General features: G+C 42.0%; 1 pseudogene; it reads left to right on the top strand.

The window, feature by feature from the left end:
* The first annotated feature begins 15,411 nt into the window (after positions 1–15,411).
* LOC139477702 (cell surface hyaluronidase CEMIP2-like) lies at positions 15,412–49,997 on the top strand (annotated as a pseudogene).
* The last annotated feature ends 18,832 nt before the right edge of the window (positions 49,998–68,829 follow it).

Here is a 68,829-nt window from a genome sequence, read left to right as displayed (position 1 = left end):
GGGAGTCCATGGACTCAGACGATTTATTGGTGAAATGGGGTCAAACAAATGTTTGAACGATTAGTCACCGAGTACCGGCTCGTCTAATATACACAAAGAAAAACGTCAAGCACACCCCTATTTCTGAACCATGACAAATGGCAAAAGTCATGGCATGGGATGACTGACCACAGGAGCTGGGCGATACCAGTGTCATCGGATAGAACAAACATTTGACAACAAATAAAGATGATATTGGTGCGTTGTGATTGAAATTTACTGACAAAAACATCATGGTAACCCAGGTACTGTTTTTGTTCTCAGAAAATACCTAAAAAAAGCATGGAGTTGCAGGATTAAGTAAACGAGTTACGTTTGATGTTTCATGTGAAAATGTTCCTTAAAGTCTCTACTTGAAATGACACGTGAAACAGATCAGTAGCGGGTATAACCGCCACGTGCCCGGATGACACATTCCACTCTACGTCTCATGCCTCCATTCAGACGTTGAATCTGTTGATGGGTCAACAACAACCACTCCTGATGCAATGCTGCTTCCATTTGGCGTACATCTTGTACAGGAAGATCTCGTGCCTGTATGCGCTACCCCAAACATGTACAAGGGGTTCAAATCTGGGTTGTTGCATTGGCCCTCGTGTAATCCACGACTGCTTGCGAACGAAGAGGCTTGGTATTGGCATCCATGTACTGAGGTCGAGTAGCAAGAGGGTGGTTGTCAAAATGAGGAACGACGTCTGGCCTATAAACGTCCCGGATGTACTGATCCCCTGTTAAGTTGCCCGTTATGGTGACCAAATCCAACCTGCAATCATAAGAGATACAACCCCAAACCATGTCGTATGCAACAGTCGGTTTAATGTTCCTGGGGGTGTAGGCCGTGTTCCGGTGCCTCCAAACTCTCGTTCTTCCATCAGTGACGTGGAGCAGAAAACTACTTTCGTCTGACCATTGGATCCGTCTCCAAGTTCTCAGATTCCAGTTCTGTCGCGCAATACACCATGCTAAACGAGCATCTTTGTGGTCCTGTATATCACCGGTCTGAGCATGTTTTTCGACTAAACGGCTTACGATAGTGTGACGATACCACAAATTCCAACCAATGGCATTAAAAGACATTCCTGTGGCCTTTGATAATCGCCTTCGTGCCATGGTCACACAATGTCATGGAATAACTGTTTAATACGAAGCCTAGCAAAGCAATTTGAACGTTTGGATATACTGCTTTTAGAGATACTCAAGGGGAGCATGCTGCACGGGCTTACCATGCATGGCAGGTGAGCTTTCGTCACGCATGACTAATTACATCATCTCGAGGAAAAATCATTTTTCACGTAATTATATCTTTCATGACTGTTACAAATATTGGGACCAAACAATAATGAAATATATTAGGGTGTGCTTAACTTCTTCCTTTGTGTATATTAGATGACCAATTCTTATCAAATGACAGAAGTACACAAGGCGAAAATGATGAATAACGTTGATGTTAAGCTCATTGATAAGTGCACACATTTATATCTATTTAACTGTAATGGTCGTTGGGAAAAGACAACAATATTGGTAAAGCAACTTGTTAAGATCAATCATTAGCTGATTATGTTATTACATCACCACTGTCCTTGAAACTCACATATTTTAAAATTATGAATTACCCTGATGATCACTGTCCAGTTAACGTATCTGTCAAAATGCATCACCAGAAACCCGATGTAGAAACTAAGCCTCTTAGTAATCCATCCGTTGGTACAATTAAGAGTAAGAAACACAAGCCGTATGACGCAATTGGATCCACCGTTTATTGCTCAAAATATCAACGGGGACACAGGTGGCCCAGTCGTGTAAGACACCGCGATTCGCTGTGCAGAGTTGCGTCCCTTGGGCACGCCAGAAACCTATGTTTGTGGGTTCGAATCCCCGTTCGCCCGATTATGTTTCTAGGTTTGTCAGCACCATACCCGTGCTCGTGGGTTTCACCGAAGTGGTAAACGTCTGAAACCTGCATCACTTCGGGCTTTCCTGCCACATTAAGCTGTCGCGCCGCGATGTAACTGGAATACTGTTAAAAGCGGCGTTAAACTCAACTCACTCAATCTATCAACAGGGATATCATAAGTGAACTGACTGAGCGAGAATGTGTAGCTCGTGCGACGCAGGTTGATGCGGGAGTGATCAACGGCATGGCCCGTGTTTGGTGTTAGGAACAAACATCTATATACCATAAAAAGAAACGAGACAAAGAATGTAGAATCAAGCGTAAAAAGTTTTTAAAAAGCTAAAACTAAAATTTGAAAAAAAAGAAATCATGTGAAGCTTTTAGTCTCGTGCGAGGAATTGTGACATTTTCCGAATTTTCTAAGTTTCGATATTTTTGGAAGATATCGAATTTTGTATAATATCATTGAAAGTACGATGGGGATAAGTTGTGATATATTTTATATAATAAACAGATTTGTCGGTCCCAAAAGGTTTAGAAGTATATTGTGATCGCGGTGTGTATTTTGCTTGCCCCGTAATGACCCTGGCCGCTTCCAATTGCAATCGTTCAAGTCTGTCACCCTGATCTATTATACATGCTTCTCAAAACTCGCATGCGTATTTAGAAATTGGCCAAATGAACATCTTATAAATTTTATCGAGAGTGACTCGGATTAACAATGTCATAAACTTAGTTTTCTTAATGAGTATATCTTTTTGAGGTTGTTTTAACGATATTGTTTACACGAAAAGACCACTTGCTTGTTGACTCGAACGTAAAGACTTATGTATGTGGCTTTTAACTGCAGTAATTTCCTTCCCATCAAACAGTAGTTTAATCATATCTATATCTTCCTTAAGTGAAAATTTAACAGCTTCCGTTTTATCAGGGCTGTATGAAATCAGACAGCTTTTGGTCCATTCATTTAATAAAGCTAAATTTCTGTTCAGGTTAATTTGAATCATTGAGCTACATATCGAAGAATCCCCAAGTGATGTGGCATCAGGAAATAGTCTTTTAATACAAACTTTAAGACAGACCCTTGAGGGCCCCAGCCGTCAAATATATTGGCTGTGATTTGTCTATTCACTAACACACACTGCCTACGATTAGTTATGTAACTTAAAAGCCATTCCGGCCATGGTCCTTACCACACCTTCCCAGCTTGCAATGAGCCCTTGAAGTTACACGCGGTCAAAGGCTTTAGGTACGTAGCAAAATACCATACAAAGGTTTTCTCTATTGTCTAATGATGTACATATATATTTGATGGTACAGTTCGATCAGTTGATGGACAGTCGAGTGTTCAACCGGACTGATACTTGTACAATACGTTGTCCGTATTCTTTCAAACAGTTTCCCAACACAACTAATAAGCTATATCGGCCTATAGTACGATACAATAGTATGGTCAACTTTATGAACAATGGAATTACATCTCCCTTTTCCCACTCTTTGCTCTAATAATGAGCTGAACAATTAACATAGTGACACATAAATGCAATTAACCGTCTTCTTAAGTAGCCTATGACTGATTCTATCTGTAGCCTCCAAATTTCAGACATCCCAATTTTCAGACAGCTTATACCAGAATTAGTCAAGGTTGGTTAGTCTAGGAATAGTTACCTGTTTACCTTTCATTTAAGTGGAACAGACCAGAAATCACACATGTTGAGGAAATTGCAGGATAGGTTTATAATAGACTTTTTATCATCAAATGACACCAGAATTCACACTTTTTGAAATATTTATTACATTATTGCAAAAGACACTTGCCACCTCAGGCATCCAGCTCTGCACCCTGGGATCTTCCTTGTACTGGACAGCTAAGCCAAGGCCTTGAATCTTCCTCCATGTTGCCTGGGTATAGTCGAATAAACATCCCTTGACGTCTGCTGTAAGGAATTCACATTCGATCGCTCGAATGGCCGCCATCTCAAAGTCTGTCTGTATGGTAGCTGGTGAGAAGGGTCTGTTGAGAGTCTGCTGTACCTCTGTTTTCAGCAAAGTGAAGAATCTGGAGTCTGGCGGCCTACTTCTGCACTGTAGATAGACTGGACCGGTGTTGCTTCTTCCCTGGCCCGTTTTGTCAAAGTACTGGGAAACCTGACAGGAGGATCTCTAGGTGGATGGCGGTGGCCCGAGACATCTTTAAGGAAGCCCCTAACAGTGGAACATTTCCTACGGCCGGTCTTGATGATACATCTCCAGTGTGTGGTCTGGCCTCTGGTTCGATTCTTAGAGTAAGAGATCCCATGAAGGAATACTTGTTGGGTTCCGCTCTGAGACCCATGTACTCAACTCTGTGTATACCATCCATGCGAGGAGCACATTAGTTAGTAGGTAAGACCAGGCAGTTACACTGGCCACACTTGACTGGTCTGTCTGACGATTGGGTCGTCTGATTAATGGGATATCTGACAATTGGGAGTGAACCGTCAAATTTACCAAAAAGCGACAACGCGATATTTTGACCCTTTGTCGCATTGTCGCAATGTTGCCCCTTGAAAAGTAATATTTTTTAGCTTTTGTCAACAATGGCACAACGCCACATTTTCCACGGTCACAGTGTGTCGCATTATCACCCTATCAAATGTGTGTAAAAAAGTTTTAATGTTCGCGACAAACCGGCAATGTGACATTTTAATAATATTGCAATTATGTTACCTTGCATTAAGATACTCGTTTCTCATTGGTTGCTGAACGGACACGTATTTTCCATAAACCCCGCTCACAGATAAGGTACATATTTACCGGCTCGGGGTACGTAGCCTCGCACACAGGGTACATCACAGCCTCTTCCCCTCGAGACCTGACGACAACTAACAATACACACAAGTGTACAATCACATCTGGTTCACATGTCCGTGTGATTACAGATGTACGTAGTGCATGGGTTTACTACAAGAAAGCATGTAGAGAATGTCACATGAACTAGCCAGGTGTTTAGTATTAAAAGCATTTTTCTGTGAGGATTGCCATTACACACGTACATTTTAATATACTTGATCTTGTTATTCACAGTTAAATATCCACGTGATATACGGATATACGACTAGCAGAATCAGTGGGGGTATATTATACGTTGCAGCAGAATCAGTGGGGGTACATTATACGTTGCAGCAGAATCAGTGGGGGTACATTATACGTTGCAGCAGAATCAGTCGGGGTACATTATACGTTGCAGCAGAATCAGTCGGGGTACATTATACGTTGCAGCAGAATCAATCGGGGTACATTATACGTTGCAGCAGAATCAGTGGGGGTACATTATACGTTGCAGCAGAATCAGTCGGGGTACATTATACGTTGTAGCAGAATCAGTCGGGGTACATTATACGTTGTAGCAGAATCAGTCGGGGTACATTATACGTTGTAGCAGAATCAGTCGGGGTACATTATACGTTGTAGCAGAATCAGTGGGGGTACATTATACGTTGTTGCAGAATCAGTCGGGGTACATTATACGTTGTAGCAGAATCAGTCGGGGTACATTATACGTTGTAGCAGAATCAGTCGGGGTACATTATACGTTGTAGCAGAATCAGTCGGGATACATTATACGTTGCAGCAGAATCAGTCGGGGTACATTATACGTTGTAGCAGAATCAGTCGGGGTACATTATACGTTGTAGCAGAATCAGTCGGGGTACATTATACGTTGTAGCAGAATCAGTCAGGGTACATTATACGTTGCAGCAGTCCCTCATTAGGTTGGCTCGTGGTATAAAATCACATGCTCCGCAATCGAAACTGGATCCGCACTAAAAGCATTAAAATGGCTCAAAACTTACTACAAAAATCTCTAAATAAAATACAAAAATGGGCTGACAAATGGGGCTTCTCCCTAAACTCAGAAAAAACCACAGGAATAGTATTTAAACACAAAAATATGCAACCCGCCACCCTAAACCTCCAACTAAACAACAAACCAATCAAATTCCAAAAACAAACCAAATTCTTAGGATTAATCTTCGATGAACATCTCACCTGGGATGCTCACATTAAAAACCTTGTAACCAGATGCAGCAAAGACCTAAACACGTTAAGATGCCAAACCGGCTCCAACTGGGGGGCCTCTAAAAACACCCTCCTCTCACTATATATATCACTAATTAGGTCCAAACTAGACTATGGCAGTGCCATTTACGACACCTTAAATAACTCTCTCATTAAAAAACTAGACTCAATCCAGTATCAGGCCCTAAAACTAATCACACGAACTCAACATGGCACCTCTTCCACCTCACTCCAGGCCTTAACAGGAGAAATGCCACTTAAACTACGTAGGGAACAACTTACCCTAAACTTCTGGGCCGCGTCCCAATCAAACCCACTAATCGAAAACTTAATAAAACAAAATATTAGCCCTAGAAACCAAGCCCTAGCCCGGAAACATCCACTACTTACTCCAATTTCCCAAAGAATAACCAATTACCTAAACGAACACAAAATAAATAATCTTAAACAAAACAATAAATCATCCAATATCTTCACTCCAAAACTTAAAATACCAAAAATAGACACAACACTAGCCGATACACTAAATAAACAGACCGATCCTAACATCGCTAAAACCACCACACTAGCATACATACATGAAAATTGGCCAAATTGGTGTCACATATACAAAGACGGATCATCAGATCCGATCTCAAAACACACAGGTTTCGGAGTCCACATCGCACAACCAACCAAAGACACACAAACTTACCGACTCCCAAACAACCAATCCATATTCACGGCCGAACTAATGGGCATGGCCTCAGCACTACACAATCAGCAATCTAAAAAACACCAAAAAATCCTCATCCTAACCGACTCCCTCAGTGGACTACAAGCCCTCAAAAATAAAAACACTAAAAACCGCCCCAAACTAATAAATCAAATACTCAATAGCTCAAACAACTTAACTAAGGTAGGTAAACAAATAGAGTTCATTTGGATCCCCGCCCATGTAGGAATCTTTGGAAATGAAAAGGCAGATAAAGCAGCAAAATTATCCCTTAAACTCCCAGAAATAAGCTTAAACTTACCCAGCTCAAAATCAGAAATCAAAAGTGTCACTAAACAAAAAATTAACAAAAAATGGCAAAATATATACCAAAACTCAAATAGCCAAATCAGGAAAGTACTCAAAAAACCCCTAAATAAACCCAAAATACTACACCCATCCAAAAAAATCGACAGAATAATTACCAAACTACAAACAGGCCACACCAAACTAAATAATCACCGTAAAATAGCTAAACTACACACAACAGGAAACTGCCCACATTGCAAACAACAAGAAACACCAGAACACGTACTCATTCACTGCACACACTACCAAACACACCGAACAACACTACAGACCACCCTAAATCTTAAAACCGGACTTACACTAGAATCAATCCTAAATCCACAAAATAAATTAGAAAAATTCAAAGCCTTAGGCATATACCTAATAAAAACAGGACTAATTAGTCGCATTTAAACCCCAAATAAAATATTAAAACCAAAACTACCTTATTTGATAACCACCCAACACACACAGCTCCCTTAGTACGTCCCCCACCCACTCTTGGCATTCTTTCCAAATCTCAAAATTTCAAAAGTACTATATAAGTAACCCCTAAAGCCCCCTCCTGGGTTGCACAAACTCACTTTTCCCCTTTTTGGAAACACATTAAATGGCCTGGCCGGGCCCGTGTGCGACATACGCTTGCAGTCGGAAAGCGCACGTTAAATCTCCAATATAAGTAAGTAAGTAAGTAATCGAAACTGGTACATCGAAATTATCTAACCTTATGTCTTTATCTGCCAAGAATTCAAACAAATTCAAAATGGATAGAAAACATCCTATTTTATGAAGATCACGTGAAACAATCAGATCTCATCATTCTGACATAGAGGTATGACAGGTATTTATTCGTCCCGCATTAGGTTTTATACCACGAGCCGGACCCATTAAATCACATATGCCCCGAGTGATACTGCTACAACGAATTTATTTTGCCGACATGTTAAAAGAATAAAAACGAATTGAAAACTGATAGAAAACATTTGTTCGCGATTAAGCTGAGGTTTAATCGCTGCGTGCTGCGTCACGTGACTTTTATTGACTCGAAAGTAACATGCAGCATTTTGCTTGGTAGCGGGATGTATTCTCCCGCTCAGAAACAAGAGCCTGTTTTCTTTGTGGCGGGGTACAAGAGTTATATACTCCCGCTCAGAAACGTATATCCTTCCCAGGTGGGATACATTGTATTTTATCAAGATCATGTGACCAATCAGATCTCAACATCCTGACATTAAGGAAAGATATACAGTTAGATACCCCGTGACATACGGCTATATGCCCTCGTGATACACGCTTTTTTTATGCCTCAAAAGTGAGATTGACCAATCAGAGAGCAGAACTATTGACCACACATGAACCCGTATACCGTCAGTAAAAATCCAGGATGGTTGCAACTGACCTAATATGAGACGTATACCGTCAGTAACTGCCACATATTTCACATGAAAATACTGGTACCGAAATAAAGATTATAGTTAAAATTGTCAACAAGGTTTGGCCTCTAAGGTTTGAAGAGTACGGTTGTAAGTCTCAAGTGTTCATTTTGACATAACACGCGCGATATGGATACCAGAGTGTAAACTTTTCGGCATAATATATTTGTTATGGTGTTTTTAGTTGCCGTATACGGTGTCAACCGTATTTTGTCAGAACGATATATTTACTTTTATTAGGTTAGCAGAAGAAATATGTTTTTCTGCTAACCAATATGACACCGTATACGGCAACTAAAGACACCATAACTAATAATATGCCCTCGAACTATACGGTTATATACGCTCATGATATATGATTGACCGCCTCCGTGGTCTAGTGGTAGAGCGTTCGCCCGCGTCATACCAAAAGACATTAAAAGATGGTACTTGTTGTTACCCTGTCTGGCGCTCGGCATTAAGGGGCTGAAACAAGGACTGGTCAGTAAACTGTGTCTGAGGGGGGTATTCATGTTAAACTGCGGCATGGTATCTCAGTGAGCTAGCACTATAAATCGGCATCAGTCCGGACTTGTACAAGCAGCCACACAAATACACACACGTACATGCACGTCGCTATATAAGTGCAATAATCTTGGACGCGACGTTAAACCCAATTTCACCTCACCTCACCATGGATTTTTGGGTTTCCAAAGGAATCTTACAGAAACACCAGACCATTAATATTATAGTATTACTAATCTGCTTTGGCACGTGCACTTAATCTCACTTAGGGTGTGTTTTCTCAGGACAACACACCTGTGTACATGTCTGTTGTCGCCATGACTGCAATTCATGACTGTGGCTTTGAACTTATTGGTAATCCTTCGTATTACATCAGATTTGGTTCCGTCTGAATCCCCCCACACCCACACCCACACCCACACCCACATTCCTTACTTTGGAGAAAGAACTGTCTGACAAGCATTATGCAAATGATGATGACGTTATTTCTGCTGTAGTGAACCGTTTATAGCGCCGTGATGAATCCTTTTGCACCAGTGGGTTCCAGGCACTTCACTTTCGTGGGCAGAAGTGTGTGGACTCGGGTTTTTTTAACACTGAAACCAATGACTAATGTCAAAGAAAACCAATAACATGAAACTTTAATGCTTATGGACAAAAGACAAGTCAATGTTAAATATATTGTTATGTGTCTATTCCCAAATTGAAACAATATGTTAACCCAGAAATCTATACGTTAAAGAATGACCAACAAACAACCAACACATGTTATACAAACAACATTTGCATTACACAATTAACTAGGTTTACAAATCAATACGTATTACTGCACAACAACCACTCAATATACTATAGAGTGGTAGTGCAATATTCAATCGCAGTATCAAATATAAATATGATGGCAATGGTGATATCAAAACGTTCAGTGATAATAATACTCACCTATTCGCAACAGTGGTCAAGCTTCTGCGACACACCTAGGCTGGGATTCCGGGGTGATAAGTGATCTTCACACAAAAGCTGGTCTTGATGTAATGTCAAATGAAATGTGAGATGAGATGCACCCGCTCCAGTTATATAGTCTACCCAGCTTCTAGCACTTTCCACACAGTGCTAGACCAGTTCAGTGTCACTAGAACATAACAGAATATTCCATATGATTCTGTAACGCTTGGCATCCATCCCTGCTATTCCGGAAGTTTACCGGTAATTCGAGGATCTAAGTATAATAACTTCCTCACTACTGTTTACATTGAATAGTACAATGTTCCTGACAACCAATCAATGTCCAAATACAATGCAAAGAACTTCTACTGAATTTCACAGACACAATGAAATACAGTCATTATTTACAATAAACTACACTGCCATATAACAATATTCATATTTTATAGCCGTTTTATAGTTTAGTTAATGCCCTAGCAAGTTACGAGTTATCTGTCACGCTGTTCTACATCAGTCAGTGTGGTGTCACGCGGTTCTACATCTGTGAGTGTGGTGACACGCTGACATTCATCTGTCCGTGTGATTTTCACGCTGTTCTCATTTGTCGATGTGGTGTGAGTTACTGTTCACATCTGTTGATATGGTAAGAAACATAGTGCTCAGTTACTCGGTGCTGTTCACATCTGGCTATATGGCGTAGCGCTGTTCTCTCTGCGGCACGGTACTGTTCAGATCTTAGCTCTGTGATGCGTTTCTGCACACATCCTGCTCTGGGATGCGGTTCTGTACACATCTTGCTCTGGGATGCGGTACTGTTCACATCTTTTTCTGCAGTGGGGTAATATTCACATCTTGTTCTGCGGTGTAGTAATGTTCACATCTTGTTCTGCGGTGTGGTAATGGTCACGCCTTGTTCTGTGGTGCGGTAATATTCACATCTTGTCCTGGAGTGTGGTAATGTTCTGCGGTGTGATAAGATTCACATCCTGTTCTGCGGCGTGGTAATGTTCACATCTTGTTCTGAGGTGTGATAATGTTTACATCTTCTTCTGTGGTGAGATAATGTTCACATCATATTCTACGGTTTGGTATTGTTCACATCTTGTTCTGCGGTGTGATAATGTTCTGCGGTGTGATAATATTAACATCCTTTTCTGTGGCGTGGTAATGTTCACATCTTGTTCTGCGGTGTGATAATATTCACATCCTTTTCTGCGGCTTTGTAATATTCTGCGGTGTGATAAGATTCACATCCTTTTCTGCGGCGTGGTAATGTTCTATGGTGTGATAAGATTCACATGCTGTTCTGCGGTGTGGTAATATTCACATCTTGTTCTACGGTGTGGTAATGTTCACGTCTTGTTCTACGGTGTGATAATGTTCACATCTTGTTCTGCGGTGTGATAATGTTCACATCTTGTTTTGCGGTGTGATAATATTCACATCTTGTTTTGTGGTGTGGTAATATTCAGATCTTATCCTGCAGTGTGGTAATGTTCACATCTTGTTCTGCGGTGTGATAATATTGACACATTGTTCTGTGGTTTGTTATGTCTCGTTCTGCAGTGTGGTACTGTTTACATCTCGTTCTGCAGTGTGGTACTGTTTACATCTCGTTCTGCAGTGTGGTACTGTTTACATCTCGTTCTGCAGTGTGGTACTGTTTACATCTCGTTCTGCAGTGTGGTTATGTTTACATCTCGTTCTGCAGTGTGGTACTGTTTACATCTCGTTCTGCAGTGTGGTACTGTTTACACCTCGTTCTGCAGTGTTGTACTGTTTACATCTCGCTCTGCAGTGTGGTACTGTTTACATCTCGTTCTGCAGTGTGGTACTGTTTACATCTCGTTCTGCAGTGTGGTACTGTTTACATCTCGTTCTGCAGTGTGGTACTGTTTACATCTCGTTCTGCAGTGTGGTACTGTTTACATCTCGCTCTGCAGTGTGGTACTGTTTACATCTCGTTCTGCAGTGTGGTACTGTTTACATCTCGTACTGCAGTGTGGTATTGTTTACATCTTGTTCTGCAGTGTGGTACTGTTAACATCTTCCTCTGCGGTGTGGTTTAGTCTTGTTATGCGTTGTGGTAATGTTCGCATCTTGCGGGCGAGTATGTCATCGGAAAAAAATACAAACTGTTAGAAATTACTTATCTTCTCTTTTTACAAAATATTGTAAACAAGTAAAACAGTTCAGTTTTGACAAAGAAAAATAGAGATCGTTCAACCTAGATAGTGCTGAAATGACTAGGTTACCTGACTAAGGATGGTACTGGAAACTATTCTTCAAGTTCTGCAGCAAATACATCTTCCCCATGCCTTATGGCTGGCGCTGAGAAAGCGCTGATCCTGGTTATCACGATGTCGGGTGTGTACTGATATCTTCTACATATATACACGTACATAAATGGAATGGGTAGGTTTCTCGGCAGGATAAAGCCAACGGATAAAAACGATATCCGTTGGGGTCATATGCGGATAGAGATGCAAATATCAAAGGTCAAGTAGGGACTACTTTCAGTGTTTATAAACAAACATGGCGTCGCACTTGTCATTCGGCGATCGAGTCAGAATTAACCATCGGGAATCTGGATAAACTACAGGGATAATCGCTACAATTATCAAAAGAACAGTCTAATATGCTGAAAATCAGTGTCGAACTTCGGTATTTTATAAGTTTTGGCAATTTTGGAGTTATAAATTTCGACACAATTTTGCGAGGGCACGAGGCCTAGCCAAGCGGGATCAGTAGCCATATCTGTGCTTGTAGACCTGTGATGCCGATTTATAGAGCTAGCTCACTTAGATACCATGCCGCAGTTTAACATGAATACCCCCCTCAGACACAGTTTACTGACCAGTCCTTGTTTTAGCCCCTTAATGCCGAGCGCCAGACAGGGTTACAACAAGTACCATGTTTTAACGTCTTTTGGTATGACGCGGCCGTGGATCGAACCCCGTACCTTCCGCTCTCCGGGCGAACGCTCTACCACTAGACCACGGAGGAGGTCCCCCAAACATCCGAAGCCTTTTACTCTCTGAGACGTTAGATGTTTCCACGGCTTTGATCGTTATTTCGTATCTGGATGATAGTGCTGAACACACGACTCATCCATGGTTACAAATTGCTCAACAAAATCAGCTGGGTCTGCTCAAGACAACGTTAATTATCACGAAAGATGATGAACCTGGAGCGTTTCTGTTTATGAGTCTTGGAAGACTTGGAAACCAGAGTGCTGAAACCTTTGTCATGTCCAGCTCATTCCTCAAACTTGTTTTGAATTCTCTCACGAGAGATACCTCCTATATCAGTTTAGTGACATGTAGTCGTCTTTCATACATAATCATATCATGTATCTTATCAACATTTTGCTTAGTGTTGGTTTAAGGTCTTCCTGAGCTTGGATAATCTTCGAGGCTACAGTACTAGTATCTCTTCCCGCCGTAACTCGGCTGTCCACCTCTTGACACTGACAACATAAGGAGCCTCATGCCCTACTGTTGACACCAGGTCCGCGTGAATGGCGGTTGCACTTTCAGTTGGAGATACCTGTTGATAGCCCGCCTAGTTTCTCAATTTTGAACTTTGATGCCTGCTGAGGTTGTATGCCTGGTTTTGTATTTGATTCAAATGCAACCCGTAAACATGGAACGAATTGTATTAAACACGTGCAAATTGTTGAGGGTGTACCTTACAGACTTCGTAGTAAGGCTCAGAACGTTCCAGCCATCATTCGTATGTCACAAGAAATGACACTTTTCAACGTTAACCATATGTGTGTGTGACGTTATCTCAGTTTGTTAACTCCAGCTGAACAGTTCGAAATATGATGTAAAAGGGACAATAGAACTTCCCCATTTAGATAACACAGAGTACGAGGAACACATCATGTGTTTACTTCGAGACGCGAGTAGCATATTTTGTTCTATTTAACAGTTAACAGTTGCATGTTTTGCAGGTTTTCACGAAGCGTGTGTTTTCTGATATAATCAGAGATTGCAGACATACAAATGAAAAGAGCCCAGCTGTCAGTGGTATAGACTTGTCAGAAAACAAGACACTTTAATTAAACAAAAAGGTTCAATGTTTATATTTGTATTTAGAGGAAGAAATCATAATCTAACACGTGATCTCTATCTCCGATCATTTCTTTACGGGGATCACACAGTCAATCTGCGACATCCTGAAAGCGCTACGTCATGAGGGTGTGAACTCCACGCTGTGATGGTGACTACAGTCGATAACCTTGGGGTCAGATCCCTGTCAAGGACAAACCTGCAAACATCTGTAACTGTGGCGAAGCCAACACAGTAGTCACGATGTTGTAACACGGTGTTCACATGGCCTGGGGCGGACCAAACTCAAACAAACAAATAATTATGCACTGCGTGGTGAAGCTCAAATGGTTTCTTTTAAAGCATTAAACTTAATATTTAATGAGGACTTAAAATCTTTGTCGATAGTAGTTGTACAAGTAATTGACTATTACACTAAGTTTGATGCATGTCTCAAGTAGACTAAGTGTTATTTTTTAGAAATGCTTCTACGCGAGAAGTAATAAATCTGTAACATATCTTTATTTAATAAAGATTTTGAATTCAAGGAGAATTCAAGGATATGCGTCGTATAGCTGGAATGTTGCTGAGTGCGGCGTTAAACAACAAACAGACAAAACGGTTATAGAGAAGATGAATGTTAGTATTGATGATAAAATATATACAATAATTAAGTTATTGTTACACAATGCTTCAAGGTGGGGTGTAATAAATCTGTAACATATCTTTATTTAATAACGATTTTGAATTCAAGTGAATTCAAAGATATGCGTCGTATAGCTGGAATGTTGCAGAGTGCGGTTATAGAAACAAACGGTTATAGAGAAGATGAAGGTAACTTTGTGGCACTTGCTGTTAGTATGGATGATAAAATATATACAATAATTAAGTTATTGTTACACAATGCTTCAAGACGAGGAGTAACATATCTGCTTTTTACATTTATTCTGCATGTTTTGGAAATAATTCTTAATCATTTTTGTATTTTTCTGATGTCATCGGCTGCATCTCCTTATTTCTGCTCACTTTGGCTTTCTATACTTATTTCCGTCTTGTATCTGCCATGTTTATATACCCATTGTTACCCGACAACACAGTTGTATTTATCATACTTAACAGCTGCTGGATGTATATTAAGCAGTTTGTGAAGGCAGGAACGCAGTTGGTCAATTTATCCGGTCACAAACAAAATTAGATTGTTTGCCAGCTGGATAGCCTGAAGTGTTTGGCTTATCTGTATCTTGTTTATATTGTTCACTTGTTTATTAAACGCTTCACGCTCGGCTGACGGTAATCCCGTTTCATTCCACTGCACAGGATCGGATCATGAAACTTTGATCAACTTGTTGATAGAGAAACCTGTTTGTGACGTCATGGTTCTGCGATCGATTGAGTATAAATATGACTGTATATTCATGTTATAACCATTCATCCAAGATGCGAGTGTTGCTGCAGCTAGCTATAGTATGTTTGTCCGTGGGGGTGGGGGAAAGTGCCTGTCCCCACCTAGAGGCTGGGCTGGAGAACTGGGGGGACACAACGTCCTGGACATCGGGGGTACTGCCTGTAGAAGATGACCAAGTTGTTATTCCATCAGGTAAACAGATTTTACATACATTACAGCAGTACATATGTCTATCTTTCTCAAACTCATGTCAAATATTTTGTCGCAGGTCGAATCCTTCACACCTTTCCATAACTAAAGTCAGTGTGATCCAGTGTACATATATCTCCTGATGGAAAGAGTGAGTGACTATGGTTTTACGCCGCTTTTAGCAATATTCCAGCAATATCACGGCGAGGGACGCCTGAAATGGGCTTCACACATTGTACCCTTGTCGGGAATCAAACCCGGGTCTTCGGCGTGACGAGCGAACGCTTTAACCACTAGGCTACCCGTCATCACGACACGGTGTGGCTTGGTGACTAGTTGATTCAAGGCCGGGATTGAGTGACACTGCATACACACCCTGTGTCTGATGTTGTCATGAAACATCTTCAAACATCTCAGCTTTGTACTTATTTATGACATAACATATAATCTACCACTTACTGTGAAAGATAATAATAGTACCTAGCCTAAAAGTTCTGTTTATTATTATGTATGTAAGATCTCTAGTCAAATTAATGACCGAGGCCTCACCACTTTCATGCGCAATGATCTAAACGCTCCCTATGGACGACTTTGTTCAATTTACGTCAAACGTGGACATCACTTTCCAAGAGGATGATTACTTTAAGGCAATATGTTACCATCAGACATAACATGCACTGCAAACATTCTCAGTGTGACGTGGCAATGGCAGTTGGAAACTCCCTTTTTAGTAATTCTATACCATTGCACTTGGGTAACGAGTATGACAAACCATTCACATAAATAGTGATATTAATTTGTAAATCATTTTCCATGGGACCTTATGACTTTGAACATTCCGCTGTAACTTCGTGGCACACACTATCTTAGTGATGCCTCAGTTACATCATCTAAAAAACAGTCAGCGAAAGTTTATCTGGTGCAACATTTTCCAATTAATAAATATCTTTTGTTTTACAGTTCACGTGTTAACAGAGAAAACTGATTGTTTAAACTATAACGATATCATTATTCAATCTGCTATCTCATTGCGGTGAATTAGATAACTTGCACGCAACTATAGTAATGTTTCAAGTCATTTTAGGGGCGGTGGGGGTAGTCTAGTAGTTAAAGCATTCGTTCGTCACGCCGAGGACTCCGGATCGATTTCCCACAAGGGTACAATGTGTGAAGCCCATTTCTGGTGCCCCCGGCCGTGATATTGCTGGAATGTTGCTAAATGCGCGTAAAACCATACTCACTCACTCACTCGCTCACTCACTCACTCACTCACTCACTCACTCAAAAAACTTATGAAAGTTTTGTCTTTTGTGTTGAATGTGTGTTTGTCTTATTTATTTTGACCATTGGGCATGTCAGGATACATACAGGGCGATATATCAAACCTCTTTTGTTTTACCGAAATGTATCGGGGGGAAAAGCGGCGTGCTTTGCACAAGTTAAATCACCCAGAGTTTTTTGTAAACAGTTATGCATTTGGTTCCAGGTAAGAAGCTCCTCCTGAACGTGTCCCCGCCCTGTCTGTCCTCCATCACCATCGAAGCAGGGGCAGCGTTAGTCTGGGGCGACGTGGACAACCTCAACGTCTGTGTCAGCTACATCCTCATCAGAGGCCGCCTCCAGATCGGCAGCGAGGACTGCAGGTTCACCAAGAAAACTCACATCAGACTTACAGGTCGGTTTTTTGCCGTAATAGTTGTTTATTATCTTTCAGGCATATGCTGTGAGGCACATTATACTTATAATCAACCCGTGAATCGATCGCGACCAGGGAACAAACCTTTTGCACAACGGTCGTTATCGTGTAGATTTTCGTCAGGTGTCTGCATGTTAAAACACACATCCAAGATTGTGAGAGCAATGTGTTTGCGACCTGTCTCTGATCGAGGAGACGTTTCTACTTTAGAGTTCTATGAACGTAGATAGGAAGAATTGTGTACATACCCTTCACACCAGTTTAACTCTATTTCTCGTGTAATGTTAGTAAACCCCTTGCTCTTATTTGTCAATGACAGTACAGACAAAGTACACAAGGTTCTAGTGAGCCACGGGAATACTAACAGGAGCTTTGTCCGCTAGTCATACAGCGTTTGCTGTTTGTGAAGCTTGGTACCTGTAAGCACATTTTGACAAGTTCTCGAACACCTGGACTCTCTTCTCATATGAGAGGATATGCCCAGGATTGTAACGTTGGAGAAGCGTCAGTGTGTTAGGGAAGTTAAGTCTTAGTCCGCCGGCTCTTATCTCGAGGATACAATCCCAAGCCCATCCAAAAGGATTTCCGCATGGTATAGATACCGACACATAAAGATCAAATATGTAAGGATATATAATATATAGCAAATGTCGAATATAAACATGACTGGTTTGCCCCCTAGCCTCCCCCCCCCCCCCCTCCACCCCATACAGAAGTAGAATCTCACGTTTTTTTAATTATCAAAGGTTGCTTCCTGTTACTAATTATCTCTATGTAACACAGCATGTCATTGCTCAAAGGCCATGTGGAATACAGCATGTCATTGTTATCCCTCCATATGGAATACAGCATGTCATTATTATCCCACCATATTGAATACAGCATGTCATTATTATCCCGCTTTCTAGAATACAGCATATGAATGTTATCCCGCCATATGGAATACAGCATGTCATTATTATCCCACCATAATGAATACATGCATGTCATTATTATCCCACCATAATGAATACAGCATGTCATTATTATCCCGCCTTCTGGAATACAGCATGTCATTGTTATCCCACCATATTGATTACAGCATGTCATTGTTATCCCTCCATATGAAATACAGCATATACTTGTTATCCCTCCATATTGAATACAGCATGTCATTGTTATCCCACCATACTGATTACAGCATGTCATTGTTATCCCACCATACTGATTACAGCATGTCATTGTTATCCCACCATATTGAATACAGCATGTCATTGTTATCCCACCATACTGATTACAGCATGTCATTGTTATCCCACCATATTGAATACAGCATGTCATTATTAACCCACCATATTGAATACAGCATGTCATTGTTATCCCACCATATTGAATACAACATGTCATTGTTATCCCTCCATATGGAATACATCATATAATTGTTATCCCACCATATTGAATACAGCATGTCATTGTTATCCCACCATACTGATTACAGCATGTCATTGTTATCCCACCATATTGAATACAGCATGTCATTGTTATCCCACCATACTGATTACAGCATGTCATTGTTATCCCACCATACTGATTACAGCATGTCATTGTTATCCCACCATATTGAATACAGCATGTCATTGTTATCCCACCATACTGATTACAGCATGTCATTGTTATCCCACCATATTGAATACAGCATGTCATTATTAACCCACCATATTGAATACAACATGTCATTGTTATCCCTCCATATGGAATACATCATATAATTGTTATCCCACCATATTGAATACAGCATGTCATTGTTATCCCACCATACTGGATACAGCATGTCATTGTTATCCACCATATTGAATACATCATGTCATTGTTATCCCTCGGTATTGAATACAGCATATAATTATTATCCCACCATACTGATTACAGCATGTCTTTGTTATCCCTCCATATTGAATACAGCATGTCATTATTATTCTGCTTTCTAGAATACAGCATATAATTGTTATCCCACCATATTGAATACAGCATGTCATTGTTATCCCACCATATTGAATACAGCATGTCATTATCATCCCACCATATTGAATACAACATGTCATTGTTATCCCTCCATATGGAATACAGCATGTCATTGCTATTCCACCATACTGAATACAGCATGTCATTGTTATCCCACCATACTGATTACAGCATGTCATTGTTATCCCACCATACTGATTACAGCATGTCATTGTTATCCCACCATATTGAATACAACATGTCATTGTTATCCCTCCATATGGAATACAGCATGTCATTGCTATTCCACCATACTGAATACAGCATGTCATTATTAACCCGCCTTCTGGAATACAGCATGTCATTGTTATCCCGCCATACATAGTGCCGATATCTACAACACAATAAGGCGGTCAATGCAAATGTATCGATGCATATCAATGGGAATGGATCGTGGGATGACTTCAAGAAAGAATTCTGAGATCTGCAACATTTCCCTTCCTCAGGCGAAAGTAACTCCACGCTGTCTGTTTCTGGCTTTGGGAGGAAGTTTATTGGCGTGGCTGCAGGAGGCACGATTGAGGTGCACGGAGAAGAGAAACCATCGTGGACGAAGTTGATCCAGACAGCTAAACCCGGCGCCTGTGACAGCCTCTTTGATTTCCAGGTGAGTTGGTGTTGTGTTCAGATACTTTCACACGGTGGTCACTGTTGAGATACCGATGACAGCCCCTTTAACTTACAGATGAGTCGATGTAGTGTTGAGATACCGGTGACAGCCCCTTTAACTTACAGGTGAGTCGATGTAGTGTTGAGATACCGGTGACAGCCCCTTTAACTTACAGGTGAGTCGATGTAGTGTTGAGATACCGGTGACAGCCCCTTTAACTTACAGGTGAGTCGATGTAGGGCTGAGATACCGATGGGAGCCCCTCCAACTTACAGGTGAGTCGATGTAGTGTTGAGATACCGGTGATGGCCCCTTTAACTTACAGTCGACTCAATGCAGTGTTGAGATACCGGTGACAGGCCCTTTAACTTACAGGTGAGTCGATGTAGTGCTGAGATACCGGTGACAGCCCCTTTAACTTACAGGTGAGTAGATTTAGTGCTAAGATACCCGTGACCGCCCTTTCAACTTACTTGTGAGTCGATGTTGTGCTGAGATACCCGTGACCGCCCTTTCAACTTACTTGTGAGTCGATGTTGTGCTGAGATAACCGTGACCACCCTTTCAACTTACTTGTGAGTCGATGTAGTGCTGAGATACCTGTGACCGCCCTTTCAACTTACTGGTGAGTCGATGTAGTGCTGAGATACCCGTGACCGCCCTTTCAACTTACTTGTGAGTCGATGTTGTGCTGAGATAACCGTGACCACCCTTTAAACTTACTTGTGAGTCGATGTAGTGCTGAGATACCCGTGACCGCCCTTTCAACTTACTTGTGAGTCGATGTAGTGCTGAGATACCCGTGACCGCCCTTTCAACTTACCTGTGAGTCGATGTAGTGCTGAGATACCCGTGACCGCCCTTTCAACTTACTTGTGAGGCGATGTAGAGCTGAGATACCCATGACAGCCCCCTTAGCTTACTGGTGAGTCGATGTAGTGCTTAGATACCCATGACAGCCCCCTTAGCTTACTGGTGAGTCGATGTAGTGCTGAGATACCTATGACAACCTCTTTAACTTACACGTGAGTTTTACGTTCCGTTCAGATACCTATGACAGCATATTTAACGTCAATCGATTTTGTGTTCCAATATCCAATACCGGTGACAGCCCCTTTAACTTACAGGTGAGTCGATGTAGTGCTGAGATACCCGTTTCACCGCCTTTACATTCCCCAAACAATACAGTTTTCAACAGTACCTAGTAATAAGGTTTTGAACAGACCCCATGGAAATACATTATCTGCAGTGGACCTTAATCTCGTTCACGATTGCAAAGTGTGTAGGATGTTGATTTGAGATTCCATTTATACCAATACCGTATCAGCAACAGATGGTTCACTCCGCTTTTGGCAGTCCCGGACATGCCTGCCAAATTGTTTCACGAAAAAGAATGCATAATATATCATTGACAGGAAGCACTTAACTCAATAATGATAACACTTGTTGCAACACAATGATCATAGATGTATGGGTCTATGGTTGGTATTATGGTATTGATATTACATGTACATTTCATTGAAAGTTTAATGCAGCCTCAGTTGAATTCCTTGAAGTATCTCTAGTGATTCGTCAAGACCTGTGTATGTCTCAGGTGGAATATAAAATTGGTAATATTTAAGAAAGAATAAAAAATATTTCCACTGTTACACATGGACATTGCTCTGTTGAGGTCATCGTGTATCGTGACGCTATCGCTGGCATTAATTCCAAAGATAACTACTATTCTTTATAATCATTCATCTTTTCATGTGATACTCATGTAACCTGATTGCACTTCAACACATTTGAAATAGTCATTGAAATATGAAGACCACTCTTACGGCGCAACGGCATATCTCCTTCTTAGTTCAGTAATGTTATCTTACAGAAAAGCGTGTTCCAGGCGGAGTCTGCCCGAGGCCTGTACGTGTCTGTGTTTAATGAGGACAGCTCTCTGTGGGACTTTGCCGTGTTCAGGACCGGGGAGGACATCGCTGACGAGGACCTCAAGTTCCAGGAATTTGTAGAAAGTCAGTTAATCAAGGATCATTATGATACGTTGTTGTTATAAGAGGTTGTTTAGAGCTGGGGGGGGGGGGGGGGGGGGGGGGGGGGTAGATGTAGATCTATACATAAAGATTCAGAGTGATAAAACACATTACTTAAAGCCTCTATGAGGAAGGGAATGACTTTAACTTTCCCTTCATGTCGAGCAATATTTCTGCGCTCTACCTTTGGTATCTACAATTTACAACATTTGAGGTGCAAATGAGGTTGCTCTTTCCACCAAGATTTGAAAGAGCGTCATACGACTTTTGCTCAGAAGTTGTTTGATCAAGGTTAAACCTAATGCCTCTGTAAAGCTTTTATAAAAAAATATTATGGTAGACATGTGGAGGACATTTCCAAATTTGACTCATCAGTGGCAAACATGATTCCCTATTTTATTCCTATTTCAACTTGTGCCCCATGTTCCCGTGTTTTATCAGGTGAACTTGTGACTTGTTTTTGCATGTGTTTGTGACGGGTGCCCCCGTGGTACAGGATACGCTTACCTTTTCGCAAACAACTGGTGTCGTCACTATTTGATGGTGATTCATGGACGCATGGCTATGATATAGTCGGAATTTCACCATCGACTCCGCTTTTGGCAGGGATTTTTTGTTATGTATATGGAAAGGATTTTGTCGATTTATACGACTTACATGTATTTACTGCTAGAACAAGTGATGTTTCCATATCAGACGTGATCCTAACTTGGTTTCGTTATCTATATTTATGACGAGTTGTCATGTTGTGATATGATTTCATAATACGAATTAGTTCTGCTTATTTTGCACTCACAGGTATTCCCCAAGACAAGATCCTGGCAGTCGCTCTTCAAGGTGAACTTGGTAGTGGGGACATGGCCGCTGTGTACGAAACACTGGAGACTGCTGGGGGTCTGACGTCATCAGCCATCAGGAACGTCACAGGCAGACAGGCTTACGCCTTTATCACAAGAACAGGTGATTCACAATTCATTGCTATTTCAGAAATGTTTGGAATACCGGATTACGAGTTACAAACACGCCATGTTTATCGCGTGGGCACATTAACATGTGCAGTGTGTGGTAAGTCTGACAGTGTTCCACAGTGATCCGAACGCGTGGATCAGTGCTCATGTTATCAACCACTGCTTTGTCTCGTTCAGATGATCTATATACTGCTGAGATATAGCTTGCATAATTCTGGGATAGTGCTGACATGTAGCTGGCATATTCCTATAATATAACTGAAATATAGCTGAGATATTGCTAGGATGTTGCTGAGATATAGCTGAGATATTCCTGGGATAAAGCTGGGATGTAGTTGATATATTGATTTGATATAGCTGACCAATAACTGGGATATAGCTGGGATATACCGGTAATATTGCTGGGATGCAGTCTTGGATATTGTTGGGATATTACTTGGATATTGCTAGATGTAAATGGGACGTTGCTTGGATATTGCTAGAAATTGCTGATATAGCTGGCATATTGCTGGGATATTGCTGGCTCTGGTGTAAAACACACTTACACTTACAAGGACTTGAAACACATACATGTTTATTCTTCGCCAGGCAATATTGGCACAACAGTCGAAAAATATGTTCCTAATCCCCGCGACAAGGACTTCGTAGAAACGGGCTACCTAGCCGTTGATTACAGTGGGTTCCAGTTCAGAGTCAACAGCAAGGTGTTCTCCAATCCGAAAATGAAGAGAGGTGTCAACTTTAAGGTCCTAACACACGAAGCTGCGTACCCTTGTCTCAAGCTCAACGCAGACGTTTCCAAGTGGAGTGCGGGGTAAATATTCTTCTCGTACATTTCCCGTGGCTCATTAAGCATCTTTTGTTTACCAAACATTTCAATTTCATTCAACACTTGTTCATATAATGACGGGGCAACGTGCATTCTATTTCTGTCTAAAAGCTGAGTAATAACATTGCTGGTGTATTGTCTAGGCGACAAGATCGTCATAGCATCCACCGACTTCGACTGGAGACAGGCTGAAGAAATGACCATCAAGAGTTGTCCTTCTTGTGCGGTCAACGAGATCTGTCTGACAGGTATGTAGAGCTGGGGGATTTGGGTTGCTGTCAATGTTTCCGTAGATCAACACGTTTCCTGTATTCAAAATCAACGAAAGACAATTACTTTCCTGAACATCTGTATAGAAATATGAACAGGATGTTATGTCCATACAATTATATGTTTTTTTATGTCCAAGTTTTATATCCACTAATTCTCCAACAGAGCCACTGAAATACATGCACTATGGGGAGGTAACTCTTGGTGTTGACGAGAGGGCGGAAGTGGGGCTGCTGAGTCGGAACATCCTCATAGAGGGCGTGATACCGGAAGACGGGTGCAGTGTCAACGAGCCGGAAGATCAGTACTTCTGTGACCTGTTTGGATTTGACACATTTGGAGGTCATATCAAGGTGAAAAAAACTTAAGTTAAATCATAAATCCTCCTTAGTAACGATATGAATAATGAAGTATGAGTATCGGACTGGATCCACAAATACTTAAGAATGTGCGTTGCCTTTACATGTGTGTCCACATTGAGTGAGACACCAGTTTGAGCAGTTGTCAGGGTAATGTGGAAGGGACGACCAAAAGAAACCCATGAGCAAGGATGTGGTGCTGAAAAACCAAGTGTTACAACAAGGACGAATCGGAGATTTAAATCCATGACCAGCATCACCAACTGCCACAAGTCATGTCATACCATACATGGTCACCCCAGGGTCCCTTGGTTCAGAGTCCATGTCCCCAATTTAACTATAGGTTAACGCTGTCTTACTGCTTCATGGTTAAATCTTCTGCTGCTTAACCAACACTTATGGAATATCACAACCTCAAAGAGTGACCTTCAGAAAATGTTGTGACCTTTATGCTATTATACTCATATGTAACCATGAACAGTATTTTGTGACGTCATATAACTCTTCGTTTTTTATTAAGGTTGTCAGAGGCTTCACAGCTGCTCACATCCAGGGCGTTGAACTCTACCACATGGGGCAGCAGCGATTTGTCGGTGAGTTGCAACAGGAGATTGGAAAATATGTTAGTTTTGAATTCGATGTTAACAGGATGTCTTAGCATAACTAAATTCTCTTCCTCAGGCACCTACCCACTCCACTTCCACATGTGCGACGACGTGGACGGCAACTGGTTCCGTCACAACTCCATCCACCACTCTCTGACGAGATGCGTCACTGTCCACGGCTCAGATGGAGCTGAGGTTAGTGAAGTGTTGAGCTATCTGTATTCACTGCGTCTGCTGATCTTGTCTTCTGGAAAACATTAGGTTTCTCCCCTAACACCGAAGTGTACTCATTTATGACGGTGTGGCAGAATGCTCTATGACACTGACTCAGGCTATTCTGGAACATGACAGTGAAAGGAAGATTGATAAGATTACTTTGATATTTACCAAATTTCACTTTCATTTGTGTCAAGTACCACAGTGATAATTATATAATAACTCTTACAGTTGCACTGACCTTGAGTTGATTCAAACGTAAGACACCTTGGTCTAATCATTATGCCGGTTAATCCCAACTATCCGTTATGAGGAGTTTGTATCTCATTTATAAGTTTAGCGTATTTTCTTCTGACAGATATACATTCATATAGAAACACGTTTACACCATGTGTCTAACTTTATTGTAACACCAGGTGTCTCAAAAAACGGGGGCAGGACAATTGCCACCCAACAACTGCCACCCAGACAAATGCCAACCGGGTAATTGCAACCTTGGACAATTGCCACTAGGACTATTACCATCCATCAAAACAATTTCAACATGTTTATGATTCCTTTATTCGGTTAATTATACCAAAAAACCTTAACAATGGAGGTCAAATATTCCAGTAAAACTTCAACTGTCACAAGTACAACAGATATACTAATATGGTCTTACACACCAACGTTACAGATGGCTAATTCATAATCGAGCATGAGAGTCTCGGGGACACAATCACGGAGTTGTTTCATTTGATAGAACAATTCTCTCTTGCTGGGCTTCTTGCTTGTTTGTCATCAGAACACAGGGGTTAAGGCAGGAGGTGGTGAATAGTCGGTAGTAGAGATAGTGGATAGTCTTGAATGTGCCATCCGCAAACCAGTGGGGTCACCTCGCCAAGAGATCATTAATATAAACAAAATAATTTTGATTGGAAAAGTCCTACTAGTTAGCAGTTTACTGGATGGAAGTTGGTTGCAGGTGGCAATTGTCTGGGTGGCAATTGTCCTCTGTGCCAACTGTCCGGGTGCGTGGCGGCAATTGTCTGGGTGGCAATTGTACTCTGTGCCAACTGTCCAGGTGGGTGGCGGCAATTGTCTGGGTGGCAATTGTCCTAGACCCATCAGAACGTATTCGCACTACATGTCGTACCATGTGGTGTCTCCAAGAGAGTCAGGTTTTAACTTTCTTAATACCAGGTGTCTCACAATGTGTGCTACCTCCACCGCGGGCACGGCTTCTTCCTGGAGGACAGCGCGGAGCAGAGGAACGTCTTCGACAGCAACCTGTGTATCGGCACCATGCATGGCACCCACATCATGTCCGACATGAAGAAGGAATGGTGCAATTCTACCATGAAGGAATTCTGCGAGTAAGAATAACCCCCCACGCCTTGATAGTTCAAGTGCAATCAATTGCAATATACTAGTACATTTATAACTGCCACATTGTCTTTGTTGTTTATATTTTGCGGAAAGGAGACAATGATATCATTTCCAGCATTTTGCCAATCATAGAATTATTGCGAGGTAAACTGATACACTGACTGTGTTCCCAGTGCTCTCTCCTCCTACTGGATCACACACCCCAACAACACCTTCATCAACAACGTGGCCGCCGGCTCAGATGTAAGTGGACAAGCGTTACTATAATTACAGAATCAATGAAACGTCATGTTTATGTCAACTTCTATGTTTCTGGGCTGTTCAAATCATCTCTATACGGTTTGATTGTTAGTTCTGTGTGAGGGAGTCGGCTCCATGAGGGTGGAGACCTCGATTTAACGCAGGTCGTTAACCTTCAGTACATTTCCGCTGTCAGAGCATGAATCAGCACGAGTCTGAGGATCGAAACCACGACCGGCAAATGTCTGCCCGGACACGGGATGTTATTCTTCAGTCAGTTGCAGTGCCTTCGAGTACTGGAACAACGATTTAGTAGTCATTACTTTGTCTCATGACTTATTAATTTCAACTTCTTTCTTTTGTTAATGCGACGTCTTAGTACAGTTTGGAGCAAGTAAAGGATAAAAAAAAAGTTGAAATCTATATAGTCAATAAGGTCTTGATTGATACTACAGATTCGAAAATGTCACTTGTCACCTTGTGGTTATGCTCACATCGGATTTTTGTCGACTTGCATCCATTTCTAGAAAGCCGCGCCCAAGATGTTTGAATCACACACTCAGTGATACAGATAATATAACTTTTTGATTTCCAGAATGTAGGATTCTGGATACTAGCATCTAAATTCCCCCTTGGTCCCTCCCGACAACGCCAGGCAGAGAGAGGGCTAGTGCCCATGTTGCATGCCATGCAGACAAAGGTCAAGGAATTCAGAAACAACACGGCTCACTCTAACGCCCAGGTTAGTGGCACCTCTACATAGTGTACCGTGGGAGAGTGCTATACTAGTATTTATTACTAACAAGTGTGTTAATCTGTTGAATATGACTTATGCTAGCGAATGCGTTTATATGGCCTAAGTGTCGTGCTGTGTATACTACATGTTACATGCACTTGAATGTGGCGCATATTACATGTAACAAGTACCCAATAATGTTACATGTAGTCAGACATGGATCCGATTAAGGGGCGGAACTTAGTCAACTGGGCCACCCGTGCCGCCTGTCATGACTAGATAGGGCTAAAACTATATGCACACCTTGTTAAAGGTGTCGTTGCCATTGGAAGAGAAACGAATATCAATGTGTTTATAGAACTGGGCGTTTCTTAAGGTTTTATAATGTGAAGAACGTGTATATTCAAAATGCACTAAATGTTTAAGACTGCTAAGGGGTTAACTATGATATGCTGTTTAGTTCAATTGATTGACAAGTTGCCACCCCACGGAAACTGTAAAATTATTTTATATGGCGTGGTAATAACCTGACATGCCATCTGTTCAACAGAGATCACTACGAATCGATCACCGTATTTCTCACGGAGAGAAAAAAGACGGTGTTTTTGTCCCCGAGAATGGAGTATTCGGTGCCACAATATCACACACGCCAAGGGATCCCCCAACAGCGACCAAAGGATCACTTGACAAATCCTATCTCTTTGGGTGAGAGTTATTGCCTTCTTAGTCAACCGTTATGCGCGTGGTTGTGAATGGCATGATATTTCCCTTAATGTTTTCAGTATAACATGCCAACACAGTCATTACACATCTTTGAAGACCTCCTGTTGAATAAAGGAAAGTAATATGCAAAATGCATCATGTTATCCAGATGGAATTCATCTCCATATTAACACTATATGTATATATAGTTCACATAAATAATAGTTATATGATATCGTGGATAAATGATTTGAGAAAAGAATGACCGATGCTTAATAATAATCGCAAATGTATTCAGCTAGTTTAAATAATGACATATTATTTTGTCTGTTTCTACAGGTTCACAGCATACAAAAACAACGGCCTGAATGTCTGGACGAAAGCTGGAATCGTCATCATGAGTAACTTCACGTAAGTATGAACACAACTGACTCCTTGATCAGAGTGAGTGAGTATGGTTTTACGCCGCTTTTAGCAATATTCCAGCAATATCACGGCGGGGGACACCAGAAATGGGCTTCACACATTGTACCCATGTCGGGAATCGAACCCGGGTCTTCGGCGTGACGAGCGGACGCTTTAACCACTAGGCTACCCGACCGCCCCCTCCTTGATTAGAATACCCATCACAATATATAGAGAATTTAGTAATCTGCATTGAATACGTATACATATCATACAAGTTTAAGCTTCCTTGTCGATTTGAAGGAACATTCTTTCCATTTTTATGACAGGCTAAACAACAGGCTATGTGTGTTTTGAGCAATCACATTTCAGTCAAAATTAACACTATTTTAATATTTGTCTCATTGTTTCGTCATACATCAGAGCCTGATAAACAGGCAACAGTCGTGTTCTTTATGTTGGAAATCGTGTCCAAAAGGATATCCACATGACGTCAACATGACGTCAACTGTGATGTCATGACACATAACGTCAACTAGGATATCTGTTTTACGTGAACAAAGATATCTGCTTTACGTCAAAAAGGATATGTGCTTTACATTTACAAGGATATCTGCTTTACAGTTCAAGGATACCTGCTTTACATTAACAAGGGTATCTGCTTTACAGTACAAGGATACCTGTTTTACACTAGCAAGGATATCTGCCTTGCATTAACAAGGATACCTGACTTGCATTAACAAGGATATCTGCTTTACATTAACAAGGATATCTGCTTTGCATTAACAAGGATATCTGCTTTGCATTAACAAGGATATCTGCTTTATGTTAAGAAGATAATCACCTCTACATTAACAAAGATATCTGCTTTATGTTGACAAGGATATCTGCTTTATGTTAAGAAGATAATCACCTCCTCATGAACAAGGATATCTGCTTTACATTAACAAGGATATCTGCTTAACATAAACAAGGATATCTGCTTTGCATTAACAAGGATATCTGCTTTGCATTAACAAGGATATATGCTTGACATTAACAATGATATCTGCTGTACATTAACAAGGATATCTGCTTTGCATTAACAAGGATATCTGCTTTACATTAACAAGGATATCTGTTTTATGTTAACAAGGATATCTGCTTTATGTTAACAAGGAAGAAGAGGATGTCTATACAATTAGAGTCTTCAGCATTTCAGTTGCATTATCTTTCACACCTTTAACGGTCTTTGTGTTTAGTGCATGTTCACATATATTTCCACAGCCTGGCAGATGCTACGAGAGGCATCACTATGGCTGCAGGGACGTTTGAGACATACGCTGAGATAACCAACTCCCTGTTTGTTGGGGAGACGGACAACCTGGGACTGCCACAGGAACCCTTTGGGCGGTCAAGATCAGGAGCCGCGTATGTCATCGTCATTTTTTGCAGTCCAGGATTTATGTATATTTATATTCTCTATACGCCGGTTATATTTTGCTTGCTCCAAGCTTGAAAAAAATAATAACAAGAATCCCTCGATATCAGTCATCGTGTGTTAAGAATTAAGATTTCATTTATGGGCAATTTTGGAATGACCCCCTGTTGACGAAAGTCAGAAAGATCAACAACACTCTTTTTATAAAAGCTTGTTCTTCTCCAGCGATGAACCTCTCCAAGGGGTGTTGTTCTACCAGGGCCCAGGACACGTGACTAATACCTTCTTTGACAAGTATGAGACGATTACATCAGATCAGATCACCAGATACGCGGGGGCCATCAGTGTGAAGCGCAGCAACCCCTACCCCCCTAAAGCCAGCAGCCATGTTGAGGGGATCAAGTTCGGTTTCTGCGATGTGGTATGTATTTGTCATGTGTTACCTGTCTATCAAGGCCCAGTCCAAAATTAAACCATTTTCACCAGATTGTACAACGAAACAGATGACGAGCATCATTGCTCATGTACGACGTCTATCTGCGTCGTTGTGTACTGACGTAAAGATCCAGTGTTGTCTTGTTTGCAATACTGTGATGTGAATCGTGCAGTAAAATAGTACTGTGTATTAAATTGTATTAATGAACTATCCATCATTCAGACTGAGGGCAACTGGGCCTTTAAGGGTGATCCATCTGTCCCCACCCTTAAGAACAGAGACGGCAACAGACAGATCACCTTCAGGGACATCGACGGCAGCGTGTCGGGGATGGCAGGGACCCAGTTCGTGCCGAACACACGTTTCCACACCACCAACCAGTGTGACTACAGACCTGTGTCTAACTTTGCTGTGTGCCCTCATGACTACGCTAAGGTAGGAATGAAGTACTTGGTGAAAGATATTGAAAGATTCACTCACTCACTCGTTATTGTTTACCTTCCAATTGTATACCTGAACAGCAACATAAAGCATTCTAATGTTAGGACCATAGTGAAGGTGGGGGGTGGGGTAGCCTAGTGGTTAAAGCGTTCGCTTTTCACGCAGCAGGCCCGGGTTCGATTGTGAAGCCCATGTCTGGTGTCCCCCGTTGTACTTTTGCTGGAATGTTGCTAAAAGCGGAGTAAAACCATACTCATTCACCCTTAGAGATGGTAACAGGTGTGCCGCTAACGATCAGTTACCGTGTATCCCTTAACGTGTCTACAGGTCTGGTGTGGGTGTGTCGGGTTGGCTGGGTTTAATTTATATTTCAAAGTGACCTTATATTTTCATTATTATATCTGTAATGATTTCTTTAAAACTGTCCCACATGTTTATTCTTTCCCAAACAATCGATAATGAGCACTTACACATGACCACAACATCGTCATTGGGTTGACTCATAAATTTTCATTTGAAATCACTCATCGAAATTATTGCGTACCTTGAAAGTATATTGGTTACATGTCGGGTACGGGTTGGGCATACCATTATTATACCAGGAGTTACTTTGGTGATGATACTGTATTATTGCTGACTTCAGAGATATATGTTATTCCATGTGACGGCGTGTCTATATCAGTGAAGGTTGATACTGTTGAGTGCAACCGACTTTCATCGCTTTTCTGATTGCAAAGTCTCCAAATACTTTACTCACATTCCAGGCTGTCTTTAAGGGAGACGGAGCTCTTAAAACATTGGAGGAGAACTACCCAATGTACATGCGCCGGGACGACAGACCTGATGATCCCTTTGCCTTGCAAGGTATCTTTTATATCTATCCAGGGATGTTTCGCATGTACATGTTTCCTTATGTCATGTCTCAGACGTCGATGACGTGCTTTACTTCAACGCATAATAAAAAAATTGGCATATTTAAATGTTTTAATGTTGTGAGCAGTAATATGCTTCACGTTGTCGATAGTTGGGATCAAATAAAATCATCAACTTTTCCATTCGGTTTTATCAAACTACATCCAGAACAGACACATAAGTATCCGAGATATATCCTTCGCCTGATGGATATAGGAGGTACATGTATGGAGCTTCGTAATCATGTCAAATAACGCACGGATCGGCTCTTCAATGGTGTTTGTGTGAAAAGCAAGTTTTGTCCTTTCTTACAGGCACCAAGGGAAATATATACCTGGTAATCAAGAAGAAATCCTACACGGTGTATTTCAACGGTACAGCTCCGACGAAGCTAACGGTATCTGCAGAAAATCTGGAAAGGTAAGTTCTTTATACAAGTGAACGATGTCGTTAATGCTAGTGTAGCGTGTGCAGCGGGCAAGTGTATGTCCTGTGTCATACCCAGTTCATTGTGTCGTTATGCAGCTATTCGTAATATGCATATTGGTTAATCTAGTCAGTGTTATCCCTCAGCAAAGCATCGGCTCAGATTGCACACACTTCCATTTGTTTGTCTATCTTTGTGTTAGCTTCAACATCTCCTTTCATATGTGGGATGATAGCAGACGTAATGATCAGCTACAAAAGACATAACATAACGGTCAGAAATTATGACAGCATAGTACACTTCATAAAACCGATTTTATATCCCTGCGTGTGAGTGTGTGCAAATATGTCTATGCCAGTAACTCCACGTTTCAGTAATAACAAAATGTATCTATTGCTGCTTCAGTGGGGACTATGTCAGACTCGGCCTGTGTTACCCGAAAGACGTGACAAGCTTCAGCTTCTCCAGTGGACTTCCCAGGATAGGGTCAGCTACTCCGGCAATCAGCGTCAGTAGCATCAGCGACCTGGACCGCGACACCACGGGGAGGGCCTACTTCTGGGACAAGTCCACAGGGTGGGTATAGGTACAGCAGAGTATGGAAGGGCCAAGACATAGTGGTGTTTACAGGGTGGGTATAGGTAGAGCAGAGTATGGAAGGGCCAAGTCATAGTGGTGTTTACAGGGTGGGTATAGGTACAGCAGAGTATGGAAGGGCCAAGTCATAGTGGTGTTTACAGGGTGGGTATAGGTACAGCAGAGTATGGAAGGGCCAAGACATAGTGGTGTTTACAGGGTGGGTATAGGTACAGCAGAGTATGGAAGGGCCAAGTCATAGTGGTGTTTACAGGGTGGGTATAGGTACAGCAGAGTATGGAAGGGCCAAGTCATAGTGGTGTTTACAGGGTGGGTATAGGTACAGCAGAGTATGGAAGGGCCAAGACATAGTGGTGTTTACAGGGTGGGTATAGGTACAGCAGAGTATGGAAGGGCCAAGTCATAGTGGTGTTTACAGGGTGGGTATAGGTAGAGCAGAGTATGGAAGGGCCAAGACATAGTGGTGTTTACAGGGTGGGTATAGGTACAGCAGAGTATGGAAGGGCCAAGACATAGTGGTGTTTACAGGGGGGGGGGGGGGTATAGGTACAGCAGAGTATGGAAGGGCCAAGACATAGTGGTGTTTACAGGGTGGCTATAGGTGCTGCAGAGGATGGAAGGGCCAAGACATAGTGGTGTTTACAGGGTGGGTATAGGTGCTGCAGAGTATGGAAGGGCCAAGACATAGTGGTGTTTACAGGGTGGGTATAGGTACAACAGAGTATGGAAGGGCCAAGACATAGTGGTGTTTACAGGGTGGGTATAGGTACAGCAGAGTATGGAAGGGCCAAGTCATAGTGGTGTTTACAGGGTGGGTATAGGTACAGCAGAGTATGGAAGGGCCAAGACATAGTGGTGTTTACAGGGTGGGTATAGGTACAGCAGAGTATGGAAGGGCCAAGTCATAGTGGTGTTTACAGGGTGGGTATAGGTACAGCAGAGTATGGAAGGGCCAAGTCATAGTGGTGTTTACAGGGTGGGTATAGGTACAGCAGAGTATGGAAAGGCCAAGACATAGTGGTGTTTACAGGGTGGGTATAGGTACAGCAGAGTATGGAAGGGCCAAGACATAGTGGTGTTTACAGGGTGGGTATAGGTACAGCAGAGTATGGAAGGGCCAAGTCATAGTGGTGTTTACAGGGTGGGTATAGGTACAGCAGTGTATGGAAGGGCCAAGTCATAGTGGTGTTTCCAGGGTGGGTATAGGTACAGCAGAGTATGGAAGGGCCAAGACATAGTGGTGTTTACAGGGTGGGTATAGGTACAGCAGAGTATGGAAGGGCCAAGACATAGTGGTGTTTACAGGGTGGGTATAGGTACAGCAGAGTATGGAAGGGCCAAGACATAGTGTTGTTTACAGGGTGGGTATAGGTACAGCAGAGTATGGAAGGGCCAAGACATAGTGGTGTTTACAGGGTGGGTATAGGTACAGCAGAGTATGGAAGGGCCAAGTCATAGTGGTGTTTACAGGGTGGGTATAGGTGCTGCAGAGGATGGAAGGGCCAAGACATAGTGGTGTTTACAGGGTGGGTATAGGTACAGCAGAGTATGGAAGGGCCAAGACATAGTGGTGTTTACAGGGTGGGTATAGGTAGAGCTGAGTATAGAAGGGCCAAGACATAGTGGTGTTTACAGGGTGGGTATAGGTACAGCAGAGTATGGAAGGGCCAAGACATAGTGGTGTTTACAGGGTGGGTATAGGTACAGCAGAGTATGGAAGGGCCAAGACATAGTGGTGTTTACAGGGTGGGTATAGGTACAGCAGAGTATGGAAGGGCCAAGTCATAGTGGTGTTTACAGGGTGGGTATAGGTGCTGCAGAGGATGGAAGGGCCAAGACATAGTGGTGTTTACAGGGTGGGTATAGGTACAGCAGAGTATGGAAGGGTCAAGACATAGTGGTGTTTACAGGGTGGGTATAGGTACAGCAGAGTAAGGAAGGGTCCAGTCTCAGCGAGGAGAAGGTGTTTACAGGGAGGGTAAAGGTGCTGCAGAGTAAGGAAGGGTCCAGTCTCAGCGAGGGGAAGGGGTTCACATGGAGGATATAGGTGCTGCAGAGTAAGGAAGGGTTCAGTCTCAGCGAGGAGAAGGTGTTTACAGGGAGGGTAAAGGTGCTGCAGAGTAAGGAAGGGTCCAGTCTCAGCGAGGAGAAGGTGTTTACAGGGAGGGTAAAGGTGCTGCAGAGTAAGGAATGGTCCAGTCTCAGCGAGGAGAAGGTGTTTACAGGGAGGGTAAAGGTGCTGCAGAGTAAGGAAGGGTCCAGTCTCACTGAGGAGAAGGGGTTCACATGGAGGGTATAGGTGCTGCAGAGTAAGGAAGGGTCCAGTCTCACTGAGGAGAAGGTGTTTACAGGGAGGGTAAAGGTGCTGCAGAGTAAGGAAGGGTCCAGTCTCAGCGAGGAGAAGGTGTTTACAGGGAGGGTAAAGGTGCTGCAGAGTAAGGAAGGGTCCAGTCTCAGCGAGGAGAAGGTGTTTACAGGGAGGGTAAAGGTGCTGCAGAGTAAGGAAGGGTCCAGTCTCACTGAGGAGAAGGGGTTCACATGGAGGGTATAGGTACAGCAGAGTATGGAAGGGCCAAGACATAGTGGTGTTTACAGGGTGGGTATAGGTACAGCAGAGTATGGAAGGGCCAAGACATAGTGGTGTTTACAGGGTGGGTATAGGTACAGCAGAGTATGGAAGGGCCAAGTCATAGTGGTGTTTACAGGGTGGGTATAGGTACAGCAGAGTATGGAAGGGCCAAGACATAGTGGTGTTTACAGGGTGGGTATAGGTACAGCAGAGTATGGAAGGGCCAAGTCATAGTGGTGTTTACAGGGTGGGTATAGGTACAGCAGAGTATGGAAGGGCCAAGTCATAGTGGTGTTTACAGGGTGGGTATAGGTACAGCAGAGTATGGAAGGGCCAAGACATAGTGGTGTTTACAGGGTGGGTATAGGTACAGCAGAGTATGGAAGGGCCAAGACATAGTGGTGTTTACAGGGTGGGTAAAGGTGCTGCAGAGTATGGAAGGGCCAAGTCATAGTGGTGTTTACAGGGTGGGTATAGGTACAGCAGTGTATGGAAGGGCCAAGTCATAGTGGTGTTTCCAGGGTGGGTATAGGTACAGCAGAGTATGGAAGGGCCAAGACATAGTGGTGTTTACAGGGTGGGTATAGGTACAGCAGAGTATGGAAGGGCCAAGACATAGTGGTGTTTACAGGGTGGGTATAGGTACAGCAGAGTATGGAAGGGCCAAGACATAGTGTTGTTTACAGGGTGGGTATAGGTACAGCAGAGTATGGAAGGGCCAAGACATAGTGGTGTTTACAGGGTGGGTATAGGTACAGCAGAGTATGGAAGGGCCAAGTCATAGTGGTGTTTACAGGGTGGGTATAGGTGCTGCAGAGGATGGAAGGGCCAAGACATAGTGGTGTTTACAGGGTGGGTATAGGTACAGCAGAGTATGGAAGGGCCAAGACATAGTGGTGTTTACAGGGTGGGTATAGGTAGAGCTGAGTATAGAAGGGCCAAGACATAGTGGTGTTTACAGGGTGGGTATAGGTACAGCAGAGTATGGAAGGGCCAAGACATAGTGGTGTTTACAGGGTGGGTATAGGTACAGCAGAGTATGGAAGGGCCAAGATATAGTGGTGTTTACAGGGTGGGTATAGGTACAGCAGAGTATGGAAGGGCCAAGTCATAGTGGTGTTTACAGGGTGGGTATAGGTGCTGCAGAGGATGGAAGGGCCAAGACATAGTGGTGTTTACAGGGTGGGTATAGGTACAGCAGAGTATGGAAGGGTCAAGACATAGTGGTGTTTACAGGGTGGGTATAGGTACAGCAGAGTAAGGAAGGGTCCAGTCTCAGCGAGGAGAAGGTGTTTACAGGGAGGGTAAAGGTGCTGCAGAGTAAGGAAGGGTCCAGTCTCAGCGAGGGGAAGGGGTTCACATGGAGGATATAGGTGCTGCAGAGTAAGGAAGGGTTCAGTCTCAGCGAGGAGAAGGTGTTTACAGGGAGGGTAAAGGTGCTGCAGAGTAAGGAAGGGTCCAGTCTCAGCGAGGAGAAGGTGTTTACAGGGAGGGTAAAGGTGCTGCAGAGTAAGGAATGGTCCAGTCTCAGCGAGGAGAAGGTGTTTACAGGGAGGGTAAAGGTGCTGCAGAGTAAGGAAGGGTTCCAGTCTCACTGAGGAGAAGGGGTTCACATGGAGGGTATAGGTGCTGCAGAGTAAGGAAGGGTCCAGTCTCACTGAGGAGAAGGTGTTTACAGGGAGGGTAAAGGTGCTGCAGAGTAAGGAAGGGTCCAGTCTCAGCGAGGAGAAGGTGTTTACAGGGAGGGTAAAGGTGCTGCAGAGTAAGGAAGGGTCCAGTCTCAGCGAGGAGAAGGTGTTTACAGGGAGGGTAAAGGTGCTGCAGAGTAAGGAAGGGTCCAGTCTCACTGAGGAGAAGGGGTTCACATGGAGGGTATAGGTGCTGCAGAGTAAGGAAGGGTCCAGTCTCACTGAGGAGAAGGTGTTTACAGGGAGGGTAATGGTGCTGCACAGTATATCCAGTTTCCCCGAGGAGAAGGTTCGGTGTCTTGCATTCACTCTGGAATCCCAATATATTTCAGTTACCTTCTCATGCTTTACAGGTTGTTATTCATCAAGATATACTCCAGTGTTGATCGCGTTGATGGCGAGAAATGTCCAGGGTACCGATGCCCGTCACTTACCATCACCAGAACAGGTGGCAGCGATGACCTCGTCGACTGTTACAACGACGCATACGATGGAACCTACAACTTAGCTGAAGATGTAAGTTTTACTGCCTTAGAAAACGCAAAAAAATACTTTACCTTCAAAGAAGAGGTTTTCGTGTATAAGTTCAAACATAACTATCCACATCAAATATTTCAGGATGCAGTGAACATACCCACGGCTAAGCCTTGTACCAAGACAACATCAGAGGTGAGTTGACATACCCCGCCCCACCCCCTCACTCACATCACATGCTGCTAGGTCTTCTGCACACCCAGTTGCTCATGAAACTAAATGCGTTAACTGAGTGATTTGGTGTACTGGGAATTGTTTGTTCATATAATAACGTGTCATCATTTGTGTGAAAATTACTCAATGTCATACAAGTCGTTGGTTAAACTCAAGAGCACGAGGTATTAACACAGTATGAAACATGGTCCACACCGATACATATCTGAGTTGTGTGTAACAAGGCCGCGAATTATATATCACTCGAGCTTCTACTTCTTGTCAAGTTGACTGTCAACAATTCAAGCAAACAGTGCCAAACATAACAGATTTTTCTTCTAGCAGTATCCTTCAAGTATCAGCCCTACCTTTTTCCATCAATGTACATAGGTGCATAAACTTCATACCTACCTGATATGAGCCATGTCAATTTACATGTCTTGACTACCAGTTGTCGGACTTGTGAAAGCCACGGTACCTGAATGGGTTAGATGACTGACTTTGTGAGTTGACGATTAGGTGCCTCACTCTGACTGTGGGTTCGAATCCCGGATCGGACTCAACCCTAAAACGTACTAGAAACTGTACTTTACTTAGACAGTGTTATCCCAAATATATCAGTTATTATACCTGATTCAGACACTTCACTGAGGAGGAGGAACTTAAGCTCGACATGATGCTAGTATTATTGCACTCAGTGCCATGAACTGCAGCCCTACCTGATTTTATTAATATTCTCATCCAGGGATTTGGTGCCGAGGTGGAGGCGAATTTCTTCAGTGCTACAGCTTCTACTCCTGTGTGTCCCTCTGACCCTGTACATCAAGGTTAGTACTCTACTCCATGTGTCCCTCTGACCCTGTACATCAAGGTTAGTACTCTACTCCATGTGTCCTTCTAGCCCTGTACATCAAGGTTAGTACTCTACTCCATGTGTCCTTCTGGCCCTCTACATCAAGGTTAGTACTCTACTCCATGTGTCCTTCTAGCCCTCTACATCAAGGTTAGTACTCTACTCCATGTGTCCTTCTGACCCTGTACATCAAGGTTAGTACTCTACTCCATGTGTCCTTCTGGCCCTGTACATCAAGGTTAGTACTCTACTCCATGTGTCCTTCTAGCCCTGTACATCAAGGTTAGTACTCTACTCCATGTGTCCTTCTGACCCTGTACATCAAGGTTAGTACTCTAATCCATGTGTCCTTCTGACCCTGTACATCAAGGTTAGTACTCTACTCCATGTGTCCTTCTGGCCCTCTACATCAAGGTAAGTACACTATTCCAGTGTGTCCATCTGATGTATAGCAGTGCTGATTAAGATCTCCCCTTTTTTGGTAGCCAGCCATATTCACGACCAGGAAGCCCTTTTCCCATGCGTTGCGACTGAACCTTTCTCATTGTGACCATAGGTCGATCAACACCCGAAATGAAAGGTTGCTACAAAGACAGCTTCAACTTCAGAGATGTCCCCCATTACTTCATTAAGCTGACGATGTCCATGACTGTCAGCTCCTGTGTAGAAAGGTAGGTGGACAACATGTGGTGTTAATTCACGGATACTTATAACATGAAATTGACAGGCCAAGTTTCAAGTGATTGTAAATTTGTTTTCAAGAAAGAAACAAGTAAAGAAATATTGTTCTATCTTGATGTGTTATTCAGATGCTACTACCGGGGCTATGTGTACGCTGCTCTACAGAACGGTAACGAATGCCGATGTGGGAATATGTACGGAGGCTTTGGAAACAGCACCATGTGCTCCAAGTCCTGTTCTGGCGACAACACCGTCAACTGTGGAGGTTCCCTGGCTAACGCTGTCTACACCACCGGCAACGGTATGCGTCTATGACTGATAACACAATAGGTAACATCATCAAGCAGCGTTAAATAAATGCGTCTGGGTTGTACCGAATGAACGAAACCCTACCTTGCGTATTACTTTGGTAATGCCAACTGTGACCTCCATAAAGTAAAACTGATGAAGACAAGATAAATAGTAATGATCTGATTATTGTTTCAGCTGCACTTTCGGCAATGGCCAAGTGTAGGACAACAGGCGCAGTGATTGACGGGAAGTGTTATTACCTCACTTCCGGTACCTATTCGTATGTTGAAGCTCAGGCACAGTGCGTCAAACTTGGCGGGAACTTGGCCACCATCAACTCACAAAGTGTACAGGTAATTCAGATATAGAGGGAGTAAAGACGACGTGACTACATGAAATTGTTTAATATATTGATAACAACTTCTATATTCTTTGTAGTGACGTTTCAGGGTTACTTCTGCCCCCTTCATCAGACATCATAAAAAAGTGTCATGTATTCATTTTCCTCCAACCGCCATGCTGGTGATGTAGATAATGATCACTTTCAGTCTGAAGTGGAACGCTACATGAGACCCTTCAAGACTGACGCCTGGTTTGGTCTGAACGACGTTGCCAGGGATGGCACCTACGTCTTCATCGATGGTACACCACTTGGCAGTTACAACAATGTTATGCCTGGTCAGGGCATGTCATCAAAAGAAGATTACGGAGGTTGGTACATTATGAATTCTTCTAGATGGTAAGTTCTAAATATTTCGAATTATAATGAATTGAAGAACTGTCCATTGCTGTGTGTTGAGCATGTGTGTGTTTCAACCAATACCCTGCAACTCATCGAAAGTAGTTACGGAGGATAAAATTGTATCATGTACTTAGAATATGTTGTGCGCCGTCAAGGAGATTACATTGTTTTGGGTATTATATTTACAGTTATACGAGCAAAAAGCCTTTACGGCTGGGATGACAGTGGAACAGGAGGGAGTCACCGAGCATTGTGTCAGCTACCCCTCAGTGGAAGCCCTCCTTCACCAGGTACGTGTTGTGTCAGTGCAAGCCCTCCTTCGCCAGGTACGTGTTGTGACAGCTACCACTCAGTGGAAGCCCTCCTTCACCAGGTACATGTTGTGTCAGCTACCCCTCAGTGGAAGCCCTCCTTCACCAGGTACGTGTTGTGTCAGTGCAAGCCCTCCTTCGCCAGGTACATGTTGTGTCAGCTACCCCTCAGTGGAAGCCCTCCTTCACCAGGTACGTGTTGTGTCAGTGCAAGCCCTCCTTCACCAGGTACGTGTTGTGTCAGTGCAAGCCCTCCTTCACCAGGTACGTGTTGTGTCAGTGCAAGCCCTCCTTCACCAGGTACGTGTTGTCTCAGCTACCACTCAGTGCAAGCCCCCCTTCACCAGGTACATGTTGTCTCAGCTACCCCTCAGTGCAAGCCCTCCTTCACCAGGTACGTGTTGTGTCAGCTACCACTCAGTGGAAGCCCCCCTTCACCAGGTACGTGCTGGGTCAGCTACCACTCAGTGGAAGCCCCCCTTCACCAGGTACGTGCTGGGTCAGCTACCGCTCAGTGGAAGCCCTCCTTCACCAGGTACGTGTTGTGACAGCTACCGCTCAGTGGAAGCCCTCCTTCACCAGGTACGTGTTGTGTCAGCTACCACTCAGTGGAAGCCCTCCTTCACCAGGTACATGTTGTGTCAGCTACCACTCAGTGGAAGCCCCCCTTCACCAGGTACGTGCTGGGTCAGCTACCACTCAGTGGAAGCCCTCCTTCACCAGGTACGTGTTGTGTCAGCTACCACTCAGTGGAAGCCCTCCTTCACCAGGTACGTGCTGGGTCAGCTACCACTCAGTGGAAGCCCTCCTTCACCAGGTACGTGTTGTGACAGCTACCACTCAGTGGAAGCCCTCCTTCACCAGGTACGTGTTGTGACAGCTACCGCTCAGTGGAAGCCCTCCTTCACCAGGTACGTGTTGTGTCAGCTACCACTCAGTGGAAGCCCTCCTTCACCAGGTACGTGTTGTGACAGCTACCGCTCAGTGGAAGCCCTCCTTCACCAGGTACGTGTTGTGACAGCTACCACTCAGTGGAAGCCCTCCTTCACCAGGTACGTGTTGTGTCAGCTACCACTCAGTGGAAGCCCTCCTTCACCAGGTACGTGCTGGGTCAGCTACCACTCAGTGGAAGCCCTCCTTCACCAGGTACGTGTTGTGACAGCTACCACTCAGTGGAAGCCCTCCTTCACCAGGTACGTGTTGTGACAGCTACCACTCAGTGGAAGCCCTCCTTCACCAGGTACGTGTTGTGTCAGCTACCACTCAGTGGAAGCCCCCCTTCACCAGGTACGTGTTGTGACAGCTACCACTCAGTGCAAGCCCTCCTTCACCAGGTACGTGCTGGGTCAGCTACCACTCAGTGGAAGCCCTCCTTCACCAGGTACGTGTTGTGACAGCTACCACTCAGTGGAAGCCCTCCTTCACCAGGTACGTGTTGTGACAGCTACCACTCAGTGGAAGCCCTCCTTCACCAGGTACGTGTTGTGTCAGCTACCACTCAGTGGAAGCCCTCCTTCACCAGGTACATGTTGTGTCAGCTACCACTCAGTGGAAGCCCTCCTTCACCAGGTACATGTTGTGTCAGCTACCACTCAGTGGAAGCCCCCCTTCACCAGGTACGTGCTGGGTCAGCTACCGCTCAGTGCAAGCCCTCTTTCACCAGGTACGTGTTGTGACAGCTACCACTCAGTGGAAGCCCTCCTTCACCAGGTACGTGTTGTGACAGCTACCACTCAGTGGAAGCCCTCCTTCACCAGGTACGTGTTGTGACAGCTACCGCTCAGTGGAAGCCCTCCTTCACCAGGTACGTGTTGTGACAGCTACCACTCAGTGGAAGCCCTCCTTCACCAGGTACGTGTTGTGTCAGCTACCACTCAGTGGAAGCCCTCCTTCACCAGGTACATGTTGTGTCAGCTACCACTCAGTGGAAGCCCCCCTTCACCAGGTACGTGCTGGGTCAGCTACCGCTCAGTGCAAGCCCTCTTTCACCAGGTACGTTTTGGGTCGGCTACCCTTCATTTGAAACCAACCACTCTACCCCAACCCAATCTAAACCAAACCTACCCTCCGCCGCTAGTCAACAAGACATACTGCGATTAATGTAAATACAGAGGCAAAGAGAGGTGTGATCTCGATGGTCTAACTCAGCTGTATGACATGCTACATGTGAATAACTTGTTTCATTTTTCACCTTCGCTCTGTGAACATGTATAGGAAGATTTCATGTTCGGGCTGTACTTCAACTTTACATTCAAAACAGTACATGTGTACATGAGGACATACGAAATGTACAAGCTTTGTCCATACGACCTTCTCCTTCATTCCAGTAAGTTGTGGTCACAACAATTACGGACAACAATTGAATGTCGGCGACTGTTACCTCGTCATCAACACAGCCCAGAACTACAACAGCGCTAAGCACGCCTGCTACACTAGACGCGGCACTCTGGCTGATGTATCCAACGCTCAGACATGGGTAGGTACTCTCAACCATTACCAAAGATGTTATCCCATCACAAGAACTGCAGAAGTTACCCAGTAACCGGAACTGCAGAAGTTACCCTGTTACCTGAACTGCAGAAGCTATCCCATCACAAGAACTACAGAAGTTACCCCGTAACCAAAACAGCAGAGGTTACCCCACAAGCAGAACTGCATAAGTTACCCCATAACCAGAACTGCAGAAGTTATTCCGTAGTCATTACCACAGACGTTACCCCGTAACCAGAACTGCAGAAGTTACCCCGTAGTCATTACCACAGACGTTATCCCGTAACCAGACCTGCAGAGGTTATCCCGTTACCAGAACTGCAGAAGTTATCCCATCACAAGAACTGCAGAAGTTACCCCGTAACAAAAACAGAAGAAGTTACCCCGTAGTCATTACCACAGACGTTACCCCGTAACCAGAACTGCAGAAGTTACCCCGTAAACATTACTTCAGAAGACACTCAGTAACGATTACTACATAAGCTATCCCGTAACCATTACTACAGACGTTACCCTGTAACCATTGCTACAGAAGTTACCCCATAACTATTTCCACAGAAGTTATCCCACAACCATTGCTACAGAAGTTACCCCATAACCATTTCTAGAGAAACCAGAACTGCAGGTATCCCGTTACTACTACTACTACAGATGGTACCAAGTCACTACATGTATTTACTAGAAATATATATATGGAAGGTAGCCCGTCACCAGAACAATGGGAGGTACCTTGTCTGAACGAGTACAGAATATACCCATAGCCATAGGTACAGCAGGGATATATTAACTAGAACGGAATGTTCCCATTTGTCACCAGAGCAAAAGCAGGTACCTAGTAACCATAGCTACTGAAGGGACCTACTTACCGTACATACAGTACATCATATTATACCTAGACAATGTACCTGGTAACCATCAATACAGTGAGTGTCTGGTAACTATAACTACAGAAAATGTCTGGTAACTATAGCTACAGAACATATCTGTTAACTATAACTACAGAACATATCTGGTAAACATCAATACAGTGGGTGTCTGTTAACTATAACTACAGAACATATCTGGTAACTATAACTACAGAACATATCTGGTAACTATAACTACAGAACATATCTGGTAACTATAACTACAGAACATATCTGGTAACTATAATAATAGAACATATCTGATAACTATAACAACAGAACATATCTGGTAACTATAACTATTAAACATATCTGGTAACTATAACTACAGAACATATCTGGTAACCATCAATACAGTGGGTGTCTGTTAACTATAACTACAGAACATATCTGGTAACTATAACAACAGAACATATCTGGTAACTATAACCATTAAACATATCTGGTAACTATAACCACAGAACATATCTGGTAACTATAACTACAGAACATATCTGGTAACTATAACTACAGAACATATCTGGTAACTATAACTAGAGATAATATCTGGTAACTATAACTACAGAACATATCTGGTAACTATAACTAGAGAACATATCTGGTAACTATAACTACAGAACATATTTGGTAACTATAACTAGAGAACATATCTGGTAACTATAACTACAGAACATATCTGGTAAACATCAATACAGTGGGTGTCTGTTAACTATAACTACAGAACATATCTGGTAACTATAACTACAGAACATATCTGGTAACTATAACTACAGAACATATCTGGTAACTATAACTACAGAACATATCTGGTAACTATAATAATAGAACATATCTGATAACTATAACAACAGAACATATCTGGTAACTATAACTATTAAACATATCTGGTAACTATAACTACAGAACATATCTGGTAACCATCAATACAGTGGGTGTCTGTTAACTATAACTACAGAACATATCTGGTAACTATAACAACAGAACATATCTGGTAACTATAACCATTAAACATATCTGGTAACTATAACCACAGAACATATCTGGTAACTATAACTACAGAACATATCTGGTAACTATAACTACATAACATATCTGGTAACTATAACTAGAGATAATATCTGGTAACTATAACTACAGAACATATCTGGTAACTATAACTAGAGAACATATCTGGTAACTATAACTACAGAACATATTTGGTAACTATAACTAGAGAACATATCTGGTAACTATAACTACAGAACATATCTGGTAACTATAACTACAGAACATATTTGGTAACTATAACTACAGAACATATCTGGCAGGGTGCATTAGTTCAGGGACGCAAACAGAGTACATTTTCTAAATATGTATTTTCACTAGAAATACAAATGCACACAAATCATGAATTTTTTTCATCAGCATGAATCGTCTTATACTACAACATCTGCAGTTGAATTATGATTGAAACCTGGATACCATTCCTTCAGGTGATTTCTAATACAGTCTCACTCTCTCTACAGGCAACCGTCAAGGAACACATCTACCGCTTTGGACAGTCCATGGACTACTGGGTTGAACAGGAAGAAGGGGTGTTTATCGGTGAGTAGGTGGCAGTATTCAGGTATTATTTAACTAAATGTTTACATGGAGATGACAGCAGCATTGGGAATTGATCTGTATTTGGATTGTGGCAAAATGTTGTTGGCAAGTATCCTTGTAATGTTCAAATTCAAATGTAAAATGATATTCAACTTTGCGTATTCAGGATTGGAGGACACAAGGCTGTTCAGTAAGAAAGTGGTTAGGACGGGAAACCTGCTCGGTGTCGTCTGCAAGATCGGTGAGTTAATATATCTTCCTGAAACAAAGGTAAAATAATTATTCACTTAATATCCAGAAAACCTTTGTGTTCAAGTTAATATTTGCTGCAGTCGTCTGTACATCAGCATCTGCCTAACCAGTCGTATCAGCTATTCAGCCTGTTTTCCGTCATTTTCAGAAACTCTGTCAGCTGCAAAGCCGTGCTCAACAGGTATGTTCTGATTTTCTACGTGCTTGTCATACTTAGAGGTCGCTTGGTAATCCACACAACGTAATTCCAATATAAATCTTAATCTAGATCTAGATAGAACAGATTACCAACACTGCTTCGCACTACGCTCTCTGTACTTATTAGTTAGGTCCGCTATGACCTCATTGTGGCTAAAGCACAACACGTGAGTGGCGAGCGCATTGTAAATATGTCCCGGAAACAATCTTGCAATGCAACATACTCTACCTTTTGCCAAAATACATCTTCCTTCCTGAATTGTGCTACTGTGTCTAATGTATCTTGATGATTGGTCGGTAATCAGTAACACAAAGTCTTGCTTACGTGTGTATCCCAAGAATGGGTGTAGCAAACTTAATACCATGTAAAGTTTAAAACTGTGTACAACAATAATCACATCATGATTCCACACTGCTTAAGGCTGGGTTCACAACGGCGACAGCTGTTACCTCTACACAGGAGTGCGCGCCACGTACGCCGCCACCAGGGGATTCTGTAACCAGTGAGTAGTATTATCTTGTAAACATCTTGTCTAGTGATCAGTATGTCCCATTGAGTGGCGGGCATTCTGCTGGCCAGACTATCCTGGTGATCAGTAGCCAGTCTAGTGACCAGGCTGTCCTTGTGAGTGGCGGGCATTCTGCTGGCCAGACTCTCCTGGTGATCAGTAGCCAGTCTAGTGACCAGGCTGTCCTTGTGAGTGGCGGGCATTCTGCTGGCCAGACTATCCTGGTGATCAGTAGCCAGTCTAGTGACCAGGCTGTCCTTGTGAGTGGCGGGCATTCTGCTGGCCAGACTCTCCTGGTGATCAGTAGCCAGTCTAGTGACCAGGCTGTCCTTGTGAGTGGCGGGCATTCTGCTGGCCAGACTATCCCGGTGATCAGTAGCCAGTCTAGTGACCAGACTGTCCTTATTCCAGCTATATGACGGCGGTCTGAACAAAAAATCGGGTCTGGACCAGACAATCCAGTGATTGATATCATAAGCGAAGCTGACCACTCGAACCCGTTAGTCGCCTCTTGACCTATTCTACCCCGGATCTTCAAGGGTCGAATGTTCTTTTGAATGCTGAAAGTATATTGACTATAATGCCATTGTGTGTTGAAACTCGTTCAGACGTGACCCGTAATGAGATGACCTCAGATCTTTGTTTAGCGGCAGCGAGAACCTAGATCTGATTTTAATGAGATTGCTGGAGATATTTAATTTCTTTCAATGAGACAGAGTATAGTCTTGTACTTACTTTTGTGCAGTCCCAATTGTTCGTGAAGAAGACGCAACAAATCGTCCAAATGAATGGTATAAATTTGGCCTTCGTCTTTTCTTGTGACCTTGGCTGCGTCGACGTCAATGGGATGTCAAAACTCACTACATTGATGTTGGCTAACGTTTTTTATCTTGCTATTACATCAATGTGTTTTTAAGTACATTATGTGTGGTACAAGAGGGCTGTTTAAGATACATACTAATTAATAATAGCCATTAAACATTTCATAGAATGAACTGTCTGGTGAGGTACTGCGAGTCGTAACCTTTTCATTCTTTCAGTTTGTGTTCTCTAGCATCTATCTCAGAGATGACTTACGATTCCTGGAAGTATGAACGTTTCTTAAAAGATGTTTTCAATATGTGTTTTCTTTTATCTTCTTGAATGATGTTTTTGGTGGGGAGCTAACTTCGTACTGTTTGTATTACAGGGGTGACAGCCAGGTTCTCACGGTTCTCAGTGACGCAGAAAATACCTTCGTGGGAGACACTGTGAAGACAGAGACGCTCAATCCTCTAGTCTACATTGGTAAGTAGACTTCTTATGTTGCTCGGGTACAGGCGCCAGTAGTCTGCAGCACCGACATTGAATGTGGAGATTGTGTTCCTTTTGGTCTATCAGTATCATTACCAGCTTCATATCAAACATCATACCCATTAACATACCCTGCATCGTACCCACCAACGTACCCAACACAGAGCCCTGCATCATACCCAGCCATGTACCCAACACAGTGGCCTGCATCGTACCCAGCAACGTACCCAGCATCGTACCCTGCATCGTACCCAGCAACGTACCCAGCATCATATCCAGCATCGTACCCTGCATCATACACAGCATCATACCTAGCAATGTACCCAGCAATGTACGAAGCATCATACACAGCAACATCACCTGCATCGTACCCTGCATCATACACTGCATCATACCCAGCAACGTACCAAGCAACGTGCCCAGCATCGTACCCAGCACAGTACCCAGCATCGTACCCAGCATCGTACCCTGCATCGTACCCAGCAACGTACACAGCATCATATCCAGCATCGTACCCTGCATCATACACTGCATCATACCCAGCAACGTACCAAGCAACGTGCCCAGCATCGTACCCAGCACAGTACCCAGCATCGTACCCAGCATCGTACCCTGCATCGTACCCAGCAACGTACCCAGCATCGTACCCTGCATCGTACCCAGCAACGTACCCAGCATGATATCCAGCATCGTACCCTGCATCGTACACAGCATCATACCCAGCAACGTACCAAGCAACGTGCCCAGCATCATACCCAGCACAGTACCCAGCATCGTACCCAGCATCGTACCCTGCATCATACCCAGCAACATACCCAGCATCGTACACAGCAACGTACCCAGCAACATACCCAGCATCATGCCCTGCAACATATCAAGCACAGTACCCAGCATCGTACCCAGCAACATACCAAGCATCGTACACAGCGTCATACCCAGCATCATACCAAGCATCATACCCAGCAACGTACCCAGCAACAGGAGTTTCACAGCAGTGCTCCGAACAAACTGAACTACTGCTGAAATACTCACTCACTCATTCTCTCTCTCTCTTCAAACGTATCTTCTTCGTCAGTGTTTCCGTCTGTTATTGCGTGTAACAGGTATACATCATACCCAGCAACATGTACACTGTTGTGTAGGCACGTTGTTGTACAATATTTAGGGTCAAACATAAGTCTTGGTTTCACGAACAATCCGATCTGCTATATAACTTTCAGAGATTTCATCCATTGGGTCATTCAATTACTGAAAGTGTTTGGATCAAATAAATCTGTATTTGTCTACAATTAGAAATAAATAATAATGTGAATGCAACAGTCCTGTAAATGAGGACATTGTCGAATGTGATGGTTTGGTTTGGTTGGTTGGTTGTTAAACGCCACAATATTCCAGCATAGTAGCCTTAAACGGCAAGCATGGGTTGCTGAAGACCTTTTCTACCCCGGATCTTCACGGGTCTCGAATGTGAAAGTCTGCAGAAACAGAAGGGATTAATTGCCCTGTGAGACTTAGTATTTACGGTCATTAAAGTGCATTCATCTGTGAAAAATCGTTCAAGACTTTGGTATAAAGTATGATGCATTATGTGTGCAGGGTACGTCTACAATAATGCTGCCGACGCCTATGAGTGGGAAGACGGGTCTTCATCAGCCTACACCAACTGGAACAGGAATCATGGGGAGGACAACGTGGTCAATGGAGAATGCGCTAGACTGCTGTCACAAAACTACAAATGGAAGAATACTAAATGCAAATCGAGAAATAGTGTAATGTGCAAAGCGCCCACTGGGCCGTGATTTTGAATAGTTAGCACTATTTCAATTATGATATCTCGCAGGTAATAATTTATTTCATGGAAATTCACAAAGTGTAGATATAAAATCATGACATATCTATGTATGCTTTGGATCTAGAAATTTTGTATTAAGGAAATGTAAACAAAAATACTACACTTTGTAACACATTGTCACAAATCTAAGTTTACTTTTGGAATCTAAACACCTTATTATTTCGGAAACTGAGCTGAAAGATGTCACTGATTGTCTTCTGTTCTTTCCGTTAATGATTAAAAAAGCAATCTGTGCATGAATTCTGTTTGTGTTGATTTATTTATTTGTAAGAATTCATTTTTATATGTTTTTGCTTTTACGTGTGCGCCAAAAATGTTTGGAGTGATTGCTTAAGACACTGGTCTGCACTACTACCAGAAAGGCTCTACAATGTAAAATGGTACAATTATTTTATACAACGGGACGGCAGTGAGAAGTTGATCGATCTCTTTTTTATTTCCCGTGCAATAAATGTATACGGAAAGTCTTGAAAACAGTATATGAAAATAAACAAACAAAATGAAAATATTCCATTTCCAACACATTCCAAAATAATTCGCAAGAAATTCTAATAATTTGTTGCGATGGAATCCTAGAGGGATCATTGTCGAGTTGTCGCCCTTGCAAAAACAAGCAAAAAGAGTCATAATTAACCAACAATTTGTGGCACTGTCACGCTTGGAATATTAAAATTGCTTTACTGTCAATTCAAGTTGTTTCAAGATCAAAATATGTCGCGTTGACACATTGTCGCCCCATCTGAAGTATGTAAAGAAAGGCTTTAAAAGGCTTGACAAGGCAACAATGCTATATATGTTTATAACATCGCAATTATGTTACCTTGCATTACGCTACTCGTTTCTCATTGGTTAGTGAACGGACACGTATTTCCCATAAACCCCGCTCACAGATAAGGTACATATTTACCGGCTCGGGGTACGTAGCCTCGCACACAGGGTACATCACAGCCTCTTCCCCTCGAGACTTGTCGACAACTGACAATAGACACATCTGGTTCAGATTGGCTATGTGACTACAGATGTACCGAGTGCATGGGTTTACTACAAGAAAGGTTCAGGTCATTAGGAGATATCAGTTTGGAGAGTTATGAAATTAAAGCTGGTGATATGAGATCAATGTATTCGCTGTGTGTGCCATAATAGTCACTTTAAATTGTCAATATATACAGGTCATCATTGGCCCTTAAATTACACACGATTTAGGGGTAGGACATGTTTTAGTTTTTGACATTTAGATCTAACCAGTCAATAGCTTTACCTTAAAACAGATCTTTTGAATTTAAACTTCAGTTACTCTGACAGCCTCTAAATATAGTGTTCGTTTTTCGTACTCACTTTCGCAGTGATTCTATGTGAGCAATAGAAATGAAAGGCTGGTTCAAGCAAGGGGTCTATCTACGCACATGGTCAATGTGGTGTGATATAACATGGGAGTTGTGTTACCTTTAGAATACAGCAGTGTTCAATTAAATCAAGATAGAGCGGTATCCTTTCATATTAAAGCATTCAAACCGAAGACTAAACACGCATCTGAACTTAACATGATATACGGTTATATACCCAGGAGTAGTATATGCTATGGGGGCTCTGGACCAGGCCCCAGGCCCCATCAAAGCGACAAAAAGCTTCAAATTATTATTTTTTTAAATGAGATACTCTGGCCAGGTCCAGAGCCCCCATAGCTTATACTACTCCTGGGTATATAACCGTATATCATGTTAATGAGGATATAGGGTCCCCATTGTTTAGACTACTTTTATATATACACATTAAATGTTTAGATTAGATATGAAAAAATATGTATACATAGCTTCAATGAATCAAAATGTCATGATGCCAGACTTTGATTCTGCACAGGCACAGACAGACAAAGCCACTAAATCACAGGATAAAGAATTGAAATTGAGAGAGCTTCCACTAGGACTATGTTATACCAACGAACGAGTGACATTATATACTATGATAGGTTTGTCTTGTATCTTATCTTTAATTGACAAAGACTGAACTTCATGTAAGGTATGGGCACCAACTAGTACCTCTCCAACATTTGTTTATTCTGTTTATAAACCAAAATTTTGTTCTTAATGAAGAACCATTTTTTTTTTAAATTGTGTACATCAAGTTGGATCAAGTTTACTATAGTCCTAGATTATGTTTGAAAGTTATTATAACCATCCTTTTAGTTGTAAAACAAGTTTACATATTTTTTTACCAATCACGGCGTTTTGTTAAATATATATGTGCATAATATTCAAGTTAGTGATGCCAGTTTTTGGTACCTAGGATAATATAATTAAATTTCAAATATAGTAATATTTACGTTGGTGATCCACTCATTATCAGTAGTGGGGAATCCATGCGTCTAGTACTAAATTGAATTGTTTTCACATATAATTATTATGTTTCATCAAGGTTCGATCCTATAAGATAAAAAGATAAGATCCTTTAAGATAAAAATGCTTTGGTATGGAATTCTTAGGGGCCTGTCCAACCGGGTTTAGTAGACTTTGTTCGGATCTCTTGTTTAATTGTTTTGTATTTTTTTTAGTTCAGATAGTACTAAACATAACTCTCCCTCAGACATCTTACCATCGGCATGCTTCAGCACTTTTTTTGTAAACTACAAGAAAATATTGACATACCTGTGGCTTTGAAAGGAATACATTAAACTTGTATAGTTGAGAGATTACTGGTATGATGTAAACGATCGTTGAAATGAATATACTCTGAATGGCAGAGAATGATAACAGAAGGTACATTTGTGGGGCGAAAAGGTCAAGTTGTGGATGGACGAGGCGGTAACCACTCGTAAAGGGAGATAACTCCCGTGTTGTTAGTATAGTGCAGCTGACAAATAAATCAGCTCTCTGATTTACCCTAAGCAGGCGAGCTAACCATGATCTGCAGGCTAGATAAATGGGCCCCACTGTGAAGCAGGGAACCAGCATAATAGCGATACCATTGTGGGATTTGCCCGACGATATGGATCATGCCGCCCGCACCACACCACCAGTGCTAGTATAGCGCCCCAATCCAAAGCATAGGTTGGTCTCCCGTTTGGCATTAACTTTGAGCCCGCCCTGTGCTCAAATTATACACTTCCTGCATTAATATGTATAAACTTGGCTGATGTCCCTTATGAAGATGATGTGTGTGCTTGCACTAAGGTGCACGTGGTCTCTGAGGTACATACTATCAGCATGTGCATCAACGTGGTCGTGCCTGTCCAATAGGGCTTTGAGCTCTTTAACGCAATTGTCAATCCGACAATAAAGGTTCTTTCTTACTGTTTCTACCTTGCACACGTTGTTTGCCCCTTGCATTACCCAGCGTGGAAGCAGTCAGGACCATATCAGTATGCAGTGAGGGAGGTGAAGGCAAGTCTATAATAAGTCCCTCAGAATATCGTCATACAGATGGTGTCCAGCTTTGACACACAAGTCGTTGGAGCCTAGGTGTATTGTTAGCCTTCTTGGGTGTTGCTTGGTGCTGTTTAGGAGACTGTCGAGGGTTGATCAGTATTTGCAATGACTACCCCCTTTCCAACTAGTAGGACCATGATCTGTAAGGGCTGTGGACATCTCCTTTTCGGCTCGAGCTGTCACGACGATTGCCATCAGTCATATTGCTGGATTCTTTGTTGATCAGCCCCATTCATTGCTGCCAATGTAGCGCCTATTCAAAAGGAATGAGATGTATACTTGTGGGAGTCAAACCCTAGAAAAGAAACGACTTTTCTGCGAAGGGACTGATATTGATATCTGGTTAGAACACTACAATCGAAATGGATGAACAGCTGCTGATATCCAGTAGGTCGATCCAACACGTAGCGAAACATTGCATTTACTGGACACATTGGTGAGTGTGGAATGGATGATCCTGTGTTTGCTGTGACATACCTGAGAGACTTATTTAAGAGAAAATGGTTGGTACAATCGAACAGATTATTTCACTTGTGCCATGTTGATACTGCTGAAATGTAAGATCTGGCAGTGCGTTGAGGCCTACCTCCAAGTGACAAAGCTGCCGTATACCACATGAGATGGTCCAATTAAGGGGCGGGCCAGATTGGGGACAAATGTCTACTCACCCTGAACTGGTAAAAAGACTGCATAGCATTATTGTATGGACGACATTTGTTGTTCGACAAGGAAAGATTGGTTAACTTATCGCACTGTTGGCTTATACCATCCAAATATCTGTAGGTAGGGGCGTCGCCAGGGTGTCCGCATTTGGTGTCATCTGCCGAACTCTTTGCTCTGAAATCTCGAAATGGCATCAGCTATCACATTGTGGTGGGTGCTAATGTACCGGGCATGAACGATAACGTTATTGCGTAAGAAAATGCTTACAAGAGGCCTGACAAATGACATTACCTGCTTGTTCTTGATTGATAACGCATACGGCCCCCAGAGTCGCAAAGCCACGAGAACAGGCAATAGTTCAAGTAATGTCATGTCTTTTGTAAAACCCTTTTGTACCCAAGATGGTGGCCACTTACCATATGTCCATCTGCCCTAAAAGTGAGCCCCAAAGCCATTGCTCCTTGAAGCATCCGTGTATAACTCTAGCTGTTGACCAGACACCCATTCTGCATCATGGAACACTGAAACACCATTAAAGTGATTCAAATATGTAAGCCATACCTTCAAGTCTTCCTTGATCCCTTGTGTAAGTCTTATCCTATGGGTAGGGTTTCAGTCTCTTCCAAGGGCATCGTCCAACCGTCTGTTTCAGCCCTAGATCCACGGAGAGCCATACTGAAAAAACTGCAGCTTGCCAAGTTGTGATTGTACTGTACGAAATGTAACCTTGTGTCTGTGGGATTGCAGTATGTTTGTTATTTCAATAACCATATGCATAGCCTCGATCTTTTCCTTTGGAATCTGTATGTCCATAGCCACTGTATCAATTGATAGCCCAAGAGAGGTTATCTTTGTGGTTGGTCCAACCGTCTTTTCAGGGGTAATGGGTACACCGAATGTATGACACAGGTTTTGTACTTGTGACGTAGCGGTCTTTTTGGGGTGACGTAGCTTGTCTTTTGGGTGTACTACTTAATTGGGGGAATTAGTCGGTAGCAGCGGTCACGACTGGCTATCACCTTGAATGACAGAGAAGGCTGTTGAGTTGGTGACGTTTATTGGTGGAAGCAGAGTGAATTTACATAGAAGTACATTTAATTGTAATGGCATGATAATATATATAAGAGGTTGAGTCATATTCATCTAATTGCATACATATGATTAAAACAATTCAATACGTGTACAACACGTACGATCATAATAATACAATCGGCATACAACCGATAATAACATGACTGTAAAGATGTACAATATATTTGTTTAACGGATGGTTATTAAAAGGCATTAATTACGTGAAAATATGTCTGGTAGAAAACAGTAGAAAAACAGTAACGCATGGATAGACAATATAAATACATGTTGGCCGACTCAGTTTTCAATGTTACTAAGTTGCAGGCAAATCATTGCTATGAGTATGTGTCACTGAATGTAGGAACGTACAAGTTATTGACATTGGTACACATACTCATATTGGGATGTTGCCGTGCAACTAGTATACTAAAATACTAATATATGTTCGCGAGAGGAAGTATTGTCTGGATATTAAGTCCATGATAATTTTCACAACGCTACGATATAGTCGAAATAGATCTAACCTACCTCTAACGTATTAAGATCGTAGCTGACAAAATAAGTTAACAGTTAAGTAAATAGTGACTTACCTTGAATGACAGAGAAGGCTGTTGAGTTGGTGACGTTTATTGGTGGAAGCAGAGTGAAGTTTGCTACCACCGACCGCCGTATATATACAACTCAGGCCTTCATTATGTTACATAACTAAAGATCACAACATCCCAGGTGTCCGCGGTTGATCGGCTGTACAATGGGTGGGTGTGTCATTATTTACGGATTTATTCAAGTAGGTTGTTGTATTGCCTAACTGACCCTTACATCACTGTCGGACTGACCATGTGTGCCGGCCCTGTGACGTGAAGTTAACTCATTAATCACTGGTTCTGATAGAGAGTGACCCTTTGTGTCGGCCTGGCTGGGCAGATTTGCATAATGAGCCACTGTCTCACAGCTGGAGTGACCGTGAGTTTAGCCGCATATGTGAAACATAAAATATCTTATATGCGGCGGTCAGTTAGTGCATTCGCTATACTGAATTTACTTTAAGAATAGTCAGATTAGTTTACCGATATAGGTTGATTGATATATATTTTCTAATAGGAATTTGGTGTTAGAAGAAAGCTATGACAATACCCCTCTGCGACAGGAAGCTTTTGTCCTCAAAAGCAAAAATAGAATTGACATAATTAGGTAAGGATAAACGTTGATACAGACATGGTAATACAATGCAAAAAAACAATAGATGTGTTACAGACATGGTAATACAATGCAAAAAACAATAGATAACATTACATTTGATTAATGTTCATCAACGATAATGGTCATAATCATTTCTGGTACAAAATGGATTATCATCATTATTATTTGTTATTATTAATAGTTTTTGTTGTTGCGATGTTCAAGACATATATGAGAAAACATAAAGACCGAATAGTTGGGCAAGAGCACTTGGTGATGAGGAAGTTTGGAAACAAGGGCTTGTGTGGCCCTACGAAATTCGAAGCATACCTACGATAGAGATGGCAAATGCTGTAAAGAAAATTAGGGTAAGAAAGTGAAGCAATGATGGGATCAGTATCATTGAGTTACTTTGGTTAACCCTTCATTTCACCACAATGTTGACATGATTCTCACGTAGATATATTGGCTGGACATGGGAGTTTATGATTTACGAAAATTTTATGGTTACGTTTTCTACCTGTCTGGGTGATGAGGTTACGATTGGCTTGATCGTGGCAGTTCGGTTGGCTGAGGTCCTTGCGGGAAGGTTGACCTAGTGACATTAGAGCATTTTGGGATCTGTGCAACATCATCCGATATGGATGTTAGAAGATCACGGCCCTGCTCAGGAGTCGATTGTTGGAACTACTGAGATGCCTGGTGCTTGACTTGTTTTGAGGCGTTTGGTTTGACTGGTGCCTGACTTGTTTTGAGGCGTTTGGTTTGACTGGTGCCTGACTTGTTTTGAGGCGTTTGGTTTGACTGGTGCCTGACTTGTTTTGAGGCGTTTGGTTTGACTGGTGCCTGACTTGTTTTGAGGCGTTTGGTTTGACTGGTGCCTGACTCGTTTTGAGGCGATTGGTTTGTTTGTCACCTGACTTTTGCAGCTCTTCTCTGTGATTCTTCGGTGTTCTGCCAGTCGTTGACCTGGTCCAAGAAAGGATCCTCTCACCAGTTGACGTAGCGGTCTTTTTGGGGTGACGTAGCTTGTCTTTTGGGTGTACTACTTAATTGGGGGAATTAGTCGGTAGCAGCGGTCACGACTGGCTATCACCTTGAATGACAGAGAAGGCTGTTGAGTTGGTGACGTTTATTGGTGGAAGCAGAGTGAATTTACATAGAAGTACATTTAATTGTAATGGCATGATAATATATATAAGAGGTTGAGTCATATTCATCTAATTGCATACATATGATTAAAACAATTCAATACGTGTACAACACGTACGATCATAATAATACAATCGGCATACAACCGATAATAACATGACTGTAAAGATGTACAATATATTTGTTTAACGGATGGTTATTAAAAGGCATTAATTACGTGAAAATATGTCTGGTAGAAAACAGTAGAAAAACAGTAACGCATGGATAGACAATATAAATACATGTTGGCCGACTCAGTTTTCAATGTTACTAAGTTGCAGGCAAATCATTGCTATGAGTATGTGTCACTGAATGTAGGAACGTACAAGTTATTGACATTGGTACACATACTCATATTGGGATGTTGCCGTGCAACTAGTATACTAAAATACTAATATATGTTCGCGAGAGGAAGTATTGTCTGGATATTAAGTCCATGATAATTTTCACAACGCTACGATATAGTCGAAATAGATCTAACCTACCTCTAACGTATTAAGATCGTAGCTGACAAAATAAGTTAACAGTTAAGTAAATAGTGACTTACCTTGAATGACAGAGAAGGCTGTTGAGTTGGTGACGTTTATTGGTGGAAGCAGAGTGAAGTTTGCTACCACCGACCGCCGTATATATACAACTCAGGCCTTCATTATGTTACATAACTAAAGATCACAACATCCCAGGTGTCCGCGGTTGATCGGCTGTAACCATGGGTGGGTGTGTCATTATTTACGGATTTATTCAAGTAGGTTGTTGTATTGCCTAACTGACCCTTACATCACTGTCGGACTGACCATGTGTGCCGGCCCTGTGACGTGAAGTTAACTCATTAATCACTGGTTCTGATAGAGAGTGACCCTTTGTGTCGGCCTGGCTGGGCAGATTTGCATAATGAGCCACTGTCTCACAGCTGGAGTGACCGTGAGTTTAGCCGCATATGTGAAACATAAAATATCTTATATGCGGCGGTCAGTTAGTGCATTCGCTATACTGAATTTACTTTAAGAATAGTCAGATTAGTTTACCGATATAGGTTGATTGATATATATTTTCTAATAGGAATTTGGTGTTAGAAGAAAGCTATGACAATACCCCTCTGCGACAGGAAGCTTTTGTCCTCAAAAGCAAAAATAGAATTGACATAATTAGGTAAGGATAAACGTTGATACAGACATGGTAATACAATGCAAAAAAACAATAGATGTGTTACAGACATGGTAATACAATGCAAAAAACAATAGATAACATTACATTTGATTAATGTTCATCAACGATAATGGTCATAATCATTTCTGGTACAAAATGGATTATCATCATTATTATTTGTTATTATTAATAGTTTTTGTTGTTGCGATGTTCAAGACATATATGAGAAAACATAAAGACCGAATAGTTGGGCAAGAGCACTTGGTGATGAGGAAGTTTGGAAACAAGGGCTTGTGTGGCCCTACGAAATTCGAAGCATACCTACGATAGAGATGGCAAATGCTGTAAAGAAAATTAGGGTAAGAAAGTGAAGCAATGATGGGATCAGTATCATTGAGTTACTTTGGTTAACCCTTCATTTCACCACAATGTTGACATGATTCTCACGTAGATATATTGGCTGGACATGGGAGTTTATGATTTACGAAAATTTTATGGTTACGTTTTCTACCTGTCTGGGTGATGAGGTTACGATTGGCTTGATCGTGGCAGTTCGGTTGGCTGAGGTCCTTGCGGGAAGGTTGACCTAGTGACATTAGAGCATTTTGGGATCTGTGCAACATCATCCGATATGGATGTTAGAAGATCACGGCCCTGCTCAGGAGTCGATTGTTGGAACTACTGAGATGCCTGGTGCTTGACTTGTTTTGAGGCGTTTGGTTTGACTGGTGCCTGACTTGTTTTGAGGCGTTTGGTTTGACTGGTGCCTGACTTGTTTTGAGGCGTTTGGTTTGACTGGTGCCTGACTTGTTTTGAGGCGTTTGGTTTGACTGGTGCCTGACTTGTTTTGAGGCGTTTGGTTTGACTGGTGCCTGACTCGTTTTGAGGCGATTGGTTTGTTTGTCACCTGACTTTTGCAGCTCTTCTCTGTGATTCTTCGGTGTTCTGCCAGTCGTTGACCTGGTCCAAGAAAGGATCCTCTCACCAGTTGACGTAGCGGTCTTTTTGGGGTGACGTAGCTTGTCTTTTGGGTGTACTACTTAATTGGGGGAATTAGTCGGTAGCAGCGGTCACGACTGGCTATCACCTTGAATGACAGAGAAGGCTGTTGAGTTGGTGACGTTTATTGGTGGAAGCAGAGTGAATTTACATAGAAGTACATTTAATTGTAATGGCATGATAATATATATAAGAGGTTGAGTCATATTCATCTAATTGCATACATATGATTAAAACAATTCAATACGTGTACAACACGTACGATCATAATAATACAATCGGCATACAACCGATAATAACATGACTGTAAAGATGTACAATATATTTGTTTAACGGATGGTTATTAAAAGGCATTAATTACGTGAAAATATGTCTGGTAGAAAACAGTAGAAAAACAGTAACGCATGGATAGACAATATAAATACATGTTGGCCGACTCAGTTTTCAATGTTACTAAGTTGCAGGCAAATCATTGCTATGAGTATGTGTCACTGAATGTAGGAACGTACAAGTTATTGACATTGGTACACATACTCATATTGGGATGTTGCCGTGCAACTAGTATACTAAAATACTAATATATGTTCGCGAGAGGAAGTATTGTCTGGATATTAAGTCCATGATAATTTTCACAACGCTACGATATAGTCGAAATAGATCTAACCTACCTCTAACGTATTAAGATCGTAGCTGACAAAATAAGTTAACAGTTAAGTAAATAGTGACTTACCTTGAATGACAGAGAAGGCTGTTGAGTTGGTGACGTTTATTGGTGGAAGCAGAGTGAAGTTTGCTACCACCGACCGCCGTATATATACAACTCAGGCCTTCATTATGTTACATAACTAAAGATCACAACATCCCAGGTGTCCGCGGTTGATCGGCTGTACAATGGGTGGGTGTGTCATTATTTACGGATTTATTCAAGTAGGTTGTTGTATTGCCTAACTGACCCTTACATCACTGTCGGACTGACCATGTGTGCCGGCCCTGTGACGTGAAGTTAACTCATTAATCACTGGTTCTGATAGAGAGTGACCCTTTGTGTCGGCCTGGCTGGGCAGATTTGCATAATGAGCCACTGTCTCACAGCTGGAGTGACCGTGAGTTTAGCCGCATATGTGAAACATAAAATATCTTATATGCGGCGGTCAGTTAGTGCATTCGCTATACTGAATTTACTTTAAGAATAGTCAGATTAGTTTACCGATATAGGTTGATTGATATATATTTTCTAATAGGAATTTGGTGTTAGAAGAAAGCTATGACAATACCCCTCTGCGACAGGAAGCTTTTGTCCTCAAAAGCAAAAATAGAATTGACATAATTAGGTAAGGATAAACGTTGATACAGACATGGTAATACAATGCAAAAAAACAATAGATGTGTTACAGACATGGTAATACAATGCAAAAAACAATAGATAACATTACATTTGATTAATGTTCATCAACGATAATGGTCATAATCATTTCTGGTACAAAATGGATTATCATCATTATTATTTGTTATTATTAATAGTTTTTGTTGTTGCGATGTTCAAGACATATATGAGAAAACATAAAGACCGAATAGTTGGGCAAGAGCACTTGGTGATGAGGAAGTTTGGAAACAAGGGCTTGTGTGGCCCTACGAAATTCGAAGCATACCTACGATAGAGATGGCAAATGCTGTAAAGAAAATTAGGGTAAGAAAGTGAAGCAATGATGGGATCAGTATCATTGAGTTACTTTGGTTAACCCTTCATTTCACCACAATGTTGACATGATTCTCACGTAGATATATTGGCTGGACATGGGAGTTTATGATTTACGAAAATTTTATGGTTACGTTTTCTACCTGTCTGGGTGATGAGGTTACGATTGGCTTGATCGTGGCAGTTCGGTTGGCTGAGGTCCTTGCGGGAAGGTTGACCTAGTGACATTAGAGCATTTTGGGATCTGTGCAACATCATCCGATATGGATGTTAGAAGATCACGGCCCTGCTCAGGAGTCGATTGTTGGAACTACTGAGATGCCTGGTGCTTGACTTGTTTTGAGGCGTTTGGTTTGACTGGTGCCTGACTTGTTTTGAGGCGTTTGGTTTGACTGGTGCCTGACTTGTTTTGAGGCGTTTGGTTTGACTGGTGCCTGACTTGTTTTGAGGCGTTTGGTTTGACTGGTGCCTGACTTGTTTTGAGGCGTTTGGTTTGACTGGTGCCTGACTCGTTTTGAGGCGATTGGTTTGTTTGTCACCTGACTTTTGCAGCTCTTCTCTGTGATTCTTCGGTGTTCTGCCAGTCGTTGACCTGGTCCAAGAAAGGATCCTCTCACCAGTTGACGTAGCGGTCTTTTTGGGGTGACGTAGCTTGTCTTTTGGGTGTACTACTTAATTGGGGGAATTAGTCGGTAGCAGCGGTCACGACTGGCTATCACCTTGAATGACAGAGAAGGCTGTTGAGTTGGTGACGTTTATTGGTGGAAGCAGAGTGAATTTACATAGAAGTACATTTAATTGTAATGGCATGATAATATATATAAGAGGTTGAGTCATATTCATCTAATTGCATACATATGATTAAAACAATTCAATACGTGTACAACACGTACGATCATAATAATACAATCGGCATACAACCGATAATAACATGACTGTAAAGATGTACAATATATTTGTTTAACGGATGGTTATTAAAAGGCATTAATTACGTGAAAATATGTCTGGTAGAAAACAGTAGAAAAACAGTAACGCATGGATAGACAATATAAATACATGTTGGCCGACTCAGTTTTCAATGTTACTAAGTTGCAGGCAAATCATTGCTATGAGTATGTGTCACTGAATGTAGGAACGTACAAGTTATTGACATTGGTACACATACTCATATTGGGATGTTGCCGTGCAACTAGTATACTAAAATACTAATATATGTTCGCGAGAGGAAGTATTGTCTGGATATTAAGTCCATGATAATTTTCACAACGCTACGATATAGTCGAAATAGATCTAACCTACCTCTAACGTATTAAGATCGTAGCTGACAAAATAAGTTAACAGTTAAGTAAATAGTGACTTACCTTGAATGACAGAGAAGGCTGTTGAGTTGGTGACGTTTATTGGTGGAAGCAGAGTGAAGTTTGCTACCACCGACCGCCGTATATATACAACTCAGGCCTTCATTATGTTACATAACTAAAGATCACAACATCCCAGGTGTCCGCGGTTGATCGGCTGTACAATGGGTGGGTGTGTCATTATTTACGGATTTATTCAAGTAGGTTGTTGTATTGCCTAACTGACCCTTACATCACTGTCGGACTGACCATGTGTGCCGGCCCTGTGACGTGAAGTTAACTCATTAATCACTGGTTCTGATAGAGAGTGACCCTTTGTGTCGGCCTGGCTGGGCAGATTTGCATAATGAGCCACTGTCTCACAGCTGGAGTGACCGTGAGTTTAGCCGCATATGTGAAACATAAAATATCTTATATGCGGCGGTCAGTTAGTGCATTCGCTATACTGAATTTACTTTAAGAATAGTCAGATTAGTTTACCGATATAGGTTGATTGATATATATTTTCTAATAGGAATTTGGTGTTAGAAGAAAGCTATGACACTTGCATCAATAGTTGACTGCGCTGTTCACACTTACCTCCAAGCAGGATATCATCAAAATAGTGCATGACCTGGCTGGATTGTGATTTGGTTGTGATACACCATTCTAGGAAAGAACTGAATTTCTCAAATAATGCAAAAGAAATAGAGTATCCAAAAGGAAGACATTTGCCAACATAGAACATTTCCCTGAAGTACATACCTAGCAGATTAAAATCTGGGGGTCTGGCCGGAAGCAGCCTTAATGCAGGTTTGATGTCCAGTTTAGCTAGAAGAGTTCCTTGTCCGAGATTCTGGATGATAGTGACTGCTTGGTGAAACTTAGCATACTGAACAGAACAAAATGCATCATCATTGTGATCATTGACAGAGGAGCCTTGGGAATAAGAGAGGTGACGAATAAGCCTGAAATCTTATGAAAACTTACCATTGTGGCATGATACTGTCGTCTTTTTGTCTTTTTTTAACTAAACCAATGGATGATACGTTGAGCCTCTTAGTAGGACGTGTAGAAAAGGGACCTGCTACCCTACCTAAGAGTATTTCTTTTTGCAGTTTCCTGCTGACAACCTCGGGAAGTAGTACTGTTGTTCTGTACAGAAATGCAAAGTGCAATGTGATTTATTTAAATCCCCAGGTAAAATGATCCTGATTACCTCTCGCCTGTTTGGCGAACGTGTTACCTGACTTACCAGTATTTTGACCCCATCGACCCTGCTTGGCTGGAGATCACCATCAATGATCCCCCAGTTATTTTGTAGGGTTCTTGCCATCTTTTGACGAACGTCCAGCGTCGTGTGTTGCAATCTGGCTCCTTATCCGACTGTAACAGAGAAGCAAAGTCGACATACTCACCATTCCAAGTCGTTTGCCTTATTGCGTCTCTGGCGTGCACTGTCAGCGTATCTGCCTGGTACGTCAGTTGGGTGAGAAGTTGGGCAGCCGGGTTATTACTAACTTGGCATGTATTGCTGGCAATAGACGATAACCATGCCAAAGTAGGCTGTATTTCTGATGCTGGGGTATGGACAAGGCAATGTGTTTTGTGCTCTGTGATCGGATGACACTGTATTCGGCCGGTTTGCAATTAGATCATGTGTGTAAACTTTTGGGAATGAATTGATATTGCTATCAGGGGGTGCCGAAGTGGTAAACGTCTGAGACCTGCATCACTTCGAGCTTTACTTCCATATGAAGCTGATATAACTGGAATACCGTTAAAAGCGGTGTTACACAACTCATTCACTCACTATCAGGGGGTATTATATCCCGGGGGTCTATATGAACCCCAGACGATGTGTCTATACCCGAACCAAGACTAATCATATTCATACCTGATACGTCTGGAGCTCGAACGGTGGCTACCATGTTGATGTTGGGTCCCTCGGTAGTTCAGCCGGTCCGTGCTGATCGGGTAGTCGGGGTTTTTAAGAGCGCTCTTTCGTCCGCGACTGCTAAGTCTGAGGCTGAGACTTTACAAATCTGTGATTTAGGATTGCTTTCCTTTTAAAAGACACGTTCGAAAGAAAAGGCCGAACAAGAATGTGAAAAAGCGTTGATTTAAAACAGCTTGTAGCCAACATGGTAGCGGAAGACGAGATATAGTGCGAGGTGAAGAGATTTGACGTCGTGAGGGCTATGACGTGGTGGTGACATCACAAACGCGTGGCGGTTGGCGGGGTTAGAATGTAAACATGGACATGTTGCAGAATAAATTTTATCGTTAAAGAATTGGTGTTGACATGTCAATAATGTCATTTAGCTGTTTAGGGCTAACTGTAATTAATTAATAAGCAATTCCTGTCAGTCCAGAAATTTCAGCAGCTTCTTCCCTTCCAATCACAGTAGGTGCCACAATTATTGTTGGCAATAAGGCTACACCAGCGTCGCCAACCCCCATGCTAGTTGCTACACGCCAAGTGTCCACTCCATCCAAAGCATTCACAGCTCTGTGGTACCTATTATAAAGCCCCATTCGAGCATCACGTTCATTCTCCAGTAGATGCTGTATTTCACTAATTTGGTTTAATCAGAATCCGGTAACAGTGTTCAATGTTTAAGTAGGCGAAGGAAAAGGCTTCATTATTATATAGTCATGTCTCGAATGTGAACATATAAGATGTATATTTTATGGTAGAAATATATTTGCATTCCAGGACCTCCAGAGTCAACCATTAATTCGAATATGCAATGTCACACTCAAATATTCTATATTTATAGGTAGATGTTTTGTGTCCAAAAATGAAATCGTAACCTCTGAAATGACCCCCTGTCTGTTCTACCACTTTTGTATTTCTCTCCTTCCGCGTGAACAGTTCTAAGTACAGTTGAGTGAAAGTTGTCTTGGATATTATGGGTTGTACTAACATGATTAAGGTGGACACACAGTTCTTTGTAGGATAACTAAGATAGGTAATATATCTTCAACCCTTGTATTCCCTGCTGCCAAATCGATTGCCCTTGAACACCTATATGTTTCTTCTAATCCGGAGTAAAGTTGTACATATTGTTTACCAGCTGTTGATTTCAGTTGTCTATTTGCTGGATTTTGCGTGAGACTACCTCGAAGAGGTTTAAGAAGCTCATCATTTATGTGCACATACACTATAATACCCATCTGGTAAATGTAGATTCCTTGAATTATTACTGATGTTTGGGTGATGTGTCCCTTTGAGCTATTCACAGCAGTGTAATATACATATTGAATATCTAAAAATATAATATCTAATATATCTAATATGTCTCATTAAGCATTCAGTTATATTTCATACCCGACATGGGTACGATGTGTGAAGCCCTTTTCTGGTTTCCCTGGGCGTGATATTGCTGGAATATTGCGAAATAACGGCGTAAAGCCTTACTCACTCACTCACTCACTCACTCACTCTATCACTCACTCTATCACTCACTCACTCACTCACTCACTCACTCACTCTATCACTCACTCTATCACTCACTCACTCACTCACTCACTCACTAAATCACTCACAAACACAAGCGGAGTATAAGGTTGGTGCAAGACAAATCACTCCCGCTAAACTGGTAACAACAGCATTCATCCAAATTGGTGGCAGATGTCAATACGAGTACTGTGTTCTTTGTGGCTACGTTCCCCTGTAATTACAGAATAGATAATGTGACTAGTGTAAAGACAGATGATGCCAGTGTCAATACAACTTTGTTATATGATGTGCCATTACTGGTTGTGAAATAATGTTCATATTACCAATGCACGGGTTCCCGTGAAATCTCTCAATATCTAGGATGTATGCTGCGTGTTTCGGTGAAAGCTTTCACAGATTAGTGCACCATTTCCATCTGATCGAGCATGGAGTCCATACAATAATACTTATGATCGTCGGGCACAGTGTTCACCACAATCTGATTGGAGAATACACCAACAATGGATTAGTTTGTTTGTTTGTGTGTTGTTTAAAGCCGCACTTAGCAATATTCAAGCTATATGACGGCGTTCTTAAATAATCGAGCCTGGACCAGACAATCCAGTGACAGACATCATGAGCATCGATCGCCGCAATTTGGATACGATGACATGCATCAACCAAGCCTGCGAGCCTGACCACCCGATCCCGTTAGTCGCCTCTTTCGACAAGCATGAGTGCCTTTTATGGCAAGCATGGGTTGCTGAAGACTTATTCTCTTCACGGGTCAGATCCAAGTAATTAGAGGAATTTCTGGTTTTAAAGTAACTGGGGAGCTGTTTACTTTTATTATGGAAGCGCCTGAGAGTTGAGATTTGAATAAATGGATTTTATTGAAAAAAAATACGTTTTAATCGGTAAAGGCATGTATTAATACACAGTCTGGTAAAACACAGTGCTTTTTAACATGGTGTATGCCGGGGATGTATATTTCTTCATTAATGAGCCCGTCACAGAAATATAATTATAATGCATATCATTATGGTGTGTCTGTTACCTAGGTTATTATAATGTAATGTTACTTCTCTTTGCTGGTGATAGTTTCATGTTTTCAAACTCTGTCAATGGTCTACAGAAACAACTGTATGTATAATATATTTGTTTGCAACAAATGGGGTTTGGAATGAATTTGTCAAAAACAAATGTTAAAGTATGAAAATAGAAATCAAAATTAAAAATTGTAATTTTTTATACATGTTTAGGCTTGAAGATTTTATCTAAATTATCATGTCTGTGGCGTGCAAAGAGTTAGCATCGCAAGTATCAAAAGCAGATATACCTATTTATATTTTTTTCAAACAAAATGTACCTGCATATTTCTCTACAGCTTGTAATATACTAGTATTTGACGGCAAAATTATGCAAGTCTTGTCACAAGGGGCAAAAATATGGGGCGCAAAACATAATCTTGAAAAATAAATCTTGCATTTTAATGGCTAGAAAATCTAATGAAGTTATTTTAGATGAAACTGGTCGCTATCCTATAAAAATATTAAGACAACTTCGAATGACAAAATATGGGATTAAATTATCGAGGAAAGATTCGCAAAGTAAAGTTACCCACATCAATGTAATGAGCTACTGAAAGCTCTTAATGACAATGGTGAAACGAATTGGGTGTCAAATGTCAAATATTTATTAAGTTCATGCGGTTCTTCTTTCGTGTAGATTTCCCAAGATGTAGGATATACATTTGTTCTTATGCTCTTTTCAGCAAAGGTTACAGGGTATTTACAGTAAAAATTGGTATAATCTTCGTCATGTTTCCTAAGCCATTACAATGATATTAAGTCTACAGAAAAGTATAAACGTAGGTCAGATGACACACACTTATTAGATATTTGTGTAATGACTTCAATGTAAGTGTTAGACATAGATTTAAAAAAAAAGAGAAGCTGAAATGAATATCTGTAACAACTGTCAATGAGGGGAGATTGAGGATGAATTTCATGTTTTATTAGTATGTGAGAAGTATGAACATTTTAGAGAAAAGTATATTCCGAAGTTTTACAATATGCTTAAAAAACTTGTTAATTATCAGTCTTATAAAATACAACAGCTCTGATGTTATACGTTCACTAGCCATGTTGTTGAAAACATATATTCTCTGTCAGATAGTTTGATGTTGGCATTGCGTTTCAGCGTGGTGCGTGTGTCATCTTCATTGAAAATAGCATCGAGCATGTCATTATAATAATTTAGTGTATAAAGTGCTGGAAACAAATACAATTACGATTGATGATTTGCCATTTATGATTATTCGAGGTCATATATAGCATTTAAACATCGTTTATGTACCTCGATTAATATTCGTGTTTGTAGGAGTTGTTGTCAGGTTCTAATCACCATTTGCTCCTAACTAAGAAGGGCGAGTGTCCATCCCTCATCCTAAACTACAGCCTTGTTTAGCGTGAGGCGTGTAGCATCGACAACACCTCAGTCAAATCGAGAGAATGCTTTATACATACATCATTTATAGAATAACATAAGATGTGATAATAGCAACATAGCGAAACACAAAACCAGGATAACGGCAATGTAGTAGACTATACAATGATGATATCATCCGTGTAGTAAACAACAAAACTATGATAACAGCAATGAAGCGGGCGACACAACCATGATAACAGCAATGAAGCGGGCGACACAACCATGATAACAGCAATGTAGCGGGCGACACAACCATGACAACAGCAATGTAGCAGGCGACTCAACCATGATAACAGCAATGTAGCGGGCGACACAACCATGACAACAGCAATGTAGCGGGACACAAGTATGATAGCAGTATTGTACCGATATACACAACTATGATAACAGCAATGTAGCTGAATACATAACTA

The sequence above is a fragment of the Haliotis cracherodii genome, unplaced genomic scaffold (genome assembly GCF_022045235.1).
Source record: "Haliotis cracherodii isolate W230 unplaced genomic scaffold, xgHalCrac1.p SCAF_34, whole genome shotgun sequence".
Classification (NCBI taxonomy): Eukaryota; Metazoa; Mollusca; class Gastropoda; order Lepetellida; family Haliotidae; genus Haliotis; species Haliotis cracherodii.
This window is presented reverse-complemented; position numbering and strand designations above follow the sequence as displayed.